The sequence below is a fragment of the Mus musculus genome, chromosome 15, assembly GCF_000001635.26.
Source record: "Mus musculus strain C57BL/6J chromosome 15, GRCm38.p6 C57BL/6J".
Lineage (NCBI taxonomy): Eukaryota > Metazoa > Chordata > Mammalia > Rodentia > Muridae > Mus > Mus musculus.
This window is the reverse complement of record NC_000081.6, coordinates 78,309,913-78,363,224: the sequence shown is the minus strand read 5'-3', so window position 1 is coordinate 78,363,224 and position 53,312 is coordinate 78,309,913. Positions and strand designations below refer to the sequence as shown.

At 47.7% G+C, this 53,312-nt stretch overlaps 1 protein-coding gene and 1 non-coding gene across 3 annotated transcripts; both read right to left on the bottom strand.

The window, feature by feature from the left end:
* Positions 1 to 12,223: 12,223 nt before the first annotated feature.
* Positions 12,224 to 37,425, bottom strand: Csf2rb (colony stimulating factor 2 receptor, beta, low-affinity (granulocyte-macrophage)). 2 transcript variants are annotated; one of them, NM_001358854.1, is made up of 15 exons: positions 37,316 to 37,425; positions 37,127 to 37,212; positions 27,931 to 28,167; positions 26,754 to 26,877; positions 24,236 to 24,423; positions 22,624 to 22,781; positions 22,377 to 22,545; positions 21,752 to 21,887; positions 21,471 to 21,631; positions 18,601 to 18,740; positions 17,667 to 17,826; positions 16,752 to 16,842; positions 16,491 to 16,548; positions 15,748 to 15,851; positions 12,224 to 15,153 (listed from the first exon to the last, which is right to left on the bottom strand). In NM_001358854.1, the coding sequence occupies exons 3-15, from the start codon at positions 28,016 to 28,018 to the stop codon at positions 14,040 to 14,042; spliced, it is 2,691 nt and encodes an 896-aa protein (NP_001345783.1). In that variant the 5' UTR covers positions 28,019 to 28,167; positions 37,127 to 37,212; positions 37,316 to 37,425; the 3' UTR covers positions 12,224 to 14,039. The 2 variants fall into 2 exon arrangements, with proteins under 2 accessions (NP_001345783.1, NP_031806.3); NM_007780.4 differs by lacking the exon at positions 37,316 to 37,425 and having other exon boundaries at positions 37,127 to 37,235.
* Mir7676-2 (microRNA 7676-2) lies at positions 14,565 to 14,626 on the bottom strand. Its single transcript, NR_106138.1, has one exon. It is a non-coding gene; the product is annotated as a microRNA 7676-2 (primary transcript).
* Positions 37,426 to 53,312: the final 15,887 nt, after the last annotated feature.

Here is a 53,312-nt window from a genome sequence, read left to right as displayed (position 1 = left end):
GACTTCTTCCTGCAACAGAATGGCTCATTTCCATACTTCAGCCAACATCTCCCAATCATTTTTGCATCTCGATTTATGTTCCTCTATTCAATATTTTCCTCCTTTTGTGGCTCCCTTTGCTCAGCATATTACCTTCCTGTTTGACCCATCCTGACAGAAATGGCAGGATCTCTTGCTTCAGATCTGAATCACGCTGCCATTGTGAAGCACAGGCTGGCCAGCAGTAACTCACCATCTTTTTCTGCATCCTGGGTGCCGTGGTGACAGGTTTGCACCTCTTGCATTTTGAGGCCTAATTTCTAAAATTCCTCCTACACATATGGGTGTCTTGAGCAGGCATTTCATGGATTTCAACCCTTATCATAAACACAGGCGTTGACTCCTTCATAAACATTTACCATGACTGGAGTTTTCCTCTTCTCGTTTTTCACATACTGGATGTCTTCAGTACCTTAAAGAGTTGATGGCTTGAATTACAAGTCAGGTATGGCCTTGGTAGGGGTGGAATGAGATGGTTCCTGCTGCTGAAGCAGGGCCAGCAGGCATGGGCCTCCCTGAGTGCCAATGCCTGCTGTGGGAGTAAGGCTTGTTTGTATAGTAATGCACATATTTTCATGCTCCTTCCTTGAGAAATGTCCCCTCTGTTAACTTCCGTGATAATCAGAGATAGCATGAGTCTGGGAGATGAAGGTGTGGCTAATGTCTTAGGAAAATGATAAATGCTGGGACAGTCAGGATAGCCCACAAGGCTGTGAGAAACAACTCTGAAAACATGAGTTCAAAAATGTATATCTCAACTACGAAAAATATAAGGTTGTGATATGAATTATGTGAGGGGGCTTTATGAATCTAAAAAGATCAAAAGCAGGTGTGCTGTGAGCCAACTTGTCAGAAAAATATTAAGAAAAGAAATAAAGAGATTTAGGGAGTCATGATTTCAGGAGATTCCACCCAGCTAAGATTTTAAGATTTTCTTCCTTTCTTCCTTTCTTCCTTCCTTCCTTCCTTCCTTCCTTCCTTCCTTCCTTCCTTCCTTCCTTTCTTTCTTCCTTCCTTCCTTCCTTTCTTTCTTTCACAAAGGCGGACAGATTCTGGAGTTCATGGACAGAGGGAATTTAGGTCTAGGCCCAGGTGAGGTAGAAATTGTAATTTTAGGGTAGGGTCCTACACAGCTAGCTTATTGTCTGTGTTTGACAAAGGCAGATAGGTCTCTGGGTTCTTTTGTAATGGCCATGGGATGCTGATTCAAAAGGGATCCTTGAGTAAATGACTGGAGTGATATGTTGATATGTAAAATAAAAGGCTGTGCTTATGATCTGCAAGAGATGAGCTATCCAGATTTTAGAATAGAAAAAGAGAACTACTTGGAGCAGGAGGGAGGGAGGGAGGGAGGGAGGGAGGGAAGGAGAGAGAGAGACAGAGAGAGAGAGAGAGAGAGAGAGAGAGAGAGAGAGAGAGAGAGAGAGAGAGAGAGAGAGAGAGAGAGAAATGAGCTGTCTGGAGATCACCAGAAAAAGCAAAACAGAGGAAAGCAATCTGAAAAGCTGTCAGAGCAGAACATAGGTCCGTCAGCTTGGACCCATGATTTGATCTTGAGTAGTTTGTTTCTGCTCCTTCTACATACCCCTTCTCTCAGAACCCCTCTCCAAGTTGAGGCGGGTCCTTGCCACTTGAAAATGTTCTCAGGAGCCAGACTTTGATGCAGAGGAACTTTCTTCCAGTCTCTGTCTCATACCCAGTTTATGTGTCTCCCTCTGGAACAATAGGCAGGGACCCTAGTGTGCACATACCCCAGAGTGACCTCAACAAGCCTGACACTTTTATTCAGAGGTCCTTCTATGTACTTCAGTTAAGGGTGTACAGCCTGGGGGTAGTGGATGGAATGTTAATTCATTCATGAGATGACAGTGTTATGAGGGTCTTAGGTGAATATGGTTTGTTCATTCAGGGAATCTTTCCATGGGATGGACAAATAATTGTACATTATAGACATAGATTTAGATAGAAAAAAAAAACAAAGGCTGCAGGCAGAGAGGTGGACTACTGTTGTGTGTGTGGGGGGATATATGATACAACAATAAACTGAAACTTTATTTGAACAGACAAACAGTCCCCATAGGACCATGGGGGGGGGGAGCTGCAGATAGAAGTGAGAGTCCTGTTTCCCTCCCATCAGGTCTTTTATATGCTGCATATGACAATGACTCTCGGTACCGAACCTTCCCTAAAGGGGAGAAATTTGAGCTCCCTGGATATTACTACTGCCATATGACATCATTGATGCACTTGTATGTCCACCTTGACACAAGGCCTGACCTTTGGTCATGATGTAGTTGGCACTCAGGTTACCAAACCTGTCTTTGTGGGGGGGGGGGCGGTGTGGGCCTTCTGGATAACCATAAACAGTTATAAATGTGATAATGCCTCATAGGTAATGATCTGCCTTGGTCTAGGCCTAAGATCCAGCCCCATGGTATTGTGCCTTCTCTGAGGTCAGTTAGGAAATAGGTTCTGGGTACTTTTTCCATCATGGAGGTACAATATGGTGGTTCCAGCTAGTGTTCCTTTCTGGAAGGTGTCGTTTCTTTGGCTCACCTGGGTGCTGTCCTGTCATGATGACACTCTGCAGTCCCAACCCTTGAAGAACAGTGTGTGGCTGCTTGGGCATCAGCCCTGCCTCTTAATGAAAATGCACTGGGTCCTCAGGGCACTGAACTCTCAGAGGTCAATGTTTGCATGGTCTCCTGGCTACTGAGATTAAAAAGTGGTCAGTAATTGATCCCAGAGGCCACTTGACCTGAGGCAATGTATATCTTCCACCCTGTGAGTTTTGGCCCGGCAGTGGAGGATAGTATGCAAGTCGACCACCAGAGACTTGACTTGCTCTGAGGTCCAGCATGCATTTAAACTTTAAGATACCAAGCAGCTGTGTGTGTGGCATTTACTCAGCATTTGCATGTTGGGACTGTCCTCTGGTCTGCCTTCAGTGGCCTTCTGGATACTAGGCTTACCCTAGTGGCAGCATGCAGGAAAACTGGGACATGAGACTACCCTGAAGCCAACAGGGTAGGACACTCAGATCTGGGCTTGTTTAAAGTCAGAAGGCAATCATTCTATGGTTCTGGGTTTGCCTGTGGAATTGTATGTAAGGTGTTCCCTTGTGTACTGGAGATCTCTCTCTGTTTGTGTTTACATTCTTTTGTTTTTTTGTTGGTGTGCAATGTTTTTATTTCCTATGTTTCCTTGGGTGTAGTTAACCTGTTTGGATTGGAGTTTTCCTTTTTGTATCTTCTGTAGGGCTGGATTTGTGGATAGATATTGTTTAAATTTATTTTTCCAAGAAATATATTGTTTTTTTACATCTCTGGAGATTGAGAGTTTTGCTGGGTATAATAATCTGGCATGACATCTGCAATCTCTTAGGGTTTGCAAGATACCATTCCAGGTCTTTCTGGACTATCCATTGAGAATCCTGGTCTCAAAAATTACTTTCCCCTTTTCTTGTAGCTTTAAATATTTTTCTTTCTTTTATCTATTTAGTGGTTTGATACTTATGTGGTGGGAGGTCTCTTCTGGCCCAATTTATTTGGTGTTCTGTAAGCTTCCTGTACATTTATAGATATCTATTTAGGGGAATTTTCTTCTACAATTTCATTGAAAATATTTTCTGGTCCTTCAACTTGGGAATCTTCTCCTTCATCCATTCCTATTATTCTTAGGTTTGGCCTTCTCATAGCATTCCAGACACCCTGTGTGTTTTGTGTGAGGAACTTTTTAGCATTCACACTTTCTCTGAATGATGCATCAACTTCTTTTCTTGTATCTTCTATGCCTGAGATTCTCTCTTCCGTCTCCTGTATTTTATTGATTATGCTTGTGCCTGTAGTTTCTGTTTGCTTACTTAGATTTTCTATCTTTTGTTTTCCCTTACTTTCTGTTTTCTTTATTGCTTCTATGTCCATATTCAGGTTTTGAACAGTTTATATTGATTTTCTTTACCTGTTTGTCTGTATTTTCCAGTATTTCTTTAAGGCATTTGATTGTTCAGGCCTTGGGCAATATTGTGCTATATTTCCCTGGCTGCTGTTGATTTTGTCCTGGTTCCTAGTTATCCGGGTTAAGGGTTATTATGGGTTTAGGTGCTGATTTCTGAGTTCATCTTTGTTAGATCGCTGAGTGTTTTTTGCTGATATTTCCTTGATTCTGTTTCTTCTCTGGTCTTCTGGCCCAGGTTGCCTGCAGTTCTGGTGACCAGCCAGAGTTCAGGTCCAGTAGGGCATCTCTACTGGGGTTTTTGTGACCTGGGTGACCTCTGGGATTTTGGGAACCAATATTGCCTCTGAGGTTCCTAGAACCAGCATGGCCTCTGAGAAAGCAGAGATCTACCAAAGTTGTGATGTCTAATATGATGTCTAATCTGGTGCCCAGGAAATGGGGTATAGTTTAAGGCTGTTGGGTATGTTTTAAGGGAGTTAGTGTGCAGAGGACCATGTCTAACCTGGGGTCCCTAATGCCCACATGGCTTCTGGGAAAGCTGCTAGAGTGGTGGGCAAGAATATAGAGAGTTGGGGATATAGGGTCCACTTTTAAGGGAGGTTGTGGACAGGGGATAGGGTGTTACCTCTGGACCCTGGTGCTTCCATGGCCTCCGAGAAAGCAGTCAGGAACTCAGCAGGTCTTCTGAAGAAAAACATTTAATTGGTGTCAGCTTACAGTTCATTATCATGTTGGGAAGCATGAAATGCAGGCAGACATAGTATTGGAGAGATAGCTAAGAGTTTTACATCTGAATTGATGGTCAGTAGGAAGAGAAAGGGACATTGGACCTGACCTGCGCATTTGGAACTCAAGGTTCATCCTCGGTGGCACACTTTCTCCAAAAAAGCCACACCTATTCCAACAAAGCCACACCTCCTAATAGTGCCACTCCCTGTGAAGCTATCAGGGTCATTTTCACTCAAACAATTACATTCCACCCCACTCTGCCCATAGTCTTGCAGTCATATCACAATGCAAAATCCATTGAGTCTTCCTTTGAAAGTTCCTGTAGTCTATCACAGCACCAGCACTGTTTTAAAGCCTAAAGTTCAAAGTCTCTTCTGAGACTCACCCAGTCTCTTAACTGTAGTCCCCCTGTAAAGTCAAAACGAAGAAGCAGGTCACATACTTCCAACAATTAATGGCGCAGGATATACATTACCATTCCCAAAGGGTATACATAGAGCATAGTGAGAAAATGCTGGACCAAAACAAGACTGACAGCCAGATGGACAAACTCCGAACTCTGCATCTTCATGTCAAAACACTCTTCAGATCTCCAGCTCCTTTCAGCCTTGCTGACTGTATCACACTTCCTTTTCTAGGGCTGATCCAACCCAGTGTTAGCAGCCTTCTTCAGCAGGGATGCCAAAGAGCCTTGGGCATCTTCAGCATCTCAGGGTCTCTAGGGCGATCCAGGCTTCATCTTCACAGATTCATGCAATGGCTTCTTTAGGCCTCCATTCAGTAAGTCTGGCTTCAGGGACTTTCTTTTGACATGGAGGGAGATTCTACAACTCCTTTCTTATATCCTTGTCTCTGAACTCATAACCACATAGCTGAAGCTGCCAAGTTCCATTACTCGCTGGGGCTGGAACATGGCCTCTTTATTAAAATACATTACCTTCTCTTTCAAATACATTTTCACCAGCTTTCTGGTTTCAATGGTTTTCTTCACTGCCTAAGCTTGGATGTCCTGGAAATTGCTCTGAAAACCAGGTTGGTCTTGAACTTTGAGATCTGCTTGTCTCTGCCTCCCCACTTCAGGTATTAAGGCATGTGCCAGGCCCTACGCTTTGCTTAAATACCTTTCCATGTGTTGGAAGCTTGGCAGGGCGGCATCTTACCTTGACATCAACCATTCCCTGTATTCCATCTAACATCAAGTATTTCTTTAATCTTTTTATGTCCTTGAACACAGGATTGAACTCCATTGAACTTCCTGGTGCTCCCTTTCGCAAACTACATTTTGTATTTTTCCTAGCTCAGCTTGTTCATTTTCATCATAGAACTGTGTAAGTCAGACCAGCAAGAGCCATATGACACAGCCCATGCTAGGCAGCTTCTCACTGTCCTCCGCCAAAGCTTTTAATGCATAACTCTTCAATTTAGCCTCAGGTTGGCTTTTTACATAATGGCAGAAAGCAGCCATGTTCTTAGCCAAAACATCACAAGAATTGTTTCTGGGCCCCATACTAATATCCCCCTCTGAATCCTCCCGAATTGTGTCCACACAGTTTAAATAACCCTTAGCACCATTGTGTTCCATGCTCCAGCTAGTATGACCCAGTAAACCTTGCTTGAATTGCCCAATTGCTCTTCTAGTTCAAAGCCCCAAAGGGTTCCATATTCCTCCAAACGAAAGCATTGTCTGGCCTGCCATGGCAGTTCCCCTGGCCCCGCTACCAACTTCCATCTTAGAGTCTTATTGCTGTGAAGAGAAACCATAATCACAGACACTGGGCCTGGCTTGAGCATTGAAGCCTAAATGCCCACCCCCAGTGAAACAGGTCCTTCAATAGGTCCATATCTCCTCTAGCAAAGCCACAGCACTTAATAATGCCACTCTTTATGAACCTATGGGGCCCATTTCCATTTAATCCACCACAGTCCTATTTCAGAAAAGAGTGATGATTCTCCTCTTCCTCCTTCTCCTCTCTGCCCTCCTCCTCCTCCTTCCTCTCCTCCTCCTCCTTGTTCTCCTCCTCCCTGTCCTCCTTCTCCTTCTCCTCCTTCTCCTCCTCCTCCTTCATTGTCTTTGTAGTCATCGGTCTTTGTCTTCTTCTACCTCCTCCTCTTCTTCCTCTTCTTCCTTCTATTTTTCCAGTGCCATCCAAAGATGATGACTGCATTTCTGCATTGCTGTACACTCTGGACCCTCTCACGTTCTATCTTGATCATTTGCACATTTTTCCTAAACATGGCTGCTCGGCGATGTCCATTACAACGGGAATGGCTTTCTTCCATCTTTGTCATTCAATCTTGTTTGCAGCTCCCGAGGCTTCCAGCTAGCTTGTCTTGTTTCTCTTACAACACTTGAATGAAATTGTTCATGAGCTTCTTTCAAGAGTCTTACTGAATTATTCATCCATGAGATTAAAACCACAAGGGGAAAAAAGCCCTGATATTGCTAGCAACACCATCAAAGCATGAGCCTAGCTGAGCCTTGATTTGTGCATCCTTGATTCCTATCAAAAGAATCCTTGAGATACCAAGCCTGAACCATACAGGTAAGCATCCCTCCCCCCACCCATCTTCCCTGCTTGCTGAGTCCTCTGGGCATGCCGAGCTGTCCTGAGCAGCCTGCTATCCCAGCGGGACCTCCATTCTCACCCACATCTCCTTCCACCTTCATCTGACCTGTTGAGCCTAAACCATACAGTTGATCTTCCCTTCCCCCTCACCCCTGCTTGCTGAGTCCTCTGGTCATGCCGAGCTGCCCTGAGCAGGAACTTCCTCTGTGCCCCTTAGAGCGTGCCATTGCGCCAGGGCAACTTCTTTCTCCTGTGTTGAAATTCCTTCAGAATTGACATCATAGTCATGAGCTCCACAATAATTGATTACTGTTCTGTCATTTCAATCACAAATATACTTTCTTTACAAATACACTTATACAAGAATGCTATCTATCCTATTGATAAGCACAGCAACACCTGAAAGTCAAGTAGCACGGAGCAGAAACCGTTCGCACTCAGGTAGATCTGTGTTAAAATGCCTCCCTGAACTTTCATTTCCTAGTTGGCTTGTGACCGACGGCTATGAAGGACGGCTATGACAACTACATGGAGGTGGGAATGAAGGAAAGGGGAGCTTTGACATATAATTGGCGAATCTCTTTTTACTATTTGTAGATTAGCTGAAATTTAAATTGTTTGTTAGAATTTTTATTGTTTTTGTTTATGAAATTAGTGAATCCAGGGCTGGAGAGATGGCTCAGAGGTTAAGAGCATCAACTGCACTCCAGAGGTCCTGAGTTCAATCCCTAGCAACCACATGGTAGCTCACAACCATCTGGTGCCCTCTTCTGGCGTTTCTGGAGACAGCAACAGTGTCCTCACATACATAAAATAAAGAAATCTGAAAAGAAAAGAAAAGAAGAGAAGAGAAGAGAAGAGAAGAGAAGAGAAGAGAAGAGAAGAGAAAAGAAATTAGTGAATCCAGAAGTTGCTCAATATATTCTGAACTGATTACTAAAGTATCAGAATAAGGAGATTTTGTACAGAGACTTAATCAGGTGGGTACTCAAAAGGCTGAGCAGGTGTAGACACCTGCCACGAAGCCCGATGCTGTGAGTTCAGTCTCTGGATCACACTTGTTGGGAGGATGGAAGTGGCTCCTCCAAGTTGTCTTCTGACCTCCACATGTGAACCGTGGCTGGTGTACACCCATAAACAAACATATATACACATTTAAATAAGGAAGGAATGAATAGGAAAATCTGATTAGGATAACCACTTCTCTTGCTTACTTCAATGCTACTGAACTCTTTCTGAACCACTCAATGATGTAGTCACACAGAACAATAGAAATATCATTTATAATCTGAAAACGAAATCTGTAAACAAATAAGGCCAGGCAAGCCCCTCATTACAAACTGACAAATGTTCAGTATGGCCTTATTGAAAGGGACCAATTAATCTAGCAAGGCCTTGTACACAGAGAACCTGGTATCAAATTCCATCAAATTGAACTGATGGCCCTGTGATTTCTCCCACAGGAGGAGTCCCTGTGTGGCGTGCTGCCAAGTCCTGTGGCATGAAATAAGGCCAAGGAGGTGAACAGCAAGAGATGGAATGTTCTGGAAGAAGACCAAGCTCCTGAAGGTGCTGAGACACCAGGGGGTTCCCAGGCTGGGGGGCTTCATCTTGCGATTTATAGCCCCACATACAGGTCTCAGCACAGTTGACACCTGCAGTAGTATTGACTAATACAGAGGAATGAGTGGGGAGGGGGGCTTCTGAGGCAAGGAGGTATGAGCCCACATGGGACTTCTCTTACAGAGTCACACAGGATAGACTGTCTTTCTCTGGTAATGCATTGTCATGAATGTGTGAAATGTTCGCTTGGGCAAAACATAGATAACAAAACAGGATGCCAGAGTTTACTGTTGGCTTGTCCCAGGAGTGCGTTCTACTTAGATACACCAACTTGCCGGACTCCCAGAGAGGTTAGGGATTAAGCATAAACCACATGGATTGTGTACCTTTTAGATATTTGGTACTCTTCTCGGTGAATAGGAGGAACACTCCCGACAGCCAGCTTTCTGTCTGTCTTTCAGGTTGCAGACACAGTGCAACAGTCAGACTTTGAGAGAAGCTGTTCTTTTCTTTTTTTTTTTTAAAGAATTATTTTATTTATGAGTACACTGTTGCTGTCTCCAAACACACCAGAAGAGGGCGTCAGATCCCACTACAGATGGTTGTGAACCACCATGTAGTTGCTGGGAGTTGAACTCAGAACCTTTGGAAGAGCAGTAAGTGCTCCTAACCTCTGAGCCATCTCTCCAGCCCTCCCAGTCCCTGAGAAGCTGTTCTTAGTGCCCAAGCATCCATGGGCAGAAAGGGTAGAGTCCCAGATCATGTCTCCACCCATGGCTTAGGGAAGAGGTTCAAAGGCCACGGTCCATGATCTTCTCCTCTTGGTCCTGACAATGAGCAAAGGATGAAAGTCAGCTTTTAGCAAAGCAGGAGCCCTGCTCACCGCTGAGACACCATGGCAAGGATGTGTTTATCCTTGGAGATTACAGTACCCAAAATAAAATGTAAACTATAGACATATTTTCTTTGCTTTGTACTTTTACATAGGTTATTTCTTCTGTTACAAAACAACTGTGGATGCAGCATTGGAAATGGAGGAAATCAATAGTAAGCCTGGAATGGGAAGGCCTGACTCTATCTGTAAGTGTGTATAACAGGAAGGTAGGAGTCCACACGATAAAAGACTAAATCTCCAACCATGGACACTATTGTCTTAGGAACCACAGATGTAGCATGCTGCGTGTCCTGCTCTGTGCCAATTCCAGTCAAGGTTCCCTGAAGGCATCTCTGCACTCTCGTGTCTACTGTAACAACAATCAATTCTATATGTCTTCATTATTCTTTCATACATGTACAAGATACAGTTTGGTTGTGTCCCCCGCCCCCCCCCCCATTGTCTCTCATTACCTTTCCAATACCTGCTAAACCTCCAGTTCTTCCTGGTGAGTAGCCCTCCTGTTTTCAAATCTTTGCTTTGTGGGTTTGAGGAACCGTGTTTAAATAGGGCTGCTTATGTGAGTGTGAGTGGAATTTCTTTGTGGGGACATGAAAACATCACTGCAGAAGAACATAGCATTGTTCCTCTTGGCAATTGCTGAGAGTTAAAGATTTATAGAAACGTGACAAGGGACGCCTTATCCTTATAACCGGAGTGTAATATGAGTGTAATGGCCATGTTATATCAAGAAGTCAGTGCTTCACAGCAGTTACTCCCATCACCCGGCCCTTGCACACACTCTCCTTCCCTCTTCCATGGAGTTTCCTTAGCCTTGGAGGGTAGATATCCCTGCTCTGCTTAGGGCTGGGCACACAATGGTTGCTTGTTCCAGCACTTTAATCAGGCATGAGTCTGTGCCTAAGTTTTTTCTGTTTGTCTCCTTTTTCCTTTCCCTGAAATTCAACAATCACCCATGTGAAGAGGAAGGGGAAGGCATGAGAAATGATCCTGCCCATCTCCAGGGTTCTCCTCACAGAGACATTTCAGAGTCTTTGGCATTGGTGGGACCACATGACCCAACATCAGATCCCTCCCATGTGACCCAGCGTGAGCTCTGTGAGAATCCCAGCAACCCTCTAAAGGAACTGCATCCTGGCTTTAGCCCTTGCTTGATTTAGAACTCTCGAGTTGAGTGTTAGAGTTGTGATGTTATTTCCTCTAAATCTAATCGGGAAACTCTGGGAGGTGATGGGCCAGTCCTTCTGCCTCTTAAAAATATGCTTGCCCAAATGAGCCTAGGCTTTTTATCAGTCTGAGCACTAGCACTCCCTTGGCTGATTCCTAGGCCTTATCAGGTTCCTTTGTGCTCCTGAAGTCATTGTCCTGCCACACTGGGAGGGCAACTCTGCCGGAGATCAGTGTGTCTTCTGGGACCATGTGAGGTCACCACTCCTAGAGCCTGGGAGTTTGACATTCTTGCAACAGAGAAGGTGAATCTCAACTATGAACCTCCCCCCAACCCCAAATTAGGTGAGATCCTTTTAGAGCCAGGACACCAAGGCTTTCAGCCAGAAAACAGTGTTCATCAATGCTAGCACTGAGCAGCAGATCCACACTGAAACTGCCCAAGGAGTTCTGGAGCCAGAATGTCTTGTATTGCTACAGAAGCCCTTCCCCTTTGCCCCATTGTTCAATAGCTTGGCCAAATCAAAGTCAGTTTCACTTTTCCTTGCACATCTGTTATCCTGTTCCCAAGTCTGAAGTTTCCGTAAGCAATGCCAGTGGTGTGCAAATGGTTTTGGTAAGAATTAAATTCTTCAAGACTGTCTGAGCCTCTTCTGCTTCAGTTACTCAAATTTCATAACGTTCTCACCAGCTCTTCCCCAGTGGTGCATTCCACAATGACACACACACCATGCTAGGTGTTCTTAACCTCGAAGGATGGTGTAATATTTGTGTCTCCCCAAGTCATCATGATCCCAAATAAGACACAGAGAGGGTGGCGTTCATCAGCCCTCAGAATTGATATAATTAGAATTTATTTTGTATGTAGTGGAAGGTCTGAATTGAATTTCATCCTTCTGCATGAAGAGTGGTGTTGTGTTAGAACCATTAGTCTTTCTTCCAATGTAGATCTTTGCCTTTTCTGTAGGAAACTAAGTGATTATGATTTCCTTTTGAAGCCTTCAATAATATTTATATTTCTATTTTTCCATTAGTTAATTTATTTGTGCACTTTACCTTCTGATTGCTGTTCTCCCTCTGGTTCCTCCTCCACAAGTCCCCACTCCCACCCCATGTCCCATCCTATTCGCCTCTGAGAGGGTGCAAGGGTCTTGCGTATCAAGTGCCCTGTCTATGGAACCCAGTTACTTGACAAGGCACCCATGGGTTGGAACTGTCCCCATCCCCAACCTTCCAACACACACATAAACACACACACACACACACACACACACACACACATACACACACAAACACACACACACACTGCCTTGTTTTGCTGTTTTATTGTATGTAAACATGTTTATTACAATATTTCCTCTTATGCAAGGCACTTTGGCATTCACATCTTAACATGGAGGCCACTCCTGTTTGTTTCTCTAGAGTGGTCACTTTGGAAAGTATTGACAGGCTGATGTTGAACATTGCCACTGCAACACACTCAAGATGTTAGTGGTTTTCTTTGCTGCAATGAACAGAGACCAAGGGACATTTGATCTGCCACATTCTATGTCTGCCATCATGTGAGTGAGGCCAGGGGATAGGACAGACCAGATCCAGTTCATGACTTGGTGGATCATGGAGTGCCTGACAGAGCACAAATAGGTGAAGAAATGATACAATGTCCATTGACTCCAGGTCCATAGAACACATCAAGACTGAACTCTGTAGAGAGATCATGTGTTCTAGAAAACTCCAAGTCTCTCACTCAAGGCTTTAGACACAGAAGGAACCAGAAAGAACATAAACAAAGGCACGTGTGCACTTACAGCAAAGACCCCTGCAAACAGGGACCCAAAGACAGGTGTGGCTCGGCAACCCATCTCATAGCAATGCAGACACGCAATGGCTGACAGAGCTGGTGTGCCTCCTGCACAAAATTAGGACACTCAGGGGAGACACGTGTGGCCCACAAGAGGCCATGTGGGAAGAGCTATTCAGTCTCATCCAAAAAAGACAGTCTGAAGCACAAAACTGTTCATGAGCTCAACTTCCAAGTCTACTTCCTCGCTACCACCCAAAAAGCCAATGCTCGAGACACACACAAAGGCCATGTGCAAACGTGACCATGAACAAACAACTCCAGTGAGAACAGAATGAGGTAATGGCATTGTGCATGGATTGTCAAGAGGGTGGTGATGGCCAAGGGCCACAGTCTCACAGCAGACCCTCATCTGAGGCCGGTGGGAGCACAGGTATCCAGGCTTTGCTCTGGAGGGAGAACTAACGAACAGCTCAGCTGTCTAGACTTAGTATCTGGGTGTGCTGTCCAGGATCCACAACTAAGCTTGTCTGCAGTTGAGACCATGAGTTCTAGACACACAGCCTTCCCATTGCTTCTCATCCCTCCAGCCTGGCCATAGCTGTGTCCAGCTTTGTGCACATCAGTGATTTCTGTATATAAGGAGGGTACCAAGTACCCTCTACAAGGTTCCCCAGGTCTCCCCAGGAGTTTCAGACAACCATAGAGGACCATGTCTATTCTTGTAGCGACAAGAGCCTGCCCAATTGTACAGTCTGACCTCCCAAGGGGCTCACCTGAGACTCCCACCTTTCACACAGAGCCAGAAATGTGCTGTATTACCAATGCCTGTGGTGGACAAGCCGACCTCAGCAGTTCTTTTTTTTTTTTCTTTTTGGTTTCTCGAGACAGGGGTTCTCTGTATAGTCCTGGCTGTCCTGGAACTCACTTTGTAGACCAGGCTGGACTCAAACTCAGAAATCTGCCTGCCTCTGCCTCCAGAGTGCTGGGATTAAGGGAATGCGCCACCACCGTCCGGCCTCACAGGTTTGTAAACCCTAAACAGCCCATACCCTCACAGGCCTCATCCCCACTCCAACAGGTCAGAGGAATAGGAAGGAAGTTCCCATAGAAGGCAGAAAACTGCAGAGAGAGAGATGGGGGTGCATGGAGGGAGGGGAAGAGGGACAGAGGGGGAAGAGAAAAGCACAGGTGGGGTATTGCCATGTCAGGGCTGGGAGCAAGGAGGAGTGTGAACTCAGAGAGGCTTCTGTGGTGATGCTCAGGCTGAGGACCACAGGCTGCGGTGCCAGGCTGCTGGTGAGATTGGGAGGAGACAGACTCAGCACACCTTCCCAGACTGGCTATTGTCCCAAGGGGGCAGGGACAGGTAGTCCTGATGCTTTAGGGACTTGAAAAACTGAATGGCTGGCGCCTGGGGCATGGGCTGATAGGGAAACTTTTTGACAGACAAGTCCTGGACTAGGTCCTCAGTCTCAGAACACAGACTTGGAGAGGGTGGCTTACTGTGTGGTGAGAGGGAGCCAGGTCCCAGGCCAGGGAGGAAGCAGTAGTCCCCAACCTGCTGAAGAACAAGGAGGCCTTCGGGATGTGGGGATGCTGGGCCCACTTCCTCCCTGGGCTCTCCTGGGATCACTGTGGGGCTGCTTGCCACAGGAGGAGCAGGATGGCCTGGAGGGGACTTGGCAGCCTGGCTCACACTTGGAGGCAGCTCCACATAGTCCTCAAACCCTGGTGGCCCTAGAGCTGGGCTTCCAGAGGGGACCCTGGGCAGCTTAAGACAGAGACTGGGGCTTTGGGCTGAGGGCAACCCTAGAGAGGGGCCCAGAGAGGTAGACAGGGGCCCTGTGGGCAGAGTGAGCACCGGATCTCCAGGAGTGACATAATCAGAGGCCATCATACTGCCCTCAGGGCCCCCAGAGCTTATGGGCAGAGTCACTGGGTTGTCCCGTGCCTCCTGTTCCTCCATGCTCAGCTCAACTGGAGGGTTCTCCTTTGGCTCCACAGAAGGGCTCCCTGAGGTCTCCAGGCTGGACCCACACTGCACATCCATAGCCTGGCCCTGCCCCATCACCTGGGACAATGGAACCAGTTGCGCTTGACCTCCAGGGGGCAGACACATGTACTCCAAGGAGCCTGGCAGTGCTGGCTTCAGGCTCCCACCCACCTGGGGGGAACCCAGCTGGTCTGGGAGATCAGGCAGAGAGTGGGATTGGGGAGGCCCCAGGTAGGGCCCATTGAAGTCAAAGCTGGGTAATTGCTTCCTAGGTCTGTTAGGAGTTGGTCCCTCTACTTGAACATTGGGAAGTTGCTCTGTGGATTCGGATGAGGCAGCTGGGGTTGTATCAGGCCCGGATGGTGGAACTCGAATTATATTAGGGTCCTCTATAGTGAGAGGTGACACGTTGTTGTCTTCCAAATGTGCATATGACTCCCTGTCGGGACAATAGGGGCAGAGATGTTGAACCTAGGCACTTAGTGTATAGCCAGAGCAGGTGAGCTCTAGGAAGGCCTGAATCCCCTCTGGGCCTCACAGTAAGCACCGAGGCATGAGGTCCTGTGAATGACATGGTGTGTGTCCAGTGTCCCAAAGTGTCACGTGCTCAGGGCTCAGTTCACACCCCCATCCTAATGTTTGCTCTCTTCTGCTCCTTGCAGCAAGTGTGAACCTTCAGGGCCGGGTTCACACCTGCCCATATGGGGCTGCTGACTCCCTGACATGTGGGCTTAGCAGGCTGAAGTCCCACAGTGTGCACTCTCAGTCACCCATGAGGCCATTGCAGTGCAGGGCTTACATAGGTCACTTGGCAAGGAGAGGCTTCCTGCTCTGGGATGCTGCCTCTGGTCCCTTGTCTGTTTCACGCCAACCGGGGAGTCAGAAAAAGTCTTCCTCATGTCTACCTGGAGTGCTGTTTACTACAGTGGGCAGCCTCTCCTCTCAAATTCAGAGACCCACAGGCTACAATGATGTGCACCATGGACAGGTTTCCTCCCACAGGCTCCCCAAGGGTCAGAGCCCAAACACTCACCCCTGTTGCTCAGCAAGAAGCCTGCTCTGTGGCCCCTGGAGAGCGGGGTTCTTAGTGGCGAAGGCTGCCATGCTGCCAGGAGGCCAGAGACCTTTACCTCCATCCTACAAAGGAAAGGGCATTTGTGTCTGTGAATGTGGCACCTCAGGAAGGACACATGTGCATATGGTGTCTTCCATAAGCTCTGGACATGGGAAGAATGTCCCCCTGGTAGGGCCCAGCTCAGGCCTCTGACTCCAAGAAAGAAGAGGCATCCTAGGGGTTGTGTTCCCTTAGCCCTAAAGCTCCTGAGGTAAGCAGCCATGCTGTTCCCTATAGCCTCTTCTCTCATGGCACTGGTGTCTCCCCATGACCATTGTTCTGTGAGACATGGACAGCCGTGTCCTTCTGTCATTCCCATTCCTGTCTCAGGAGCTGACCCCCTGGAGACACCCTGGTTGCAATCAGCTCTCCCACCAGCTCTAAGGCATCTTGCTGTGCAGTGCTCAAGTCCTGTCCTGGAGACACTCAGCCCTGTCTCTACCTCCAGGAGCCGACTCTTCTGAGCCATTTTGTGCACTAGAAGGCTCTGAGTTCTGTCTGTGGCTCCAGACAGAACGCAGGCCAATTTGTGAGACTCCTCCTTCAGGCACCCAGGCAATACCAGATACCCACCTCCTGCTGCCTAGCCTTCCAGCTTCCCCTCGCTTTCCCACGGACACAGGAATGGGACAGGGAGCCAGCAGCAGGGCCTGCCTTCCTACCTGGAACAGGAGGCTCTTGCTGGGGTTGGGGATCTTTTCCTTCCACTTCCTGTACGTCCTGGAAGACAGCAGGAGGGTGGGGACACGTGTATGTGAGATTCCATAGACCTCTGTGCCAGCTACTTCTGTGCCCACGTATAGAGAGAAAACTGAAACCAGGGGAGTGAATGGTAGGCTGGGAACGAGAGTGTATCCAGCTGTGTCATCTCTGTGACCCCGGAGCCCAGTTTCCACTTTCCTCTGCGCACAGAGTGCACTTACCTGTATACAGAGACACAGCCAAAGCGAAGGATCAGGAGCAAGGTGAGGATGAGAAAGACCAGGATGAGGACTATCCACAGCGTGGGCATCACTTGGTCAACAAGGAGAAGCAGCATTAGATGGGAGGCACAAGCTGCAGGCTAAGGGAGGAAGCTAGTGTCTCCCATGCCCTCTGTGAGAAAGGCCAGGAACCTGGGAAGAAACCCTGGGTCCGCTCCCTGTCTTCAATATGGGGAAGTTCTGCCCTAAGCAGCAGCAAGTACCCTGGGTGGGGGGTGACTGAGCTTGTCAACTGGGGGACTTCTTGAAATGAGGAGCATGGGCTATGGCTTACTGATGCAGGGAGGGTCAGAGGAGATGGGAAGGTTTCCAGCAGAAGGTCCCCTAGCCTTCTTGAATGGGGCCTTGTAAGTCCCCTCCCCATCTCTGGAGTTCATGGCTCTAGCCCTCTTTCTTCCAGAATGACTCTCACTCTGAGATCCCCCCTTCTGACAGGGCTGACTATGCGGAATGCTTCATTACCATCCCCCACCCCACATCCACCTTGCACAGTGTGTGTCAGGCAGTCACTATGGGACACACCAGCACTGACTGCAGGGTTCAAGGGAAGGGAAATCAGCAGGACGAATGGGTCCCACCAACCTTCCAATTTATCTGTGTACATAGATAGACTAGCTGGCAGCCATTGTAACAAGAAACCCAGCTTGGCCTATCATGGCTTCCACAAAGGCTAAGAAAGCCAAGAGCCTTATATAAATAGAGGCCTGGGCCCTAGCTCCTCTCTCTCCCTAAGGCCCACTTACAGTTGTGTAATGTACCAAGTGTATCCCACAGGGATGGACACAGGGTAGAGTGGCTCTCTGCCTCCCTTGCCCTATGTAGTCCCAGGAGTGTGGTGGTGGCCGAGGGACATACCCCAGTCAGTCTTCCAAGTGTACTCTTCGCTCCACTTGCTCCAGATCCCATCGTAGTTAGAGATGGGCTTGACCCTCACCCTGGCGCAGTATGAGGTGTCTGGCTCCAGCTGGGAGAGGTCCATGCTATGGGCTCGATCTAGGTTCTCTGTCTTGCTGTCCTGTAGAGGCAGATGTGCTGAAGCTGAGCCACCAGCCAGGTTCAGGGGCTCAGCTGCCTTCTTGGCAACTACCCCCAAATTGGTTGTCTCTCTAGTCCAGCCCAGGATGCCATTCCAGAGCCTACTATAACCAGCCACTGTGGTGGCCCCAGATATCAGCCCTTCCATCCCTGACAGCTGCATCCAGGCCCAAGACCAGGCTATCTCCACCTCCCAATTTGTTGCTGTGCCTTGGCCTAATTTCTGTCTGGTCCAGGAATACCATGCTAGTTTGCTGGGTCCTAGCTTAGGAGTTGGGGTTAGGACTGACTCTCTGGTTGCCTCAGTTTCCCTACTTCCTGTCTGAAGCTAGAATCCTGGCTGACTGGTCCTGCTTTAGTCTCTGTGGCGCCCCAGGGTCTGCATCTAGCTGGCAGGCCTTTGCATGTGTGATGCATGCTGGCCAGGACTTGCCCTCAGCTTAACGCACAGCAGCTGTCCCACTGGTCAGATCTTCTTCCATGGAGGAAATACACCCAGGCCTTGGTGATCTTTGAACCCTTCATTCCATTCCTCTGCCAGTCTGGCCCCTCAGCTCAAGGGCAGCACTGGTCATGTGACCATGCCATGTCACCTCTCTGAGCCTGAATCGCTCATCAAGAAATTGGACTGTCTCCTGTTGACCATGTGGGTGCCAAGGTACAGGGGTCATCCCCTTTGCAAGTAGGGCTCCCTAGAATGTCCTTTCTTTCCTCTACTCCCTGTCTGTAACATCCCCTGGGTCCTGGAACTCACCTCCCAGCTGTCCGATTTCTTCTTGTACTGGACCTGGAATGTGTGCTCAATGAATGAGTAAGCCATCTTCTGAGTTTCCCAATGCAGGCTGTAGCTGTCTCTGTTCTTGGTCAGGTTGAGGGTTGGAGGCTCCATCTGGACTAGAGGGAGGATCATTTCAGGGAATGCCATCATGCCCTTCCCCCAGCAGGATGTTCCCCATTATCCAAGCTTGTCTAATGAATTCTCCAAGCTGGTCCAATATCCCTAACCCCAGCCATTCTGACTGTTTTGAACTCTGTGGTTGTTTGAATGAGAATGGTCCCATAGGCTTATGTGTTTGAGTCCTTGGTCTGGTCCCCAGTTGGGACTGTTTGGGAAGGTTGCGGAGGTGTGGTCTTATTGGAGGAAATGTGCCAGTGGGTCATGGGGCTGGGGCTTTTATTTGTACTTTGTTTTTGGGTTGTGGTTCAAGATGTGAGCATTATGGCTCATGACTTTAGTTCTAGCACTTAGGAGACAGTCAGGACTATGTACACGGGTGTCAGGTCAGCCTGGTCTGCTAGGTGAATTCCAGACCTACAGAGAGAAACTGTCTTGAAAAATCAACTAGCCAACCAACCAACCAACCAACCAATCAACAACCAAGCAATCAATCAAGCAAGCAAGTAACAAAAGACATGAACTCTCAGCCCTTTCTCCAGCTTCCTGCCCCTGTTCCCTGCTGTGACTGCTCTGCACCATGAACTCTCACCCACTGGAACCCTAATCCCAAAGTAAACACTCTTCTATGAGTTACCTCGGTAATGATGGTAAAAAAGTAACCAAGGCAAATGCCCATCATTACTGCATCACAGTGTTACCCCATGTTGGGCCATGAGGGAGGGGAGCACCTGAAGTAAGCCACAGTGGACCAAGCTTGTTGGTGATTCCCTGCTAGTGTTTAAATACAAAAATAAAAAATAAAAACAGAAAGAGCCCATGGCTTTCTACCCTGGTCCATTGACTATTCCAGCCCTGGGCAACACACTCAGTTTGTGGGAACTCCCGCACTCCATCCTCCCCTTCCCCCTGTGAGGTCCCTTCATTTCCATTTTACACAGGGAAAACTGAGTCTGGAGAAGATAAAACTGGGCAGTGGAGAGCCCTGTCTCTATTTTTCTGTGTTAGCTGCTCCCCTCTGCTGCTTCAGTGACTCTGGGAGTTGCCTGACATCAGCACGGGCTGGCAAGTCCTTGCTGTTCTAAAAGTGTCCCCTACATGGCTGTATAAACACACCCGAATCACCATCTCACCATCTCACTGTGGACAAACAGAAAGCTGGGATCTTTGGTGACAGCCCCGTCCACTGAAAGAGTAGACAACAAAATGAGACTTGGGCACAAATTCAGGCTTCCTCATGTCGCCTTATTGTGCCTTCTCAGAGAGGTGGGCACTTTAAAGTAAGGCACTCAATCACCTTCTATCTCTCCATCAAAACAAAAGAGTCAAATGAAATAAATATCTAATAAAAAAAAAACAAAATAAAAAAAACAAAACAAAACAAAAAACCCAAAAGAGTCATAGCTTGTGACATTAGAGGGCTTTCACAAAAATAATTCAGATGGCTCTAAAACATGGAGGAGTCCCTTGAATCAGAGGACCTCCTTTTCCTGGAGCAAGGCTCCCAGGAAGAAAATGCTGGATATGAATTCAGGTGACAAAAAGATTGGCTACCAAAGAGGACAAACATTACTGGTTGGCTGGAAAGTCTCCCTTGTGTCAGAGTCCTTGCCCTGTGACAGGAAGGTGGGACATAGGTCTGTAAGGACGACATCTGTGGGCATCTACTCCTTCCAGGCAGGAAAGTAAAACAGAGAGCCAAATGGGAGAAATGTGAACATTAGCTGGAGGAGGAGCCGGAAATCTCAGAGGCAAAAGACAGGTATAGAAGGACAGTGGTCCAGGGAAGGGGCAGGCATGAACCTGGGTGGAAGCAGAGGGGAAGGAGAGCAGGTCCCAGGTGAGACTCTTGAGGGCAGACAGTATAGTCTGCAGGAGGGCTTGCCTGTAGCTTCCCTGTCCTTGAAGACAGTAGAAACATATTAGAATAAACTTTCTTTCAATGTCTCTTTCCATCTCTCTGTCTCTATCTCTCACTCTGTTGCATATGCCTCCATGGGGGTATGGGAGACTGTGATGGTTTGTATATGCTTGCACTAGGGAGAAGCACTATTAGGTGTGGCCTTGCTGGGGTAGGTGTGTCACTCTAGGTGTGGGCTTTAAGAACCTCATCCTAGCCGCCTGGAACTCAGTGTTCTGCTAGCAGCCTTTAGATGAATCTGTGGAACTCTAGGTTTTGCCTGAACCATGCCAGCCTGGATGCTGCCATGCTCCCACCTTGATGATAATGGACTGAAGCTCTGAATCTATAAGCCATCCCCAATTAAATGTTGTTTTTATAAGATTTGCCTTGGTCATGATGTCTGTTCACAGCAGTAAAACCCTAAGACAGGGTCTAAACACAGGCATGCAGAAGCCAGAGAAGGATGGCTTTTGTCTTCTTTCTGTGTTCTTAAGACAGGATCTTGCACTGAACCCAGATCTGGTGAGTATCGAGAAAGCCCCAACTATCCCCCTGTCTCTTGACAGTTGGATATGATCACGCTCAATTTTTTTTTATGTGGGTGCTGGAATTTGAACTCACGTCCTCAAGCCAGTTCATCAATGGCTTTCACCCATTGGGACATACACCTAATCCAAAAATAGTTATTTTTATCACTTTGAGTGAAAAATCTGCAATTCTTTGAAAGTGGCAAAAGCAAAGATGCCTAAGAGGCTCTTGTATTTATTGGCATAACTCAATGGACCCCTATAGTACTGGGAACTCAGACAGAGGCAGGCACACTCACTGTGGTTATAGCTCATGATGAACTTCCCTTGTTCCAGGTGCTTAACAGAGACTGTGTACTGGCTGTGTGCACTGGGCTCAGGCACAGGTAGACTGCAATGGTAGCGGGTGTAGACACTGGCCCCCGGCGGCTCCTTCACCACCGGAGAGCATTTCTCCTCCCTAGGGAAATAAGTTGAGCTGAGAGCAGGGTTGGGGGAATGTCAGATCCATCTAAGACCTCAAAGAGGTATGGTCCTGGGGATAAGAAGAAACAAGGCAAGATGGACAGGGGACACTCACGGAGCTACAGGGCTGGGGCGATAGAAGAGCCCAAAGGAAACAGAGCCAGTCGTCTGGGTCCACACCTCCCAGGAGCAGTGGAGGGACTGGATCCCATCAAAGAAGCATTGAAGGTTCTGTGGCTGGGCCTTGTCCCCTGTGGCAACATACCCTCATTCAGTCAGTCCACCCTCCCTCAATGGTTGGGGCACGAGGTTAATCACACAGAGGAGATCCTTGAGGGCAGCAGACCTGGCTGTGACCATCAGCCCACTGTGCTCTGAGCCTGCCTGCTGTGTGTCCCCAGCTAGGGAAGAATCCAGTACGTCTGCGCCATCGTGAGGGAGGAGCCAGCTCTAAATATTGAGTGTTTGAATGAACTCAGGGACTCAGGTGACCCTACACACAGCCCAGCGCTTGTAAACACATGGGCCTCTGCTGCTGCTATTGAGGTCATTAACAGAACATGTTTGCTGCCAGAGAGCCAAGAGTGTGTGACACAGAGTGGCCCAGAGAGACTACGGGGGACACAGGGCTGGTGGGAGGCTCCAATGTCGAGGTAGGGCAGATCCTGGAGCCTTACTCGGACCTAGACTGTCCCCACTTCTAGTCTCCTAAAAGGGGCATGTCCTCCCAGCTCCATTACCTGGCTGGGAGTCCCAGTGAACCTCTGGGCTCCATCTGCTGGGTCTCCCAGACAAGCTTGAACCCGGGGACAGCCGAGTGCGCACACGGGCAGCATAGATGCTGTTGGGTAGGAATAGCTTTGGCTCGAAATTCACCTGAAATTTGCTAGTGTGGAGACTGTAGGCATCCTGTGGAGATATGGGAGCTGAAGGAGGAACCTGACATGCCATCACCCAAGGGTGGACACAGACGGCTCAGGGTCCTACCTCCCAGGAGTCCTGAAGCCGCTTATAAGCCACCTCAAACTCTATGTCCTTTGATGAAAGCCAGGAGACCTGGGCATCCCCAAGGGACACACTCCACTCCAGCAGGAAACGATCCTCAGAGGAGCTGATGCTGACGTTCTTGGGAAGTGGTGGCTGCACTATAGAGAGGGAAGCAGAGGGTTAATCGGGTTGCACACCGAGGGAGCTGCGGGTGGCCTGGTGATCTGGGTGCCACTTTGGCTCACACCATTCAGCTTCAGGCCTGAAACCTGCAAACTGCAGATTTGACAGTAATTCTGCCCTACATTCTCCTCAGTGGGGCCTCCTCCTGCCCTGCTGTGCACTGATGCTTTCTGACCAGCAGACGGTGCTGTGAGCCAGGGAGCCTCTTCTCCTGCCACACAGCCTCCTCACAGTTCAAGTGCCTATCACTGACTGTCCTTGCCCTGCATAAGTGTAGGACCGCCCTGATGACTTTCTTGGACTCCAGTTCCCAGACAGAAGCCTTTATCCTTCTTCTTGTCCCACTGCAGCTCATTGTAACCCCATGTCTGTCTTGTCACATCAGGCTAAGGGTTTCTTTTCCCTGTCCCCCCTTCCCTAGTTCAAGGCTAGAGATGCAGCTGTCTGTATCCCATGATTTCCCTGCCATTGTCTAGCCTTTGGAACTCGATGCTTCCTGGAACACAGTGCACATGCCTGGTGTACCCAGCATGCCCCACTCCCTCAGATCTCCCCCTGCAAGCCCCCTTTGCACACGTGGTTTCCTGGCTAAGAATTGCTTCTGGCTCTGTGATCCTCCCAGAGCAAGGACTTGGCTGCAGAGCTCCTTCCTTCCTTCTGGGAAGCCCTTCCTGATTGCCAGAGCCCTTTGCTTTCCATCCCTGGATGTGGCAGCTGATGCCTAACCCTTCAGTCTGCACCTCTGAGCCCCAGGGGCAGGGACTCTTTCAGACACCAGCAGCAATGATGTGATGAGAGCATTCAATCTAACATTGTTGGCGGGCAAAGAGGACTCACAGTGTTCCCCTGAGAGTCTGACATCTAAGCTGGGGCTTAGAAGAACAATACAAGCCATGGTTTTCCCATTATTCTGCAGTGTGGGTGACATGTCGGCTACAGTCCCCAAGAGAACCACACAGATGATTTTTGGCCCCACTTAAGGTCATGCTGTGACAATGGGCCTTGTGGGCCTGCTGCCTGCACACTCGGTGGTCCAGAGAGGGTGGCGCAGACCCTGGCTCTGGGTCAGAAGCATGGAAAGAGCCTGACAATGTGACCTATTGTGGTCATCTCTGCTCCACAAAAATCAGAGGACCTCTGCAATAGGGCAAGGTGTTGCAGCCATGGGCGAAAGCAAGAGAGAGCAGAGTTCTGTCACCTGGAAAGTCCTATAGGAGGCACAGGCACAGCTCTTCCTGTGGAGGAAGCTTTGTGGCTTGATAGGTGGCAGAAGCAGCTGGAACAGGATCATCCTTGGGCAGAGTCCCCACATCACATCTCTTCCAACCCCAAGACATGGTCCCTAATTCTGGGAGAACCTCACTCTAGCCCATCCCAGTATCCTGCCCACTCTTGCACCCACTGCCTAGGCAGGACCTCCGCTCCTCACCATTCTGGGCAAGTGGCACCATGAGCTGGATGCCCAGATCACTATCTGGCCGGAAGGAGTAGTAGTCTTCGTTTGTGATGGAAAATCGTGTATAGGGGATGACACATCTTCTGGGCACACAGCGGTGGGATGACGGGCACTCTGACCACATGAGTTCCTCACTGAGCTCACAGGACACTGGCTGTTTTCTGTTAGGGAGCATTCATTAGTTTCTACTATGTCCCTGCTTTTATCCAAGGGCAGTGTCTGGCAATGAGCAACACACACACACACACAAACACTCATGCATATACATACAAAGAAACATGCAGAAATACAGAGACTGAGACTCACATGAGCACAGAGACACACACAGCATATATACAAGCACACAGAGAGTCACAGAAACAGACACACACACATGCACACAGACATACACACACACATATATAAAGAGATATACACATGTATAGACAGAGACACTCACCTATACACACATATACAAACACATATACATATAAAAAAGATATACACTTATACACACAACACAGACACACACACACACACACACACACACACACACACACACATGCAGTGAGCATCCTGATGGAAGGAACAGGCACACACTGGATCACAAAGTAGTATGTTGTCATTGGAAATTGTTGAATACAACAGACAAGGCTGAGGAATCTGGAAGGGTCTGTGGGGAGTACGGATAGACTCACTGCATGCACAGTTTGACCAGAATCTCCGAGGACTTGCAGGGAAAGCAGGCAATTTCTGCAGCAGGCTGACTGCAGCAAGTACAAAGTCCCTGAAGCTGCCACCAGGCCTGTAACTGGAAGCATAGACTGGCGCATGTACAGTCTAGCACCTATCTAGTTAAAGAGCTTGCTTACAGCACATCACAAGAAATCTGACTGCATCCAGGTGGAGCCTAAGACGTCCTTAGCTTCAGAGACTTCTAGTTGACTTTAAACATCACTAATTTTGGCAGCCATGCTGTTGAGCAGTGTGTTATTCTTGGTCTTCTGGGTGAGCTTTCATGTGCACACCACCTCTGATCAAGGTCAGATAACCAGGTCAAGGTCATTCTCTAGGGGAAGTTTGTCTGCTCTCCTCCCCTCTTCTGTATCTTCGCCTGTATCAAGGTTACTATTCCTTAGAAAAGAAACTGAAGAGACAAGCTCACAAAGCTTGCAGACTAGTAATTTCTCTGTAGATGTCCAGCACCTAGGACAGCCAGTGACCTTCATATAACCGTAGCACTGTGTCCCAGATCACTCTGAACCTTAGGATCACTTGGTAACTGCCTCAAAGCCCTGAGACCAAAAGGACCCTCTCTCCAAGTCCCCACTGAATTCCTACACTTGTGACGTCAGTGCAGGGTGCTCTTGGGCAACTCCCTCGCTGGCATCTTCTTTAGTTTGTATGCTTGTCAGTCTGTCCTATCCGTGGCCCTAATGACTTGTCCCTCAGTACTGGCTTTCCTGCTGTAAGCAAAACAGTCATGGGTCTGCTGGCAAGGAAAGTAGGTTTCATGTGTTTGTTAGTAGCAAGCAGGCAGGGATTGAGGGTAATAAAGTGAGGGGCGTGTTTTGGTGCAGGGATTGATTGGTTAGGATGATGAACTAGCAAGATAGTTCCATCCTGGTCATACTAAGTAGATTGGATGCTGGTGGTGGTTTCCAAGTTGGTCAGACGTGTATTTCATTGGGGGATAAACTTAGTAGTGTTAAATAAGGAGAAGAAAAGGAGGTAGGAGACTTTTAAAACCAGCCTCCACAGTCATTTAGTCAAGCTGTCATCTCTTCCCAGCTAATAAAGTGAGATGTGGAGACAGCAGAAGCAGGACAATCCCTGGAGCAAGAGTGGAAACCAGTTTGTGGCATTTGGAGTCAGAGAAATGGATTACTCAAATAAAAGCATAGAGAGATGCTTGTGTGCTAGGCAGGGATGTCTGTGCTAAAGTTGGCCATTCTCCCCAGAGAGTCTCTGCCCATGAGCCCCCCCCCCCAAATGACTGCATGTAGATAGGAAGCCAGGGCTTCATTTACAGATCTCACACTCTACAGTAGACAGGAGAGAAAAGGGAAGCAAATAGAGCAGAAAGAGGTGTCAGAGACATCAGGGGACCATGACAGTAGTAAAGGTAAGCTACAGGAGGTCATCTTGGGTGGGTTGGGAGAACATGGTTTGGCCCTGGCCATTTGGCTATGGGTATTTCTCAGTGGCAGGGGCAGTTTGGTTTCCTTGGAGATAGTCAAATCCTGGGGGAGTGTGTTCAGGCCAGGAATACAGGAGAGACAGGGGGACTATGAGATCAGCAGCTCCTCGGGCCAGGTTGATGAGGAGTGGAGGAGAGAGACAGGATGCTCAGGGCTGGACAGGTCTAGAGCTGCAGAAGCTGCAGGTGTTGGGATGGCCGGGTAGCCCACAGGTCAGGTGACCGGGGATGATGGCCACAATCACTGACAACACAGTGGTGGGGAGAGAGGTGGTGGTGGCTAGCAATACCAATGGGCTCAGTGGCACTCACTTCTCTAGCTGGTGATAGAGGGTCATGTTGATTAGCCCCTGGGCATCCTCTGTGTCCGCCCAGCTGCAGATGATGTGGTTGGTGTAGTCATTGTAGCACTGCAGAGTCTTCAGAGGGACCGTTTCTGGCAAGGAGAAGCAGAGGATCAGGAGAGCCAGCCTCTCCCCTCCAGGTGTCCAGGTGTCCCCATCCCCCTCACTCCTGTCCCACAGGAGTGTTTTTTTCATTTGTTTGTTTTGAGACAGGGTCTTTCTATGTAACCCAGGCTGTCTGAAACTTCCTTTGAAAACCATATAGCGACAAACTCACAGAGATCCTCCTGCCTCTGTTTCCTGAGGGCTCCCATTAAAGACATGCACACAAAGCCCTGGTCTCTGGCTTCCTGCTCAGGCCCAGGTGACCAGGTAGAGGGCCTGAGCCTGGTGTGGCTGTGTGGTGGATCCTGTTGAGGACGTTCCTTTTCTGTCAGGAACATGAGATCCCAGTGGATTCTCAGCCATGATATATGTTCTGTGCTGCACCTGCCCTCATGTAGGGCATTGCTCAGGCCTGACCCTGTTCTCTGAGGTGTCACTTGGCCATTACGGACACAGCAGTGCCTGAGAAGTAGCTAGTATATCCCTTTCTAGGGTCCTGATCTGCTAAGCCTTTGCATCTCTCTAAAGCTGGGATTCGAAAGAGAAAGTGGCTCCTACCTTGTCATGGAGGAAATCCATGGGGCACTGGGAACAGGGCATCCCATAGGGCCTCTGGATAGAGGAGAAGGCTAGAGATATTTTGGGGACAGGTCTTTAGGCTGAAGCTCCCAAGACCAAGAATTAGGCGTCCTGGCAGTCCTTAAAGGAATGGGGGTGTGGGGGAGAGGCAGAGAAGATGCTGGCTCATTGGAGGTTGAGGTTTTAGGGGATGCATTGAGTAATATGGCTGGAGAGGGACACCATTGAGCTGGATGCTCCAGAGCCAGACAAGGAGGACCAGGAATATGAAGAACAGGGAAGAGAGGGGCCAGGGGCACCCTCAAGGAGAGAAAGAATGTAGGAGAGACAGGAAAAACCAGAGCTGGATACAGTGGGTGGAGCTGCAGGGTTTCTGGGGGCTGCTGGGCTTATGGTGGGTTCAGATCCCACCAGGCTCAACACTAAAAAGGGAGATAAAGGGCAGGTGTCTTCAGACTTACCTTCTGCCTCTGTCACCCCGTGTCCCCAACAGAGAGCCACCAGTGCCATGTAGCACAGCCCCCATGTGAGTGCCATTTGCTGGTCCATTTTGGCACTTTTGGTGGCTGCACTGGAAGCTATGGGCAGGGGGGTGTCCTCATTGTCCCGGGGTTCTGTATTGGTGCTTGGCTGGGGGTTTGGCTCCACTCATCTTACAGGGCTTGTGATTCTTCCCTCCTAGACTGCATCCTTTGTGGCTGTAAAAAGATGCGTAAGGCTGAGAGCTGTCCAGTACCCTGCGATGCCAAGTGACCTGAACCCAGAGAAGAGGCCCTGATGCATGCTGCCCTAGAGCTGTTCCCTTCTCTTAAGCCTCATTGTGCTAAAGCAGGAACATAGAAGAGATGGATTGATGGCCTCTGAGGCAGCAGATCCTTCCTCAGACCACACTGCAGTGTGGAGAGGTGAGAGTGAAGCTGCTGTTAAGCTTGCACCAGGCCACATAGAGGAGCTGAGACCCACACCTTTGATGGATGTGGCCGTGGGGTCGGGGCAAGCCTAGGTGTGATTGCTCTCTTGTTTCTGTCTGCACACACCTACCCAGCTATGTTCTCCAGCACAGGCAGAGCCTGGTGCTCTCCCTGCCTCTGCTTAGTTTACCATCAGGTCTCCCACAGGCCCCTCTGCTTCCCAGTTCCCCTTTCTCTGAAGTCTGGGGATTTCCTTGTTTTCATTGAGTTCTCTTGGGAAGTACCAGAGTTGCAGAGCCATTGCTGTGACCCCTTCTCCTACCGGCATTTGAAACTTGAGTCAAGATGCACACAGCCTACACCCATCTGTCCTTCTATCATCCATTTATCAGTTCATCCATGTACCTATGTATTATTCATCTCTGTATGTGCACATCTATTCTTGCAACCATCCATGTGCCTGCATCACGTGCCTATTTATTCGTGTATCAACTATCTGTCTGTCTGTCTGTCTATCTATTCATCTATTTATCTATTATCCATCTATCATCTATCTTTCAATCATCTATCATTATGTCTATAATTTATCTACCTATCATCTATCTTTTATCTATTGTCTCTCTATCATGTATCAACTATCTATCTATCTATCATCTATCTATCTATCTATCTATCTATCTATCTATCTATCTATCATCTATCTATGTTTTTATCTTTATCTATCTCTTACCTATCAGCCATATACATCTCTACTCTTTGGACCCCTTGACTGCAACGAGTGTCATTTTACCTCCATAATGCTCAATATGAATGAAGGAGGAACCAGGAAAGAGCATAAAATGATGGAATGTTCCATTGGAAAATGCTAAGATGATTGAATAACAACACACACAAATCCCAAACCTCTGTCTCACAAGCCTCCCTATATGTGAGGTTAATTAAAAAGTCCCATGCTAAATCACATCAAACCTTTGCTGCTGGTGCCCTTGAGCTGTCAACCTTACAAGTAACCAAAAGATTCTGTGACAAAGAGGGATGAAAGGGTTTGCAGCCAACTGCCTGCCTTTCATAAAGCCAACAGAGTCACCAAGTAAGGGGGGAACAAAACAGATGTATCAATGACCAATGTCTTCATTGGGAGGAGGCTGTCACAAAAGACCACCCATAGTTCATAGAAACCACAGACATTTATTTCTTGAGTTTCTGGAAAGTGGCAAGGCCAAGGTCAAGGCACATGCAGGTTTGAGGTCAGATGAGACCTCTTCCTCATAGGCTTTTCTGGCTGCTACTGCCACAGTGGAGGCATCAAGGGAGCGTCCTGGGATGTCTAATAGAAGGACACCAGTCTCCTGTATCCTCCCCCTGGGAAAGTAGTTTCCACATAAGGGTTTTGGGGTGCACGAGTATTCAGTCCCTAACAATTGAAATCATGGAGAATAAGTTATTATCTACTGTAAAAGACAACAGAGCTGTGTCATCAAACACCTACAGCAGAGTATTTAAATACACACAGAGAATCCATGAGCAGGCGCCTGAGGTTTAATGCCCACCATCAACCAGTGTGCAAAGCGCTTTGGGGAAATCAATGCATCTTGATCAAGGCAGCTGTGAGAATCCTTGCAGACAGGAAACGGTATAGGGATGTGGAGTGATGGGCCACAGTGCCACAGCTGTGTGAGGCAGGCTGGGACAGAGCCCAGGTGGGTTGGCTGAGGACCCGCCCTCTCTCACCATGCTTCCCTGAGAGGTTGTGTTTCCTGATCGTTGGTGTCCTATGTCTGCCCCAACTCAGACTGCTCTGCCATACTTATATTGACCAGACAGAGCCCAAGGCGAGAAAAGTTGAATCTCTGAGCTTGTATCCCTTAGTTACTGCAGAGCCTAAAGCTATTTAAACACAGACTGCTGTTGTAAAAACAAAAGCAAAAACAAAAAACAAGAAGTCCTAAGATAGGAGACTCGGGATTTTAGAAAGATCAGTGCAATGATGAGTGACACCACAGAATAGACACCACAGAGAAGAACCCAACTGAGGGGGATGTGCAAAAATGGGGATAAGGACAAGGCAGGGGACACTCTCCAGAACACCGTGGAAGCACTGGAAAGGGGAACAAGCTGAGGATCAGGGATATGCATGGCCAGCAGTGGCAGCTTCCCTCACTGTCCCTTGCCTTTTGGGGATTATTTTTCACAAGAATAAAAGTAATAATACCTTTTACTCTCTCCTGCCACTAGGCAGGGTCACTTGATTAAATGCTGTCCAAGGAGCCATGAGGGAAGCCCTGTACGTATCTTTCCGAAAGACTACTTAAAAGGCATGGTAAAAGGTCCGTTTGTCTTCACTTTTTTCTTTTCTTTCCTATATCTCAGAAAGGACGGTTGGCACTCCAGTCACCATTTTGGATCACAAGGAAAGGACGGAAGCCACATGCAAAGCCTCATGTCCCTCTGAGGTAACCACCCCAGCCCAATGTCTGGTTTGGTTGCACGAAGGCAGAGAAGAAATGTCCAGATGGTTCCTGAAAAGAAGTTATTCTATCATGTTTTTCAGGAAAGACAGGTTTAAAGCAAGACAGCGTGCAGTATGGGAACAGAGAAAGCAGCATGCCTTGCAGAGATGTAGGGGAGATTTGCACTGCAGGAAGCAACAGTGAGGCAGCACACAGCAGGGGCAAGAACCAGGCAAAACCTCAGATGACTAAGGTGGGAGGTGGCTCTGAGGTGGTGGAGGAGGATGGGGGGGGGGGCGGCGGGGTAAGAGGAGAACTGAAAATGGGCTGAGACATGCCTGGCTTTATGAGGGCTCAAAAATGCTAATTAAACCCAAGTGCTGGTGTAGAATATAAGTAGGAGGGAGCATTGACCTTAAGGACTGAGTCAGGTCCTTGGGGGGCATACAATTCCAGCTGCTAGTAAGGAAGGATTATTCCAGACTAGGAATGTGGGGCTAGCCTGGGCAACACAGTGAGCACCAGTCTGAAAAAAAAAAACAAGTTAGGCTTGATAGCCTTTGAAGACGAAGGATAAGTATAGAGAGATGAGGACCTAGGAAAAAAAGGGGCAGGGTGGAGGTGGCAGAGAGGGAGAAGTGCAGGAAACCAGAAGTGTTTGCACACCCTGATCCCTGAGTGTATGAAGAAATATGATTGAGGGGAGGGCAGACAGAACCATTTCACAAACCAGTCAGATCCAGATTTGTTAAAGAAGTGTGCATGGTGGCCATGTTTGGAGCACTTCACCAGGGAAGGAGAGAAGCTCAAACGTCCACCCACAGTGCATCCATAGCAAGAGGCTACAGGGCCAACTTACTTGCCAGGGCCATGGGAATGTTCAGTGTGCAAACTGTTCTGATGACCTGAGTTTGTCCCCCTGATCCCCATGCCAATGTCAGAGCCAGAGAGGACTTGGGCTGCCCCAGCCCCCGGCCAATGCTAGCAAAGGAGAGAGACCCAGCTCTGTCTCCAGGGATCAGTGTGCTGAGAGGACTCCTGAGGCTTAGAGAGATAGTAACAAAGAATAGAGAAGGATGTGAGTGCCTGACTGAGCTGACTCTGAGTCCAAAATACAGAGCAGAAAGGCATGAGCATCTGCTACTAAACACCCATAGTCAGAGCAAAGATCAAAGCAGGGGTGAATCTAACCAAGTGTGCCAGAGCTTAGAAAGCTAGACTACTGTCTCCAGCCACTGAGGCACAGAGGGGCTGCACACTCGTGACTGGTGGCTTCTAATCAATGAGGGAACCGTGCTTTCAAGTGAACTTGTTTCTTTACATCCACATCCAAGGTGAATTAAAGATCTGAAACTCAAAACTAAGCCATTAAGACCATTAAACTATGTCTTTAATTTTAGGGGTTGAGTAAAACATTGAAGCCAGAAACCACAAAGCAAAACAAAAGTCAAACCAACAGACAGGGCTGACGAGGTCGCTTAGTGCGTAACAACCTTGTTAGCAAGCATGTGGACCTGAGTCAGAGGCCCAGAGGCCACTGGAAAAAGGTCAAGTATGGTGGCCTACACTTCTGATCCAAGCACTAGGAGGCAGAGAGAAAGGCAGATCCCAGGGGCTTCCTGGTGGGCCAGCCTAGGCTACTTACTGAGTTCCAGGCCAGCCTAGTCTACTTACTGAGTTTCAGGCCCATGAGAAACCCTGTCTCAAGAAGAAGATATTCTGTACCTAAGGAAGGACACCTGAGAGTGTCCTCTGGCCTCCACATGCACTTACACACAAATGTACCCACACATCCATGATCACACACGTAAGCAAACAGAACAGATGATGGAAACAGCAGATGATGGAAATACTTTCTATGACAGAAGCCATCGTAAACTTGACAGAGAAAAACGTAACCCAGGGATATATATTCCATCACATGTAACTAAGTCTGAATGCATGGAATACTAGCTTGGCTAACAATCATGTGGGTAAAGATGATGAAGTAGCAGGAGGGAAACCTCATCCTGCTCACTAGGACTTTAGGCGGCTGTCACTTTCAGGTGCTTTTGCACTGGGACCACTGGACAATCCCAACTGATATTTTAAAGACACCTCTGGGATCTGACTGGAGCCAGAGATGCTGCGGTATTGGTGACCAGAGATGGAAGCTGCTCTGGTGTGCAGGGGAAGTGAAAAGGGCTCAGGGGGAGCATGTGACCAAGCCAGGACAGAAAGAGATTAGATAGCCATGAGAAAGGCGTGGCGGGAAACTTCTGAGATGTGCATGGCCAAAGCGGGGAGGGGTTTGTGGAGTCAGTGAGACTGACAGATGCTCAGGGACCTGGAGAAAGGCAGCCTGGCCAGATGGTAATCCCAGCACTTGGGAGGCAGAGGCAGGTGGATATCTGAGTTCGAGGCCAGCCTGGTATACAGAGTGAGTTCCAGGACAGCCAGGGCAGAGAAACCCTGTCTTGAAAAAACAAAGCAAAACAAAACAAAACAACCAAACAACCAAACAAACAACCCCCCCTCAAAAAAAAAGAAAGAGAGAGAGAGAGAGAGAGAGAGAGAAAGAGAGAGAGAGAGAGAGAAAGAGAGAGAGAGAGAAAGAAAGAAAGAAAGAAAGGAAGAAAGGAAGGCAGCCTGTCTGGGTCTCAGAAGCCCTGGAAGGGAAAGGTGACACCAAGAGGAACACTTTCCTCAGCTGGAGGAGAGCAAAGGAAAGGAGGGGAGACATCAGTGATGAGCCAGGGGCTCTGCCAGAGCCATGGGCCCACTCGGCGGGGAGCAACAACGTGTCTCACACATGGAAGGACTGCTGCAGTGGGTGAGGTGCTGGCTAAGAGGCAAGCATTGTCCATGAAATGAAGTGAACTTGGCACCTTGTCTGGGAGCTACAGACCAACACCCACTTGCATATATTCACAAGTGTAGAAAAAATAACTATATTCTTCTGGGGACATCTCTAACAATCACTCTTCAGAACTGACTCGGTGACTTTAGTTGCCGGAGGGCTACTCTGGGTTCTTAGTTTTTTTTCTTTGTGGTGTGTACACACAGCACAGTGTAAGCAGTAGTTGCTTATAAACCTTCCTCAACTCCAAGCAGTGAGTGATAAGGCCAGGTTTCTGGGCTCCTCCTATTCTGAAAGATCTCAAAAATAAGCTCAGATGAGGTAGAATTTCCTCGATCCAGAACCTTTCAAATTCAGCAGAGGATGATGCTCTGTTTCTTGCCCAGGTTGGACTGGGTAAGTTAAAAAGCCACGATTTCTGAACATATTCCTAGTCACAGAAATGAGTTTGCCACATCCATGATTCTGGTTTTTCTAACCACTAAAAAGTCAGGTGTCTGTGTCTTTTGTGTCTTTCTTTGACATTAAACGCTAATGAACTCATGACCTTTCCTACAGTCCTGGGTTATGAATAACTTCACACAATAAAAGCAAAACTGTTGAGTGGGGTTGTGGGGGGGGGGAGCTACCAGGAGTGAGCACAAAGGTTTATTCACTCTGAAACTACAAAGAAACCAGATAGGAATTAATTAAGCTAGAATGTGAATATGCAAGTATGTTCTGGCAGGGCCTCTGAGGAGGGAAAACCCATAGCCAGGCCTAGAAGCTTGTATGGTGAGGGTACAAGCCAATCCCGGGTGCAGAAAGAGCCACAGGCACATGCAGGTACATGTGCACGCACACACACACAAGCACATGCACACACATGCATATGTGAGACACACATCCATGCATACACTCCAGCAGCATGTACCTGACTACACCCAGGCACTCACCCTGTAATTCTCTCTTATGGTGAGAATAGCTCAAGGCCTGGTAGAGAAAGAATTGACCAGATCAAATTTGTGAGAATTTCAGTAAGAGCAGGTGCTATGGACAGAGGCACAGTGGGTAACTTCTTCCAGGAAAAGGAAGGGTGCCCTGAGAATGGATGGATCCTTTTATAATTTGGAATGGGGTCCTATGTTGACAGAAGGGACAGCTATGGAAGATGAAGGATGCCCAAGTGTAAGGGGTCTCAGGTCACCTGCTTTGAATGGTGTGACATAATCTAGGAATGTTTACATCGAAGAAGCTGTTTTTCCGGGCTACTTGCTTTGTAGTCAGTGCTGCTAAAGAGGCTCAGGATTTGAGGAATTGCTAGAGAAAAGTTCATGACAAAGTGTGTAGAGGTCATATAGAGGTCATTAGAGGTCACACAGAAAGCAGCTGAGGAGAGGCCTTAGACACGTGGAACTGAGCAATGCCATCATGAACCCTGGTCAAGAGGGTCTAGACCAGTGGCTCCCAACCTTCCTAATGCTGTGACCCCTTAAAACAGATCCTTATGTTGTGGTGACCCACAACCTTAACATTATTTCATTGCTACTTCAATATTTTCATGTGGTTCTGAGTCGTGATGTAAATATCTGATCTGCTAGACATCTGACAGGAGACTGCCAAGGGGTCCCGACCCACAGGTTGAGAACCATTGTCTAGAGGACTGGCAGCAAGGGAGACAAGCACCCTGTGGCACTCAGGTCCCTTCCTGAAGTGTGGCCAGACCAGAAGTAGTGAAGCAAGATGGCGAACAGGTATCTGTGTACTCAGCAGGTCTGGGTGAAGGGACAGTCCCAGGCCCATGCAACAAGTGGCTTACTATGATTTCTGGTATAGACAGACAGGAGATCCTAGAAGACTTCTCACCAGGGGAAGAGAGAGGTCTAGGGGTCAGAGACAGCAGAGCAAGTGAAGGGGAGCCTTATAGGACAACCTCATTGACAGCCTTCTGGTTCCAGTACAGACATTAGGTTCCAGCTAAAGGTTTGTTAGAGCCAATGGCGGGATACAGTCTGAAGTGGCATTTCAACACATGCTGACAGAGAAGGAGTTTTCTTTTAAAGCTTTTCAAGAGGGCTGGCAAGATGGCTCAGCAGTTAAGAACACTGACTGCTTTTGTGAAGGTCTTGAGTTCAAATCTCACAACCATATGGTGGCTAACAACCATTTGTAATGAGATCTGACTCACTCTTCTGGAGTGTCTGAAAACAGCTACAGTGTACTTACATATAATAAAATAAATAAATTAAAAAAAATAAGGGCTTTTGAAAAAGAGGTAGAGAAAGGGGAGACGCTGCACTACAAAGAAGTGAGTGGAGGTGCCTTTTCCTTCCATTGCCAGATCAGGTTCAAAGGCCCTATGTGCTGGGCGTGAGCAGAGGCAGGGGCCTGAACCTCAGGCAAATTCTTTGCTTAACAGATCACAGAGATTTCTGTCGCACATATGCATGACCTCTGGAATACAGCATGTGGGATATATGGACAGGTTAGTTTATGATCTGTGAGACATGACAGTGGTCTCTGTCAGCAGAGGGGCTGTCTGTGTCCCTGTCTGAGAGCGACTGGTCCCTAGCTATGTGATGAGACACCTACCTTCCGGCACACTAGGTACAGAAGCGACACATCTGGACCCAAATCATCTGTGGTGATTTCAGAGCACAGTATGGTGTGTGTGTGTGTGTGTGTGTGTGCGTGTGCGCGTGTGCGTGTGCGTGTGCGTGTGTGTGTGTTTGTGACAGAGAGAGACAAAGAAAGAGAGAGAGACAGAGTTGGAGAGACAGAAACAGACACACACATAGAGAGAGAAAGAGATAGTCAGAGAGACAGAGACAGAGACAGAGACAGAGACAGAGAAAGAGAAAAACAGAGCTGGATGATCTGGTATATCTCTGGGCACTTCCCAAGTAAGATTGTCAAATTACACCCAGTACCAAGGGAGGTTCTACATCTCTGGTTCTGTCCCCAACACTTCGTCATCCTTGTAGGTAAATTTTCTCTACCCCCTCTCTTTCTCCTCTCTCTGTCCTCCATTTCTAGTTGAAACAGAGGAAGCCATGTCTCCCACTCACCCTGTCCCACAGATGTGTGACCTGAAGCTCAGGACAGGGAATTAAGTAACATATGGATGGCAAAGTTAGAAGGAACACAGTGCTTAGCCCGATATAGAGCTTTAGGGGAGTCCTCCCTGCCACCAGACCTCCAGTGATAAAGCTGTGTCCTCCCGGAGTCCCACAGCCCCAGAGCGTATCCTAACCGTACCTCTTCCAGAGTTCTAACTTTGTTCCCAGCTCCAATGCTCCGGGGTGCCCCTCCTCCACTCACTGACTTGGAGTCTGAGACCTAGTCTTTCTAGAGAGATCAAGTCTGAGGAATACGCTACCCCAGCCCTGTCTTATCCTGTCCTTTTCCACCCTGGAGACCCCCACAGCCCCTGCTTTGCGCCCACCCTCAGCTCTGCATCAGGAAGCCAGCCACTTACCTCTGTGCTTGGGCGACAGGCAGCCTCCTTCGGGAGCCTCCAAGTGCCAGTGAGTTGCAGGCTCTTCCTATTTATCTGTGCCCCATCTGGAGGAAACAGAGAGCAGATTGAGGAAGTTGCCAGTGCCCTTTCGCAAGCAGCTTCGCCTGATTCTCAGAATTGTGGACATTAGCCTCTGATAATACTCACGACATTTAGTTCTGCCAGAGTAGCTCGCTCCCCACCATCTCCCAGTCAGCTCTCATGTGCCCTTCAGGTCTCAGCCTGAAATGGTCTCCTCCACACCCCTCCCTGACTCCTCTGGAGGAAGCAGACACAGAGGGCAATAACCACCTCCCTGCAAGCATGTGCCCAGAGCCAGGCAGAGCTGGGGAGGACCTTGAGGGCACCACTTCTTAGCATGTGGCCTTATGCAAATCAGCTACAGGTGGCCTCTTCAAGTCTTGAGACACCTTGGGGTATTTTTCTAGAAGGACCTACAAACCAGAAAGGTTTTGAGGGTATGCCATTGACATGGAAAACCTAAGTTGACAACAGTCAGTAGGCAGTGGGAGCAGTCTTGATCCCTGGCTGTCAGCTTTGGCTTTCCCTTTTCTGTCCTGCCCTAGAGTCCCTGTTTTCTTCCCATCTTGTCTTCAGAGCAAGTGATGTTTTGTGTCTGTTCCCCTCCCCCAGTGCCCAGCCATGGCCCAGAGGAGGAACACATGACTGGGTATAAAGTGAATGAATGAATGAATGAATGAATGAACAAATGAATAACTTGAGGCTGCTGGGGTTAAGAGGAGGGGAGTGACAAGAAAAATGAAGACTGAAGTGTGACCACTATGCCCCTCCTTAGAAGTGGGAATAAAACACCCTTGGAAGGAGTTACAGAGACAAAGTTTGGAGCTGAGATAAAAGGATGGACCATGTAGACACTAGCATATCCGGGGATCCATCCCATAATCAGCTTCCAAATGCTGACACCATTGCATACACTAGCAAGATTATGCTGAAAGGACCCTGATATAGCTGTCTCTTGTCAGAGTATGCCTGGGCCTAGCAAACATAGAAGTGGATGCTCACAGTCGGCTATTGGATGGATCACATGGCCCCCAATGAAGGAGCTAGAGAAAGTACCAAAAAAGCTAAAGGGATCTGCAACCCTATAGGTGGAACAACATTATGAACTAACCAGTACCCCGGAGCTCTTGACTCTAGCTGCATATGCATCAAAAGATGGCCTAGTCGGCCATCACTCGAAAGAGAGGCCCATTGGACACGCAAACTTTATATGCCCCAGTACAGGGGAACGCCAGGGCCATAAAAGGGGAGTGGGTGGGTAGGGGAGAGGGGGTGGGTGGCTATGGGGGACTTTTGGTATAGCATTGCAAATGTAAATGAGCGAAATACCTAATAAAAAATGGAAAAAAAAAAAAAGAGGAGGGGAGTGAGCCATTCTCTCAGGGCAAAATTTAAAGGGACACCAAAACCCTTTCATAGAAATGAGTGATATTTTAATATAGTAAATAAATTCAAATAAGCATAAAAATACAAGCATTGAAATGTCAGATTTTTTTTAAAAGTAGCTTCAGTGATACACTGGTAATTTCTTATCTCCCAATACAGAGCTACAGAGATAGGAGACCAGACAGTAGGAGAGGGCCCCTGGGCAGGGGGACAGCAGTTAGTTCCAGATGAACAGAAACCTTCCACCAACCTCTGGACTGATTCTATTCTCAGAGATCAGTGTGCCCGAATCGTATACCTCTAATCCACAACACTGCAGATCCTCATGTCCAGACACCAATGGGTTTGTTTTACTTCATATTTTCTTTTATTCAACAGAAAACGAAAGTCAAGAAGTTCGGTGGCTGACTTGTCGCGAGGGGTGCAATCCATGGGGCACACGGCAGGTGTTTTGGTTCACAATGGTGTTCATTAGGTACTTAGTCAACCCTTTCTCCCCGTGCAGTAGCTATGCCATAGTCATGGCAGCAAACGACACAGAGTATGAATTGTGTGGTACCTATGAGAGGCTCTCATGGAACAGGGGATACTAACACAAGGCAGGTGGTCTCTGTCTGATAACTGGATCCACCCTCCTATGTGGCCTTGAAATTCAGAGAGATTAGTATCTCCTCACACATTGCATAACCATTTCTCCAAATATCTTACTGTTTGAGGAAATTGACACATCACCCAGACAGCCCTTGAAATCAATGCATAAATGGTCATGTCCACCATCCCCACCTACACGGGACACCCCGGACATGTAAAACTGACAAGAAATCCTTGATCCTCAGATCATACAGCAGGAACAACATGTCTTGTTGGACAACCTACTACTCTTTGGGATCAGTGTCACACTAGGGCTCAATAGGGTCCTTGTCACCAACCTCCTGCTACTTACTTTATATAATACCCATTGCTTTCTTAACACAGACTGTCCCCAGATAAATGTGCCCTTGCCCCAAGGGAGCCATTCTCACTCGATTTCAGATCTCAACTCAAAGTGAAAATGAACACAGCTAGTTAGCAGCCCAAAAGGCCATTAAGAAGGACTTCCCACAGAACAACATTGGTAAGATATGACTAAGCTATCCAAATGTTTACAGGTCACCTTTTAAACTGGAAGTCCCTGGCATATTTATGCAGTGTATCCTATGCTTTGGAAATTAGAGCCTTGGAAACAGTACCTGTCTCAAAGCAATAGATATACATATTAACTCTACCATAATTTATACAAGTGAAGTTTTAAATATGTTTCCATATATTCCCTCACGTCTTAGTCAGCTTAACTAGCAACTCGACCAGCCTAGAGTCTCCTAAGAAAGCAGTCTCAAGTGAGGACTTGTCCAGATCAGATGGGGTTGTCTTGACTGTTTCTTGGCTTGAGATAGCATCTCCCTATGCAGCCCTGGATGGCCTCAAACTCACAGAGATCAGCTTGCCTGTGCCTCCAAAAGGCATGAGCAACCACAGAAGTTGTCTTGATTGCTTATTGATGTAGGAGGGCCCCGCCTACTGTGGGCGGTACCATTCCCTAGGTATGTGATCTTGAGCTGTATAAGATAGTTACATAAGCATGAACCTACGAACCAGCCAGCACACAGTGTCCTGCCACGGTTCATGGCTCACACTTCTGCTTGAGTTCCTGCCCCGACTTCCCCTCCATGGTGGGCTGTGACCTGAAATAGGTCTTTTCCTCACCTATGTTGCTTTGACCACGGTACTTGTCCCACCATGAATAAATTCACAATAAGTCACATACACCGATATGCTCATTCATGACTCTTCAGAATCAGGCATACAGCCCTTCCTTAGCTCTTACCCCTCAGTGTCTAGGACACAGCTTTTCAAGTCTTAATGGCAGGAAGGAACAAAGCTTACCATTGAGGGCAAAGGGCAGGCATGATGCTCCTTCTATTCTGAGGAAAGCATGTTTGCTGCAGCTCAGCGCTTGCTGCCAGGATCAAGCTTATTCCAGCTGTCACAGGTCTAAACACACCCAGGACACAGGTACCACACACAGCACTGTGCTCACATGGGGCAGGACAGATGCCTGTGGATCAATCAAAGCTCCCAGTGGCTTTGATGCTCCTGGCAGTCCTAGGTATGTGACAAACGTGTCTCACTAACAGGATTCCTGGGCTGGCCAACACACTGTTATAGAGTGATATAGTCCACAGTTGGTTGGCAAGTCTGGCTTTCCTAAGACCCAAGCTCCGAGTTTGGACCTCTAACTTCACTGTCCCTTGATACAACTCAAGCACCAGCTAGTTATGGACTAGTGTAGAATCAATTCCCTGTACTCAACAACGGTATAGACACCGAAGACGTTTTCATCTTTGCCAATTAAGTCGCCACATTTATGAACATTGTAAATGGAAAAACAAAACAAAACAAAACAAAGCCGCAACTCACACAGCTTGTTTTGGAGGAGGAGAGCATCCCAGATCTCTCCATCCCAGGCTTTTCCAAACCTGCTCTGCTCCTCACTTTCAGTGAATTTGGTGGTGTGGTGGGTGACAAAAGATAGCTATGCCCAAACTGTTCTGTGACAGCTGGAGGCAGCCTGGGCTGTCATTCAGACCTGGCCCTATGGACTTGGCCAATGAGCAACCAAAAAATCAAGAAGGAAGTCCCTTAAACAAGATACCAACTCATCCTCTGACAGTTAAGAATTCTGTCACAATGATGTGGAGGGTGTCTCTTAACGCTGTGCAGAGACAGGCACGATGGCGTGCTTCTTTGTAGAGACATTTGTCAGTGAACAGCTGTTGACCCAATGTTTGCTCCTGGGATGTTCCACATTGCCTTTCATGCAGTTGACAGAGGGCCACTGCTCTCCATCCTGGAATAATCTAATTGTCAAACATGCTCACTTTAAAGCCCTCCGAGGGAGCACCCATGGGAGATCTTATACTTGAGACCTCCGAGTCTCTGTCACATCCACCAGGTTGGGAACTTCTCACACACCACAGCAGAGCCTCTGCAGCAGCATGCTGAGCAGTTAACAGGGAGAGATGGGAATCTGCTCTCTGGAACATCCCTGGGAAAAGAGCTCTCCAAAGGAAGGCCAAAGTTTTTATTTTCTGATTGTTTAGTAAGGCAGAGGGAGAGCACAGCAGTCAGGAGACATTGGATCCATGACAGCTGGGGAAGCCAAGCCTAGCCTGGTAGGGTCTTTTTGTTGTTCTTATCTTGTGTCTCTGTCTCTCTGTGTGTCTCTGTCCCTCTCCTCCGTTCCCTTCCCCTCCCCTCCCCTCCCCTCTCTCTTTCTCTCTCTCTCTCCCCCTCTTTTCACCCCCTTCTTCTCCCCCTGCAAGGAAGACCACAGCTGTCCAGGCAGAGCTTGCAATGCTCCACCCTGACAGGGAAGTCCCTGGCTGGATTTGCTGGAGAGAAGCTTCTGACCCCGATTTCTCTCGGGTGCTAAATCCCAAGGTGATGTCTCTTTCTGCTGTGGCAAGGTCAGGAGGGGATTGCCTTGGGCTGGACAGGGCAGGCTTGAAGAATGTCTTTCTGGGCCTGCTTCCCTGAACTTCCCCTCTTGTCCTGGGAGGGGCTGTGACTTCAGGAAGGGGCTGCAATCAAGGGCTGGCCACTAGGTGGCCCGGTGGAGAAGAGCTTCAGCGAGGAGTGTGCACTGTCAGCTTGGCTCCTCTGTGGGTTTCCTGCTTAAGAGACCTGCACAGTACAGATCTTTCTGCCTGGCAAGGATTTCTGTGACCAGAGAGTTTGAAGCTTCAATTTCTGCCCCAGGAAAAGCCTAACCACACTGCCCACCAAGGGACTCACCTTAGTAAGGAGCTGGGTTATGGTCAAAATCTATGCAGTTCCTAAGCCTAGGATTCTTTCCAAAGTTTGCCTGGTAGGTGTATGCAGGAAGACTGACTTCCACTCAAGGTCTAACCTTAAGTTTCTGAGGGGCACTGACATCAAGGACTGGGTACACCAGACTGTCTTGGTTCTCTACATCTTTGTGTTCCTGGCCAACTGTCCTATGCCTGGATCCCTCTCTGACAACTTGGGCTGCGGTCTTTAATGGTGCACCTCAGGTGAGGTCCCCAAGGAGAAAGAGAAAGTCCTTGACAACACATATCCTCTTTCCAGTTGTAACCTTCACCCCATGCCTTCCCAGTCCTTTCCAGAGCCTCCCCAGACTGCCAGAACTTTTGTTCTGGGTTCTCTCAACAATAGAGAGGGTCATGTATGTGCTGACCCATCTGACCCTCTGTCTACCTTCCTCAGGGGAAACAGTAGAGCAATGGCTGCGTCCTCTGGGCCGGGCTCCTGCTTTTTTGAACCCAGCAAGTGTTGCAGAAGAATGCCTTTGTCCTTTCCATTTCCCTTAGACACTACAACTGTTGGGAGCTCAGCTGAGCTCCTTACAACTGGGACCCCCTTTTCTTGGGCAAGGAAAGATGTGTCTCAAACTCAGGCCTTCCTGTGGGGACATCCAGTCCACACCTAGGAAGTGACATGAAAGTGAAATATTGGAACTGGAAAATCATCCCCCTGAAGATATAGAATTGTCGATGATATAAAACCATGAAGCCAGAACAGATAAGCAGATGAACCTGGAAAACCTTCCTTCTGGTCTCACAGGGACCTTCTATGTGTACCAATGAAGATTTTTTCTATTCAGGTAAACACTACAAGTGGGCAAGGCTCAGCCTCCTTAGCCTTTGCAGTCCTGAGCTCTGAATACAAGTGGCTTACAGGCTGGGCTTGTAGCTCTAGGTTTTGACAAAAAGGAGACTGTGGCTCCAGGCATTTAAAGGCAGAATGGCTACAGCTCTAGGCTGCAGTTTGAACAAGCTCTAAGCCTTCCTAAACTAGAGACTCACATCTCTGAGCCCTGAGAACGAGGAACTTCACAGAGTCTTGTGTGTTTTCAGGTGGGCTGCTTATTGCTTTGAGACTTGAAAACCAGCAGGCTTGAACTCAGAATCCATCCCTGTCTCCACATGGAATATGCAAAAGTTAATGAGAGTATCCTGAAGCTGCCAGGCCTGGAGCAGGGCCTCCTGGGGCAGCAGTCATGGCTTCCCCAGCAGCCCTGCTTGCTTTCTGATTGAAGTGTTTCCTTCTGGTAGTAACAGACTGTTTAATCCAGCAAGGATTAATGACCCCTTTTGTGTTTTAAACACTCTCTGACCCCCTGTGCTTTTAAACACACCAAAAGGCAGAAAATGGATTACTTGACTTACATCATGATGGGAAGCCATGTCAACTGGAATGTGAGGCAGTCTGCAGTCAGGGAGCAGAGAGCCTCAACCTCTGGGGCTCAGCCAGCTTTCTCCTTCTTATGTAGTCAGATACCCTAGCCAAAGGTATAGTGCCATGCACATTGACACGGGTCTCCCCATGTCAGTCAGTCTAATCTAGAAATGCCTTCACATGCTCTCCATGATGATTCTAAATCCAGTAAAGGTGACAGGAAAATGAGCCATGAGCACACAGCTGTCATGACTGCCTGCAGGGACTGTTGAAGGAGGGGCCACTTGGCATCCAGCTCCTGATCAAAGCAGCCAAGCACAGTGTGACCACTGGACTAGACTAGACTCATGGGCAGAAGGATAGGTTTATCCAGGATTGAATTGCCAAGACTATCTCTAAGAAGGCAGAGGGAGAAGCAATTTGGGGTGGTGTGGAGCAAACAGATTTTATGTGTCAACAGGGTAGGGTCCTTGAGCTGAGACAGCTGGCTGGACAGATTAACCCAGAAATAGATATCTTTGCCTAAAGTGGTTGACTGTTGGGGCTGATTAAGGGAAGTTTCTCATAAAAAGAAACCTCCTTGAGATGGCTGCTTTTCCAGTAAATAGAAATCTGTCTTTAGACTTGTTTATCCAGTAGCATACTTTCGGATTACCCAGCCAAAGCCCCTCTGTTTGGGACACTGTCACCAGCACTGTCATTTTGGGTGCTGCCTTGAACCTAAGGGGCACAAGGAGAGTTGTCTGTCAACTCTCATTTAAGGACAGGCACAGAAGGCATAGTAAGTTACATTTCTAAGACAACCAACATTGCTTAGTCACAACCATGCACCGTTAGAGTGTTAAGCATCTCTGACTCACCTCAGATAGGGCTGTGAGGTCCCACTTTGGCCACTGGCAGATGTCACATGAGGAGTGGTCTGACAAACAGATGGGAAAGACATGGATCCATCTTAGTCTTGGGATCTTGCTTTGAATGTCATGGAAGTTGACTCCTCACTGATGGGGACTTCAGTTTTTTCCACAGAACAGAAGAGAATTCTATGCTGTATTTACATTAAAGAACTTTAAATTTATTACACTCTATCAGTTTTTATATCTCACGTGCATGGCATATACTTATAAACCTACACCCCTAGATATCTACCATCAGGTCATGTACAACATCCTAATCCAAGGTGGCATTTGGGTCCCTGCCTAGTTGCTCTCTCAGTAATGGGTGACTGTTGGTGGCCATTGCTCAGGTGCCTTACTGTATACCAACTATGCCTGCTTCTGAAAAGACTATGATAAAACATACAAAAATTAATGCTCTTGGTCCTTACATGAGCACAGTCACTGCCTATGTACACTTAGGTGACTGTCACTACTGCACATCTCCTGAGCATTCCCGCCCCCTCACCTGAACAGGCCAGTACATGTCATTCTCCTCTGTGTGTCCCAGACACCTGCATTCCACTTCCTGCCTCTGTAAATTTGACCAAGTAGGGACCCCGTCTATGTCTCATTGCCCTGTCTGTTCTTCTGTGCCTGGCTTAGCTCAGTCTATTTTCCTCAGGATTTATCTGACTGTAGGCCAGGCCACAGCATTCTCCCTCTGTAAGTCTGATTGATACAGAGATGATGGGGACAGTATGATGGTGGCTGTCAGGTCCAACAGAAACTCCAATTCCCTGAACTCCAAAAGGCAGTCCAGAAGTCCAGAAATGAGCTCACACTGGACTGTAGGAGGATTTCCAGTAAGGAGACAAAAAGCAGCACTTCTCAGGAATTGTAAAGCCAACGCCCCTCTTCCTACAGGAAAGGAGGCAATTCCCTTCCCTCTGACAGAAAGGACATATGGCTCCCTGGACTCCAGGCTCCTTCAGTACCACAGTGCCTGTTACACATCTCAAAGTCTATGCTGCACCCCAGGCCTTCTTCCTTCTTCCTCTCCCTTAAACTCATGATCTTCCCTCTCCCAAGCTACTCCACTCCTAAGGACCATGCTATCCTCAATGTGCCTCACCCCCTTCACTCTCTTGCTTTTCTGAACCCCCCTCCCCCGTTTCTGCTTCTCTCACCATGTTTTCTCCAGTTTCTATCCACTGCTATTCTCTCCTGCCTCACGGTAACCCTGGCCAGGTCAAGTATGCTTGCCTTGTTCAGTTTTTTTCCCCTCTTTCTGCTCTAGACTCTTCTAGATTCTTCTGGCTGTTCTCTCTCTCTCTCTCTCTCTCTCTCTCTCTCTCTCTCTCTCTCTCTCTCTCTCCTGTCTGTCTGTCTGTCTGTTTTTTTGTGTGTTTCTGTCTGTCATACTCTCTTTCTCATTTACAATCCAAACCATCCCTTAAATCACCATGGAGTGACAATATAATGTATCATTTATACAGTGTGGATGGTGATGATGACGATAGTGATAATGGTGATGAGGATGGTGGTGATAATGATGCTGATGACAGTGATGTCATTGACGATGATAATGGCGGTGATGAGGATGCAGATGATGACTGTTGTGATCATGGTGATTGCATCGATGATGATAACACTTGTGATGAAGATGCACATGATGATTGTAGTGATGATTTCTAAAGGGAGATTTTCAAAATTCCTTATGTAGAAGCTTATGTCATCTCAGGTTTGATCAATACAAGGCCAATATGATCTCACATGATCAGAGTGAGCTCTGTCTGCATCTCTTTCTGCACATCCTTGAAATCCTCTCAGGTACTGTGAGGAACCTTCATCTCATCTTGTAGATTTCTGACTCCAGCCTTGGACTCACTCCAAAGTGCTCAGAGTCCTCATAGTGTAGAGTCAAGGAGTCCTTGCAGTCTCTGCTGGGAAATCCCTGTTCTCAGGCATCCTGGTGGACAGAGGCACTGAATGAATGAATGAATGAATGAATGAATGAATGAACATTTCTCATCAGTCTTTCTCCCCATGAGTTCACTGTAACCTCAAACTATAATTCTTTTGTCAGTGATCAACAAATTCAAGCGAGCCAGTCTGTAGTAGCGACTTTTTCCTATGCTTAGCTGGTGACACTTTGTATTCACAAAGATCCAGGTTGTCATCCATCTTACTGCTAATGTCTGAAGCCTTGTTCAGCTAAACTGGCTAATCTGCTATTCTCTATTCTTGCAGAATTATAGAACTGTAATTATAGAATTAATACATTCTATATAGAAATGGTATATAATTATAATAACTCACAATAGAATTATATACTCTTTATTCATAGCCTTGCCCTTCTATGGTGCACACTGAACCCTGCAGACACATCCCTAGATCACAAGATTCAGGAAATCAGTCTCAACCTAGAATGAATGTTTTCTTTGATCATTAACATCTCCCAAGCCTGTTTTCTCTTCCAAGTACAACTATGGGCGTGGAAGGCTCACCGTGCTTCTGTTCTAACTTATGCAGCCCTCACTTCTGGGTGTGGGGAGCACATTTTGCTCTTAATTCTAACATTATTATAACAAATGGTCTCTTTAAACTTTCTACCAATTACTCTAACTTTCTAAAATGATTTAAATCAAATTAGGAATTCTGCAAATCATTCATTTATTTAAACAATGTTATTTCATGTAAGTCCATATTCATTTTGATCTTCAGGGAAATTGCCCAATATAGCAGGCTGTCTCCAGGAAGGCCTTCCACTCACTGCGGCTTTTCTTGCATGGATTGCAGAGGCTGCCAATTCAGATAGATCAGAGGACTCAGGCAGTTCCTTCTAGTCTCTGGCCTTTTCTTGTAGTTCTTGGTGACCCTCATATCACAGACATGTCTCTGCAGCTTACAGTCATCTTCTCCCCATGTCTTTCAGCGCCTTCTCTCTGTTCTGTCATTGTGGCCAAATGTCCCCTATTTATAACCACACCAGTCTGCTGAACAGGTCTACCTTAAAGCCTAATTTGAACTTGTAAACACCATTTTTAAGGACAGTGTCTCACTGAGCAGCTTTGGCAGGCCTGGCACTTAGTCTGTAGACCAGAGTAGCCTCCAACTCTCAGAGATCCACCTGCCTCTGTCTCCTGAGTGCTGGGACCAAGGCATCTGTCACCATACCATGCTCTGTAAACACCTAATTTGCCATTGGGGTGGCAGTAGGAGTTTTGACTTTATCTTGACTTTCTATGAATTAATCCTACCCTTGTGGATAGATAGGAGAGGGTAGGAGAGGAAGATAGCAGCCCAGCAGGGGTGTGTGTGCGTGCGTGTGTGTAGGGTAGGGTAGAGGTTAGCATCTCAGATGACAGAAATCTGTTTCCTCGTGGCCCCAGAAGAAAGTGATAGATCAAGACACAGAGGAAGCCACAGCGAGACTGTGGCAGGAGTTGAAACTGGTAGGATCTGTGTGAGCCTTCTGTGAAGATATTCACTCATTCATTCATTCATTCATTCATTTATTCATTCAGTGCCTCTGTCCACCAGGATGCCTGAGAACAGGGATTTCCCAGCAGAGACTGCAAGGACTCCTTGACTCTACACTATGAGGACTCTGAGCACTTTGGAGTGAGCCCAAGGCTGGAGCCAAAAATCTACAAGATGAGATGAAGGTTCCTCACAGTACCTGAGAGGATTTCAAGGATGTGCAGAAAGAGATGCAGACAGAGCTCACTCTGATCATATGAGATCATATTGGCCTCATATTGATCAAACCTGAGATTACATAAGCTTCTATATAAGTAATTTTGAAAATCTGCATTTAGAATTAATTATCATCATCACTACAATCATCATCTGCATCTTCATCACAACATTATCATTACCAATGACATCACCATCAGCAGCATCATTATCACCACCATCCTCATCACATTTGTCACTATCATCATCAACAACACTGTATAAATCGATGACATAGTCACACCACTGTTATTAAAGGGATGGTTTTGATTGTAAATGAGAGAAAGAGAGAGAGAGAGAGAAAGAGAGAGAGAGAGAGAGAGAGAGAGAGAGAGAGAGAGAGAGAGAGAGAGAGAGAGAGAGAGAGAGAACAGCAGGAAAAATCTAGAAGAGTCTAGAGCAGAGAGAGAGGAAGAAGACTGAACAAGGCAAGCATACTTGACCTGGCCACAGCTACTGTGAAGGAGGAGAGAATAGCAGTGGATAGAGATTGGAGAAAACATGGCTGAGAGAAGCAGAAACAGGGGTGCTGGACAGGAGAGCAAGAGAGTGAATGGGGTGTGGCACATTGAGGATAGCATGGTCCTTAGGAGTGGGGTAACTTGGGAGAGGGAAGATCATGAGTTTAGGGGAGAGGAAGAAGGAAGAAGGGCTGGGGTGCAGCATGGACTTTGAGATGTGTAACAGGCACTGTGGTACTGAAGGAGCCTGGAGTCCCAGGGAGCCACATGTCCCTTCTGTCAGAGGGAAGGGAATTGCCTCCTTTCCTGTAGGAAGAGGGGCGTTGGCTTTACAATTCCTGAGAAGTGCTGCTTTTTGTCTCCTTACTGGAAATCCTCCTACAGTCCAATGTGAGCTCATTTCTGGACCTCTGGACGGCCTTTTGGAGTTCAGGGAATTGGAGTTTCTGTTGGACCTGACAGCCGCGGTCATACGGTCCCCATCATCTCTGTATCAATCAGACTTACAGAGGGAGAATGCTGTGGCCTGGCCTACAGTCAGATAAATCCTGAGGAAAATAGACTGAGCTAAGCCAGGCACAGAAGAACAGACAGGGCAATGAGACATAGACTGGGTTCCTACTTGGTCAAATTTACAGAGGCAGGAGGTGGAATGCAGGTGTCTGGGACACACAGAGAAGAAAGGCATGTACTGGCCTGTTCAGGTGAGGGGGCGGGAATGCTCAGGAGATGTGCAGTAGTGACAGTCACCTAAGTGTATATAGGCAGTGACTATGCTCATGTAAGGACCAAGAGCATTAATTTTTGTATATTTTATCATAGTCTTTTCAGAAGCAGGCATAGTTGGTGTACAGTAAGAGGCACCTGAGCAATGGCTACCAACAGTCACCTATTACTGAGAGAGCAACTAGGCAGGGACCCAAATGCCACCTTGGATTAGGATGTTGTACATGACCTGATGGAAGGTTTTTAGGGGTGTAGGTTTATAAATATATGCCATGCACGTGAGATATAAACACTGATAGACAATAATAAATTTAAAGTTCTTTAATGTAAATACAGCATAGAATTCTCTTCTGTTCTGTGGAAAAAACTGAAGTCCCCATCAGAGAGGAGTCAACTTCCATGACATTCAAAGCAAGATCCCAAGACTAAGATGGATCCATGTCTTTCCCATCTGCTTGTCAGACCACTCCTCATGTGACATCTGCCAGTGGCCAAAGTGGGACCTCACAGCCCTATCTGAGGTGAGTCAGAGATGCTTAACACTCTAATGGTGCATGGTTGTGACTAAGCAATGTTGGTTGTCTTAGAAATGTAACTTACTATGCCTTCTGTGCCTGTCCTTAAATGAGAGTTGACAGACAACTCTCCTTGTGCCCCTTAGGTTCAAGGCAGCACCCAAAATGACAGTGCTGGTGACAGTGTCCCAAACAGAAGGACTTTGCCTGGGTAATCCGAAAGAATGTTACTGGATAGATATGTCTAAAGACAGATTTCTATTTACTGGAAAAGCAGCCATCTCGGGGAGGTTTCTTTTTATGAGAAACTTCCCTTAATCAGCCCCAACAGTCAACCACTTTAGGCAAAGATATCTATTTCTGGGTTAATCTGTCCAGCCAGCTGTCTCAGCTCAAGGACCCTACCCTGTTGACACATAAAATCTGTTTGCTCCACACCACCCCAAATTGCTTCTCCCTCTGCCTCCTGAGAGATAGTCTTGGCAATTCAATCCTGGATAAACCTATCTTTCTGCCCATGAGGCAAGTCTAGTCCGGTGGTCACACTGTGCTTGGCTGCTTTGATCAGGAGCTGGATGCCAAGTGGCCCCTTCTTCAGCAGTCCCCGCAGGCAGTCATGACAGCTGTGTGCTCATGGCTCATCTTCCTGTCAAATTGACTGGATTTAAAATCATCATGGTGTGCCTGTGAAGGCATTTTTAGATTTGTCTTCCTGAGGTGGGGCGACCCGTGTGCAATGTGCATGGCTCTATGCCATGGGCTAAGGTCTCTGACTACATAAGAAGGAGACAGCTAGCTGAGCCCATATTTGAGGCTGTCTCCTCCCTGACTGCAGACTGCCTCACATTCCTGGTGACATGGCTTCCCACCATGACATAAGTCTAAGTAATCCATTTTCTGCTTTGTGGATTGTTTGAAAGCACAGGGTGTCAGAGAGTGTTTAAAACACAGAAGAGGGTCATTAATCCTAGCTGTTTTAAACACTCTGTTACTACTAGGAGGAAACACTTCAATCAGAAAGCAAGCAGGGATGCTGGGGAAGCCATGACTGCTGCCCCAGGAGGCCCTGCTCCAGGCCTGGCAGCTTCAGGATACTCTCATTAGCTTTTGCATATTCCATGTGGAGACAGGGATGGATTCTGAGTTCAAGCCTGCTGGTTTTCAAGTCTCAAAGCAATAAGCAGCCGACCTGAAAACACACAAGACTCTGCGAAGTTCCTCGTTCTCAGGGCTCAGAGATGTGAGTCTCTCTAGTTTAGGAAGGCTTAGAGCTTGTTCAAACTGCAGCCTAGAGCTGTAGCCATTCTGCCTTTAAATGCCTGGAGCCACAGTCTCCTTTTTGTCAAAACCTAGAGCTACAAGCCCAGCCTGTAAGCCACTTGTATTCAGAGCTCAGGACTGCAAAGGCTAAGGAGGCTGAGCCTTGCCCACTTGTAGTGTTTACCTGAATAGAAAAAAATCTTCATTGGTACACATAGAAGGTCCCTGTGAGACCAGAAGGAAGGTGTTCCAGGTTCATCTGCTTATCTGTTCTGGCTTCATGGTTTTATATCATCGACAATTCTATATCTTCAGGGGGATGATTTTCCAGTTCTGATATTTCACTTTTATGTCACTTCCTAGGTGTGGACTGGATGTCCCCACAGGAAGGCCCGAGTTTGAAATGTATCTTAGCTTACCCAAGGAAAGGGGGTCTTAGTTGTAAGGAGCTCAGTTGAGCTCCCAGGGTTTGTGGTGACTAAGGGAAATGGGAAAGGACAAAGGTACTGGCCTGTGACACTTGCTGGGTGGCAAAAACCAGGAGCCGAGCCCAGAGGACGCAGCCATTGCTCTACTGTTTCCCCTGAGGAAGGTGGACAGAGGGTCAGATGGGTCAGCACATACATGACCCTCTCTATTGTTGAGAGAACCCAGAACAAAAGTTCTGGCATTCTGGGGAGGCCTTGGAAAGGAAGTGGAAGTCATGTGGTGAAGCCTACAACTGGAAAGGGGATTCGTGTTGTCACAGCCTTTCTCCTCCTCCTCGGGGACCCTCACCTTGAAGACCTCAGCCCAAGTGGTCAGAGAGGGATCCAGGCATAGGACAGTTGGCCAGAAAACAAAGATGTGGAGAACCAAGACAGTCGGGTACCCAGTCTTTGATGTCAGTGCCCCTCAGAAATCTCAGTGTAGATCTGGGCTGGAAGTCAGTCTTCCTGCATACTCCCACCAGGCATATTTCGGGAAGTGCCTAGTGTTGGCATTTAGTCTGAGCTCCACCCCACAGTTACCTGGCAACAGCCAGGTGTGCCTGACTCACTATAAAAGGTGCTGCTTGCCCCTCTTCTCTCCCTTTCTCTTGCTCTCTTCTCTTCTCCTCTTGCTCTTGCCCCTTCCCTCTCTCTCCCCATTCTCCTCCTCCCCTCTCTCTCCATATTTTCAAGGGTGGCCTCTACTCCTCTACTCTGTCTTTCTGCCTTTCTCTGTCTCTAGTCCCTCAACTCCCTCCCCATTCCCTGAATAAATTGTTTTCTATAATATACCATTCATGTGGCTGGTCCCTCAGGGGGACCCATGGAGGCACCCCTTGCCCCACACCTAATCTTGCCTCCACCAAACATATTCCAAGTTTTTCTATCTTTTAATAAATCACAACACTTAGGCCTAGGAATTACATAGATTTTAACCATAACCCAGCTCCTTACCAAGGTGAGTCTCTTGATGGGCAATGTGGTTAGGCTTTTCCTGGGGCAGTAATTGAAAATTCAAACTCCCTGATGACAGAAATCCTTACCAGGCGAAAGACCTTTTGAGCTCAAGACCCACAGAGGAGCCAAGCTGATACTGAAAAAGCACTGGCCAGTCTGCTTTGATCTCCATGCTGAGAGCTCTAATCTACACGGGGAGCTAATGGCCAGAGCTTGATTGCAGCCCCTTCCTGAATTCTCCCCCTGCCAAGGACAAGAGGTGGAGGGAGTTCAGGGAAGGAAGCCCAGAGAGACATTCTCTAAGCCTGTGCCCTCTAGCCCAAGGCAATGTCCTCCTGACCTTGCCACAGCAGAAAGAGTTAGCACCGTGGGATGTAGCACCCGAGAGAAATCGGGGTCAGAACAGAATCTTCTCTCCAGCAAATCCAGCCAGGGATTTCCCTGTCAGGGTGGAGTATTGTAAGCTCTGCCTGGAC

What these genes read in the sequence shown, in the direction of transcription:
- Csf2rb (NM_001358854.1), bottom strand. Translation starts at nt 28,018, where the DNA reads ATGGACCAGCAAATGGCACTCACATGGGGGCTGTGCTACATGGCACTG. An exon ending in AGAAATCGGACAGCTGGGAG is followed by an intron (nt 17,827 to 18,600) that starts GTGAGTTCCAGG and finishes CTGCCTCTACAG; the next exon opens with GACAGCAAGACAGAGAACCT. An exon ending in CACTTGGAAGACTGACTGGG is followed by an intron (nt 16,843 to 17,666) that starts GTATGTCCCTCG and finishes TTGTTGACCAAG; the next exon opens with TGATGCCCACGCTGTGGATA.